The sequence below is a fragment of the Trachypithecus francoisi genome, unplaced genomic scaffold (genome assembly GCF_009764315.1).
Source record: "Trachypithecus francoisi isolate TF-2019V2 unplaced genomic scaffold, Tfra_2.0 Lachesis_group17, whole genome shotgun sequence".
NCBI classification, from domain to species: Eukaryota; Metazoa; Chordata; class Mammalia; order Primates; family Cercopithecidae; genus Trachypithecus; species Trachypithecus francoisi.
This window is the reverse complement of record NW_022681462.1, coordinates 32925287-32997375: the sequence shown is the minus strand read 5'-3', so window position 1 is coordinate 32997375 and position 72089 is coordinate 32925287. Positions and strand designations below refer to the sequence as shown.

General features: G+C 36.2%; 1 pseudogene; it reads left to right on the top strand.

Annotated features, from left to right (window-relative positions):
• The first annotated feature begins 27626 nt into the window (after window positions 1-27626).
• On the top strand, window positions 27627-71497 carry LOC117062820 (annotated as a pseudogene).
• The last annotated feature ends 592 nt before the right edge of the window (window positions 71498-72089 follow it).

The following is a 72089-nucleotide window of genomic DNA, read 5'->3' as shown; positions in this document are numbered from 1 at the left end:
AATAATTTGGACAATTTACCTTAATCTTTTTTCCCCAAGTTTTCTCACAATAGTGAACCTACACAGAGCAACTGTTTAAGTGACTTTTTAGCATCCAAATGAATATTCTCTGCCCTGTGCTTTGCTTTTGAACACCTGACTAGGTTTTTCTACCTCTGATTTTTTGTATTATATTTATTTGGTTTTGTTTCCCAGAATCATCTTTTCTGCATGGTTCTGGGTTAGAGTTGTCCAAAAGAATTGACAACACATTTGAGGGAGGGCATTTATGGTCACCAGGGTCACTTGCTATAACAGGCAGATGCAGAGGTGCCAGTGGGTTCCTGTCCCACTCCCCTCTTCTATGTGTCTCCCTTCTCAAAACCCAGCCCATATAACGGGCAGCAACTCTATGCCCTCTCAGAAGTTTGGCAATAGACCCACAAAGATGGTAGCTACACAGAAACAAGGTTTTTCATAGGCTTCTCTACCTACTTTTTCTATGATCTCTCAACTCTCTCCTAGACATTTACTTCCCAGCTCTTTCCAGAATTACATAGTAACTAATTCTCATTGTATATACCTTGATCATACCAATAGGGTTCAACCGTGGGTTCAAGTGTTTAAGCTGAAAAAAACTGTTGGTTCTTTAGGTGGTAGGGAGCCACACCAGCAAATGGACTGACTGATTACCTCCAGATGACAAAAATAAACATTTTGTAAAATTTAAGCTACTATTCATTTACTGTTTTCTGTTACTCACAGATAATGGTCAAAGGTAATATGCAGGCTCTCTAAACCTATTCCAAATAACGGAATTTCCCTTAATGCCAAAACTATTCCTATCTTATCCTGGCTAATGTATATAAAATCAAATGCAATTTCATAGAATTAACTATAAGTTCTATATTCAAGAACAATATAACAATATATATTTTCTCACAACTGTCTCCCTAACGTATAACAGTAAGAGATATATAGTCAAAGAAAAATAAAACACTTACTGAAAAATGAATCCTTTTTGAAAATATAGTCCTTTATGAATAAAACGTGGATAATTTGAAAAAATATGGTAAGTATTTTACACCTCTAGGGTAACATTTAGTTGCTGAAAAAGTAATTCATTTTATGAATCACTTAAGTATTAATGTGCAAATTTTCAATTGTACTTCCATAGCCTAGAAATTAAGAATTAATTCAGATAATAAGTCCCACTGAAATTCCAAATTGGAAGTCATATTTCTTAAAGCCATATTCTCTACTCTGAAGTTTACAGTCTTCTGAAGAGCAGGGGCCATCAGTTGTTGCAAGGAGTTCATAAATCCATGCAGGCATCAAACATCTTTAGAATTTTTAAATGTCTAATATAACATGAATTGCCTTTTTAAAAAGCATGTGAATGTTACATGTGAATTAAACAGGTTCACATATATTTAAGATTTACTAGTACTGCCTTTTTTTTTTTTTTTTTTTTTTTTTTTGAGACGGAGTCTCGCTCTGTCGCCCAGGCTGGAGTGCAGTGGCGCGATCTCGGCTCACTGCAAGCTCCGCCTCCCGGGTTTCCGCCATTCCCCCGCCTCAGCCTCCGAGTAGCTGGGACTACAGGCGCCCGCCACCGCGCCCGGCTAGTTTTTTGTATTTTTAGTAGAGACGGGGTTTCACCGTGTTAGCCAGGAGGGTCTCGATCTCCTGACCTCGTGATCCACCCGCCTCGGCCTCCCAAAGTGCTGGGATTACAGGCTTGAGCCACCGCGCCCGGCCTAGTACTGCCTTTTTACTATATTCTCTTAATCAGCATCTACTAAAATCAGAAGTACTGTCACTTCTCTTTACAAATCATTACAGAAAAACTTATAACCAACTTAGTCATCCTCTCTCAAAATGGTAAAAGTGTGTGTGTGTATATATTCTCATATATGTAAATATATATATGAGATTCTATATCAGTACTGGGAAACTGGCAAGGACGTCCTCTGCCAACCAAAAATTTCAAACAAGACTTATAAAAAATATAGTTCAGATAAGATCAAATTAAGAAAAGGAAATCGCCTAGAAGTCATTAATTGTGGTGGTGGGGAAAACACTTGGAAAATAGGAGGGTGTATCATGCATTAGAAATCCACCAAGATTTCTAGCAGTGGCAAGGTGGAGGTAATAAAATGGCTTTTGTTAGTGGGCAAATTTCAACCGTATAAATAGCAAAACCTTACTTCAACACAATGGAGCAAGAACATGTTATGAGTCTCCTAATATGATATAATGTGAAATATATTGGATCATCTGACAAGTATTTTTCTCAGATACATAAATCTTGAATCACCTTTGGCTGTTAGCTGTAGCTTGAGATTAAAAAAATACAAAAAGAGCATCTTAAATCTCAACATGAGGAAACAGGAGAAAACCAATTCATAAAGTGGGATTTTCTGTAAGGGTAGACTGGATATTTTCAACAAATCAATTGCACGAGAAAAAGTGGACATGATAAGCCTTATATACATTAAAAATTATTCATGTGACAAAACCAAACAACAGTAGGTAGATCTTATTTGTATCCTGATTAAAAAAAAAAATTGCTTGTACTGTGGGTACATATCAACATGCTTTAATTTTTAGAGATGAGTCACATATGGATGATATGTCTCTGTGGCAGGCAGAATAATGGCCCTCCAAAGTTGTCTGTATCCTAAATGTCCCTTTCTCAACCATGATTATGTTGTGCTACATTGAAAAAGGATAATTAAGGCTACATGTGAAATTAAGGTTGCTAATCAGGTCACTTTAAAATAAAAAGATTATTCTGGGTTATTTGTGTGGGCCCAGTGTAATCACAAGGTCCTTTAAATGTAAAAGAGGTAAATATGCAGTGTCAGGCTGATATGATATAGTCCTGTCAACACCTTGATTTCATTCTTGGGAGACTCATTTTGGACTTCTGACCTCCAGAATTATAAGGTAATAAATCTTTGCTAGTTTAAACCTCTAAATTTGTGGTAATATTTCACACCAGCAATAGAAAACTAGCACTCTGAGATTTGAATTAAACATTTTAGCATAATAATTTTAAACATTTAAATAAAGCAAGTAAAACTATTTACTGAAGGAGGTCAATTTTAGTCTTTGTATTTTTAGGTATGTTTGAAAAATATACAACTTCCATTTAAAGTTATCAATTAAATATATTATAAAAATTAGAAAACTAAATAATATGAAGTGTTGGTGAGCTGTGAGAATATAAAAACACTCATCCATTTCTCATGGAAAATAGGCCATGGTAGGCAGTCAGGAGATATGCAAACAGACTATGTAACTGAAATTTGATCCTGGATATATATTGGAAAGAAAATCTCACACAGCTCCTTTCAAGGGTATGAATGATTATGTTTACTGAGGTATTTTTTATGATTGGGCTCAGTGGGTTGGTAGTCCATTATTAGCAGAATAAATAACTAAGGTCAATTCATATAGAGGAAAACAGCAGTTAGGTACAACAACATAAAATGAGATAACAAAATGTTATTTACATAAAAGTATACACTCATCAACGATATTCTTCTTAAGGAAATCATGACATATCTGGAAGCATAGAAAAATAAACAGAAAATTCAGTGTAAACTCATTAGTGATCTGTAATTGCCCAATAGATTTTTCCTGCCTGGTGCACAGATAAAACCAATTCACTGAGACCATAGTATTGCAGTAGAGAAAGAGTTTAATTAATGCAAGACTGACCAAATTGAAGCATAAGAGTTTGTTATTGTTCAAATCTACCTCCCAGAGAACTCAGAGGCTAAAGTTTTAATAATTTAGTGGGTAGGCACCTAGAGAATGGGTACTGCTGACTGGTTTAATATGAAATCAGAGAGGGTAAGAAAAGGTCCTCTTGTGCTTAGTCCACCTCTGAGTGGGGTGGCCACAGGACCAGTTGAGTCTTGAGTCATGGGTCTAGGTAGGGTCAGTCAGTTACCAGAAAGCAAAAGTATGAAAAACATCTTAAAATGTCAATATTAGGTTCTACAATAGTGATTTTATATATTGGAGCAATTGGTGAAGTCACAAATCTTGTGACCTCAGGCCACATGACTCATGGCTAGTAAGGGATTATAGAAACTATGCCTACATCTTAGCAGAATTTCACCCTCACCATAATCCTAATTACGTGGTTTTAATTAGTTTTCCAAAGGTGATTTCAGTCCCTCAAGGAGGGGTTAGTTTAGGAAGAAACTGTTGTCATCCTTGCTTCAAAGTTAAACTATAAATTCCTCCTATGGTAAGCTTGGCCTATACCCAGGAATGAACAAGGACAGGCAATCTATGAAGCTAGAAGTAAAAAGAAATCAGCCACACTATACTTCTCACGGTCATAATCTTTGCAAAAGTTGTTTCACAACCACAGAAAAATAAAAGGGATAACAATATTAACTTTTAAGTAGGTACATCTCAATTTCAGAGACATAAATGAGAATAACTCCCTTCATTTATAAACAGTAGTAGAGTTTTAGTCCCTGAATATTCTTCTGATATCCAATCTTGTCTCCTCCAAACCATCCTGCACATTGCAAATGGATTTATTTGAAATAGGGGTAAAAATGGATCATATTGTTTCTTAAAATTGTTCACTTGTTCTTGGAAACAATCCAGAATCCTTAGTCTGTCTTCCAGGCAGAGAATTAGCCTTGTGTGCGATCTGTCATTCTCTCTTCTTTCTCTCCACTCCAACCCTCTTTACTTCCTTTCATTTCTGAAGTTTCATGCTCCTTGCTCATGGCCTTCACACTTTTGCTTTTCTTTGGTCTGTAATTCTCATTCAGCCACCACCTTTTCCTCAACACACACAAGTCCTAGAAAACCATAGATTTTATAGCACCTAACACAAAAACAAAAAGGAAAAAATGTTCTGACTTTCCAGATAAATTCCATTATTGCACATCTAAAGTACCATATGTCTCATAGCCCTTAGATGAATTGAAATAAAACTATAAAGTATATAAAGAGTTTGTTTCACTTTCTTTTGGTTTCCATAAAATATTTCCAATCTTGAGCACTTCATAATAGCAGGTATTCTGTATTTTTTACGGGGTACAGATTAGGTGCTCCTGAAATATTTGCTGAATGAATTTTAAAAAACATTTATGTATCTAAGCCTCTATTATTAAAATGATTTTAGTCAGAAGTGTTAAGACAGCACCTTCCACTTTTGACAGATGAATTAAGCAAAAATTAAGAATAAAAGTATTTGGTAATCATATACATAATATAAAGAATATGAATCTATTTTAAGATTTCTAAATGACTTATATATGAAACTCTATGGCTAAAAATGTACATTCTTTTTAAAATTTCTCATTGGTTTTCAAAAAAAGGATTATCGTTTTCACAGGGTTAGAAATTATACACACCACATTTTCTGAGTTCAGGGCATAATATGCAAGATTGAAAACAAGAAAAAGCAAAAAAAAAAAAAAAAATCAAACCATCTGAAATACCCAGAAAGATGGAAAGCTCTTCTACATATCTCATGGGTCAAATAAGAGGTGATTATGGTAATTGTAGTCTATTTAGAAAATGACAAGTATGAGTTCCAAGAAAGATACCAGAAGAAGGGTACATTGGCATATTTCAATATACTGAAATTAGCAAAATTGAACACAAATAAGTAAAAATTTGAAGGGAGGATACCTTCATTAACTAGAAAACAGAAAATTACTAAAATTCCAAACTGTCATCCTGCTGCAATATAATTTGCACCAAATAAACAGAGGTCATGAGAAACTTAAGTAGAGCAGGTATGTAAAAACTTGTTCTGGAAAAGATTAGGTTTTACAGGCCATATATGCTATTTATGGCAGCAACTAAATGCTGCTGTTGTAGTGCTAAAGCAGTCAGACAATACAGACAATAAGTAAATACACTACACGGGTGGGAATTGGTTCTCATAAAGCTTTTCTTTCTTTCTTTCTATTTTGTGTGTGTGTGGTGTGTGTGTGTGTATGTGTGTGTGTGTGTGTGGTCTCATTCTGTAGCCCAGACTGGATAAAGTGGCTCAATCTTGGCCCACTAGAACCTTATCTTCCAGGTTCAAGCAATTCTTGTGCCTCAGGCTCCTGAGTTGCTGGGGTTATAGGCATGTACCATCATGCTCAGCCTAATAAAATTTTATTTATGGACACTATAATTTTTTAAAAAACTTTCACATCCAATATTCTTATTTTACCTTTTCAAGCATTTAAAAGTATAAAAATAATTCAAAGCTCTCCAACTATACAGAAACAAGTAAAGGAAAAGGGGCTGTAGCTTGCCAATACCTGACAAACTTTCCCTCTATCAAATATAAATAGTAAAGGTGACAATTGGGGTCCGAGAGCAATGTGTAAAACAGGAACGATTCTGCAATTGAATTCCACAAGCAGTTGAATTTAGGCATTCCTATACTTTATACATGTATATTGTCTGACTCATAGCACAGCATAAATACCATAAATACAATCTCTTCTTTCTTTTTTTTTTTTTTTTTTCTCTTTTCTTTGGACCAAACTTTTTAACTGGAAGGAGTAAGTCCTGAAGATGGCAGTGGGCTGGAAGTAAAATATAATGTACTGTATTTCATTGATTTTTTTTTTTTTTAAGATTCACATTCTCTTTCAAACATCAAATATAAAATGGATTTTTATCTTATTGATGGCTTACAATCTTTGTCACCAATCAGGAGCCATAAAGTTGTTTTCATTGCCTTCATGTTCACAGACTTGATAATTGCTATTTTACTCTTCATTGCAATTATTCTGTGTGCTGCATTGTTACTATATATGTTGAGTTTAGTTGCTCTTGAAAATGGCATCAGAAAGATTACACTGAATCATTTTTGTTTGATTATGCAGGAGGGTTCAGAAACAAAGCAACCATATTTATGATTAAATTTACAAAAATTTTGTGTTCATAGTTATACATGAATTAGTGATGAGTCTTATAATCAATTAAGTGCCAAAATTAATGAAATATAGTAATTAACCTAAAGATAACCTTAAAGTGCCTTGCTAATGTCAACTTAGGGAAAATAAAACTTGCAATATATACATGAATGTGCAGATCATGATATTTTCTCTTCTTCTGAAGATCATTCAATAGCCACAAATTTTGAAACTTGTTTCCACCTGTTGGTTCTGGAAATACTTTTCTCATCTATACATATAAAAAATTTGTTTTGGCTTATACTATTTATATTTAAGTTTACATAAAGATACCAAAATATGGAATATACATAATACGGAGACAAAAACTGTAAAACCCACTCTTGGGTTCTATAGTAGTCTAGATTCCTTTCTTTTTATTTTTTTTAGAAATTGTGAATTTTTTTGTTTCTTACATTCTATATTATTTTATCAATTTTTTAAAAAGTTTCTGAGAATTAATAATTGTTCATATTTACCATGTTTATTTTTTCTCACTCATTGTATTTGAAATGCTTGTTCCCCGGTGCCATAAAGAAATAGCACTTGAACATAAATTTAACTCATTTAGTAAGGTAATTTTTACTTCCTGTAAGGGTACACTCACCAGCAGTTTTGCCACGAGAGTACACCAAACAAAGGATACAAGGTCATTTATAACCTGACGCGTCCACCCTACCTGCTGTGTCCGGTTTACATTGGCTGGAATGGAACCTCACATTCTGTATTTGTCCCAATTGGCTAGCAACTTAGAACTTTTTAAAAGCGGCAAAGGTAGATGAGAACAAAGGAAGAAGGAAGTAACTTGTGGAATGCTGAGAAAGGTAAACACATTTTTAAATAAGGAAGAGGAACAGTCTATGACCTAATGCTTGCTTGGACTATTATAAGCATGCCAGGGCAAATATTTAGGCTAATGGTGGGAGCTGAGAACATAAAGTACATTGATTTCTTTATTATGGCTAGCAGATATTTAAGAATGTTAGCACAGGTCGTTGAATAAATTTTACTTCTAAGAGAAGTTACTATTTATTCCTAATCAGATGGGGAGGAAAGTCTTTGAAGAGGAACCTCTACTTTCCTTTTTACAATTGACTTGTTTTACCTTTATCAAATTCTTACCTTCTCCCAATAAAATCAGTCACCCTATAAAGTGTGTCATCAATCAAGCTTCAGATGGAAATATTTTCTGGTGTTTGTATCCAAGACATCTCCCCTAGGTTCCTCTTGACTCATTCACTTGCTCACTTTGGAAACAGCCAGACAACAATCCCTAATTATCTTATCTAGTTCAGAGTCAGGTATTGTTTTAGCAAGTTTTCTTGTGTAAGCATATTCCTAATTAGATAATTAGGAATTGAATAAATGAGTTATATAAATTGTGGATATAAAAATTGTAACTGGATCAGGAAATCTTAGAAAGTATAATAGGATGAATATATTAAAACAGAAAAAAAAACACACCCACACCCAAAAAGCTGCAGAAAATGAAAACACGTAAGTAAATGTGTTGCAAAGAAAAGGGACTGCTCATGAAGTGGAAAACAATGAGACAATTTATGCAGATGTTCCCTATTCTTTTGTTTAAAGAATGTGAGCTGCGTGTGAAGAACTTGCGAATGTCTGTAGTTATATCTGAGTAAACTATTCAAAGAAATATAATGCTGTGTACCTGACGAATAAGAACAAATGGAGTTTAAAACAAACATTTGGCCGGGCGCGGTGGCTCAAGCCTGTAATCCCAGCACTTTGGGAGGCCGAGACGGGTGGATCACGAGGTCAGGAGATCGAGACCATCCTGGCTAACATGATGAAACCCCGTCTCTACTAAAAAATACAAAAAACTAGCCGGGCGACGTGGCGGGTGCCTGTAGTCCCAGCTGCTTGGGAGGCTGAGGCAGGAGAATGGCGTAAACTCAGGAGGCGGAGCTTGCAGTGAGCTGAGATCCGGCCACTGCACTCCAGCCTGGGCGGCAGAGCGAGACTCCGTCTCAAAAAAAAAAAAACAACAAAAAAAAAAACAACAAAAAAAAACAAACATTTATTTAGATGAACAACAAAGAGACAAGCGTTTCCACTATAATGGAGACTGTGACTGCGTTGCCAAACCATCACACATGCGGAGGCCGTTGAAGGAGTAGACTGATTACGGAGAGTTGGGTGAGCTCAATCTGGGTGGGGGAAATAATATGATGTTAATATAAGCAGAATACGCTAAACTTTTGGCCAAGAGAATGAAGGAGGCTGAGGAGAAGCTCCAGGAACAAATTCCTAAGAGACGCAGACTTTCATTTCGGTGAGCTTCTACTTCTAAATCTGAATCCAGTCAGAAATAAGATTTTTTGAGTAACAAATAAATAAGATCAGACTTGACAAAAAATATATATATATATGAGGGACAGTTAAAAGTTACTGTTTTTTTTTTAATCTCTTTTATAAAGTTTTGCCTCATACTTCTGTACATCTCAATATTGTAACCCCAATTTAACATTTTATCAGAATGTTTTGAAACGTTACTGCAATAGGTGATATGATGTCAGCTGTGTTAGTTTAACTGGATTGAGGCAAGTTACTTTGTCCCTCTGTGCCTTCGTGTATTGTAAAATGAGTGATGCTGCCCAGGAAAAATCTCTATTGGCTAGTGTTATACAATCATGCTTGTGAATTTACCCTGGATGCATTGGGAAATATCTAGTAATGTGGGGTGGGGAAGGGGGGCTGGCGAAGAAGTCAACAAAATAAAACTAAGAATTTAAAATTTAAGAACACCCAGATTTGGTGAAGTTATGGGAAAACAGATTCTGTGTTGTTGTTGGCCGAAACGAAGAAGAAGAAAAAAAAAATCAACCTAGCATCTGTACTGTTTTTTAAAATGGGAACCAATAGGTTAAATCAAGGTACAACTATCTTGGACAGACACCATACTATTTTTCTACTTCTCTCGAGAAATGAAGTTTTCTCTCAGGCTTCCATTCAAGGGGAGAATAAAAACAAAACTCCAAAAATAAAATCATTTACAAAATTGTTTAATGTAGTTGTGAAGGTCCTGCCCTCAAAAATCAGTTTTACCCTTAGGGGTTTGAATCTGAGTTGAGGTGCAAGCATATAAATTAATTGTAAGTAATAGGACTTGAAATGACACTGGACGCAGGGAAGAGCATCTGAGTGGGGTCAAGAGATGGAGGAAATAGACTTCAAGAATCCTAATGAGGCATGAGCTACATGAGAGGCAGAAGACATGGTAATATGATTTTGCTATGCCTCTCTAATCTGGCATAAAACCTTAAAATTTTCAATGCCTACTATATTTTTCTGTTGAAATAAGGAAATAATACCTGGTCTGCCTAACACGTGAGATTGTTGCAAAGATTAGGTTCTAAATGTGGAAGGTGCTTTATAACCTGCACAAATGTGACCAATCAATATCTTACTGTCATTTGCATTCAAGACTCAGGCTTCCACAACTCAGTACGGATTTCTGAGAATATATCGATTTTCCTGCTCGAATAGGTCACAAGAAATGCAGAAACCAAGCATAACACGTTTTCCCTTCCTTTAAGAAATGTTCACACTATTTGAGAAGTCAATATATACTATCATAAAATGGATAATATTCTGAAACAAGTTTGAGTAAGAGGGTGAATGTAAGCCTAAGATCCATAGTTGTTCAGTAGGTGATTAGAAAAATAATAAATTGTACTACATATCTCTGTGTTCCACAAGAAGCTTAAAGTCTACAGCTGAACTCACATTTACAAGGATTCTTGTTTTCTTTTTTTGAGACAGAGTTTCGCTCTTGTTGCCCAGGCTGGGGTGCAGAGGTGCAATCTTGGCTCACTGCAACCTCTGCCTCCTGGATTCAAGTGATTCTCCTATCTCAGTCTCCCAAGTAGCTGGGATTACAGGTGTGCACCACCATGCTCGGCTGATTTTGTATTTTTAGTCAAGACAGGGTTTCACCATGTTAAGCAGGCTGATCTCAAACTCCTGACCTCAAGTGATGCACCTGCCTCGGCCTCCCAAAGTGCTGGGATTACAGGCGTGAGCCACCGCACCCAGCCTTTACAAGGATTCTTATCCCCAAAAAACAAAATGCAGGATTTCATAGTATGATTTCCCTTGGTAAATGTTAATAGCATTAACAAGTCAGGCAGAAACCTTACAAAAACTTACATATGATCAGTCACCCACTTTTTTAAGTCTATATCCTTTATCATTATTTTTATGTTTAGGCCTTTATAAATTTTAACCTAAAGCAGTATTTAAAAAACCATAGTTATGGACTGCTATTTGTGTCTTCCCAAAAATACACATGTTGAGTCTCTAAGCCCCCAATGTGATGGTATTGGGGGTAAAACTTTTGGGAGGTAATTAGGTTTAGATGAGGTCACGAGGGTGGGGCTCATGATGGGGTCCCATAAGAAGAGGAAGAGACACCAGTGAAAATGTAGCCATCTGAAACCCAGGAGGAGGACCCTCACTGAGAACTAAATCATCAGACATCTTGATCTTAGACTCACTATCCCCCAGATTTTGAAAAAATAGCCTGTTTCAGCCACCTAGTCTATGGTATTTTGTTAGAGCAGCTTGAGCAGGCTGATACAATTACTACAGAGTTTTCTCACTTGAATTTTTTTTTTTCATTTTCTTACTGCTTTAAACATTTCAGCTATTCCCCATGCTTTCAGGATAAAAGTAACTCCCTAAAACTAAAATATAAGTCTCTTCCTCAACTGACCCTGAACACCTTGTGCAGTCTCATCTCTAGCTGTTCAGCCCAAATATTTTTTGATGTAGCCGTCATTCAAAACCACACAGGGTCGCACACTCACTATTTTGAGTGTCCATCTTTGTGGCATGTCCTTCGCTATTTCTGCCTTTCATGGCCCAAAATCTGTCCTTTGGTAATAAATTCAAATTCATCCGCATCAATCCCATTTCTCACCAACAAATTTTTAAAAAATTTAAATCAAAATGAGTTTATTTCAACCACTGCTCTCTGCCAGATACTATGTAGGCATTGCTGATATAAGGCTATATAAAGGCATAGATACTTGCCTTAACTGAGCATAAAATGTATCTGACCTTCCACTTTATTCTAGTAACAATACATTATCTAAACTTTCACACTTCCTGTAAGTTTATCCCTTACACCAGGATAGCAGTCATAATGTTTTATTTGCCTTTTTCTCATATCTTATACCTAATAAAAGTATCAATGATGCTTTTATTAAATAGGTTTTATGATTTTTGTGGATGAAATTGTTAGGAAAGTCTATATGAAATATATTGAATTTGGGTTTTCCTAAAATAGTTAATTGGGATTGCAGACAAAAGGAAGACATTGCAGAAAAGGGGACATAGCATCAGAAGCCAAAGAAGAAAGTTTTAATTCAACTTCTGGGCCACACAGTAAAGTGTCCAATCTGACTAGGACCAAGAGGACTGGGACAAGTGTTTAATGAGCTGATTCAGAACAAAAGATTTGAAATAAAATGTTCTAAAGTCGATGGTAGCAATGGTTACAGATACCTCGTATTCTCAAAACTTAGTACAAATCCATGATCTTCTTTCTTAGTGTATCATTCTCAATTTTCCCTTATTTCTAACCAAACACAAATTCTAAAATATTTGTGGTTGATCAAAGCCCTGTAAACGTTAAGATAGTGTAGGTTTCAAAGCCAGGTTTGCATTCAAACCCTACCCTTTACTAGATAGTCTGCTCCTCAAATTTGAGTTTCCCTCATCTTTGAAATGTAGGCAATGACAATCTGAAAGGCTTATGGTAATATTAAATAATGTACATGTAAAATATATAGAACATGCCCCAGAAATGTGTTACTTTTTTGCTTGTTTCAATTATCTCATTTCCATAAATGATAATACTTAGTTAATATTTTGATCTGTTCTGAAGCGCTCAGCTAGCTCATCTGATAGGCCAATAACAACTTGACAAATGCAGGGAACCCTTGTTGTGTTCACCATTCAGGAGTTCACAGTAGATCTTGCTAATCAATTGTTTTACTCCTTCCTGCTTAGAGTAGATAGAGCCTTAGTTAGAATGTGGCCCAAGTTGGCATGTGAGTTAAAACATATTTGCAATCCTTAATGAGGTTCCCACGAGAAAGGCTTAAATTCATAGTAATATCAGCAAAAATATGCTATTTATATGTGCAATAGCTTCTGGAGACAAGGCATTTTCCTTTCCTTCATAATGCGTATTGGATCTTCTTATTTTAGCCCTCACCAGTTAGGAGTTAGAAGTCTAATAACAAAAGGAGTACACGGGAACAGGATGAGGTAGAAGAACATACATAGGTCGTCCCTTATGATGGTTCAAATTAAGATTTTTAGACTTTATTAAGGTGCAAAACCTTCACAATTTTGGCATAACATACAGTTTTCAATAAACTACGTGAGATATCCAATATTTCGTTATAAAACAAGCTTTGCATTGAATGATTTTGCGCAACTGTAGGCTAATATGTTTTGAGCATGTTTTTAAAGGTAGGCTGAACAATGATGTTTGGTAGGTTAGGTATATTAAATGCATTTTAATCTTACCATATTTTCAACTTATAATGGGTTTATCAGGATATAACCCCACTGAAAGTTGAGGAACATGCATATATATGTGTGTGTGTGTGTGTGTGTGTATGTATATACTTATATGTATGCATAAGCACCTACTAAGTGTATGCTAAATGTAATTTTGTGCTAAGATGACCAAATAGAATAAAATACAAACTGATTTTAATTTCTAGGTAAATTAAATATGAAAGTTTAAATCTTAATCAAATTGTAAGGACTAACAAAATATAGACCTTGAGTTATATAGGCCCACTATCCTTATAATATTTGGATATGTGTAAAAGACTATGCTAATATTCTAAGATATAATAATTGCATGAGCAACTGATAATCCTATTTAGGATAAAGAAGATTCTACTGTGGATTGGAGCTCTGAGGAAATGATAGAGTTACCAAAGCCCTGAATATATATCCAGAGATACATATTTGCAGTACAACACAAAGATACTGCAGACAAGTTATGATTTATCTCCATTTAAATGGTGAATATAAAATCCTGTTTATGTGATTTATGGAGTCTGAGAAATGCATATTTCCTTTTGGAGCATTAACAAATGACTGAGCACTCTGGTCAAGAGAACCATTAATTTAGGAAGAGGATACACTTGATCTTGCACTTAATCGAGAAACACATTTCCCTAGATTAAGAAAAGAATCCAAGAGAATTAGGAATGCAAGGTTGTCTCCCATGCAGAAAGGTCAGAGCAAACCCAAGGCGCTTTATAAAAATGGCAAGCTTGGCAGAACAGTACGCAATGCCTACTGTTTCCACAGCAGTGCTCAGGATGGCCGGGGGGAAGAGAGAAAAGGATCTACCGTGTTAATCTCTTGCTTAAAAGTCTCCAGTGATAACTTTTTTCTAAAGCAGAGGTTTTCAAACTTTTTCAAGCATCTGAGACAGAATTTCTCAGCCTTGGCACTATACATATTTGGTCCCAGATAATTGTTTATCAGGGCCCGTACTGTGTATTAGGGAGAGTTAGCAGCATCATTGGTGACCACCCACTAAATGCCAGCAGCATTTCCACCCCTTGTCACCCAATGACTCCAGGCATTTTCCCTGGGAAGGCAAAATTATTCCCAGTGGAAAACTGCTGAACTAAGACTCATTCATATCCTCTCTACCTCAAAAGCATATCAATTATATGGCAGAAAAAAAGCAGAGTAGATCTCAAATCACTGCCACATACAGACTCCTTTTACTACCTATGTGCCTTAAGAAAGGTGTAACCCAGGCCGGGCGCGGTGGCTCAAGCCTGTAATCCCAGCACTTTGGGAGGCCGAGGCGGGCGGATCACGAGGTCAGGAGATCGAGACCATCCTGGCTAACACGGTGAAACCCCATCTCTACTAAAAATACAAAAACTAGCCGGGCGAGGTGGCAGGCGCCTGTAGTCCCAGCTACTCGGGAGGCTGAGGCAGGAGAATGGCGTAAACCCGGGAGGCGGAGCTTGCAGTGAGCTGAGATCCGGCCACTGCACTCCAGTCCGGGCGACAGAGTGAGACTCCGCCTCAAAAAAAAAAAAAAAAAAAAAAAAAAGAAAGGTGTATCCCTTTTTTTCCCTTTCTACGTATCTATTACAATTCAGCTCGGGTCCCAGTTCATCTCAAAGCTGTCCATGATGATGCCAGTTTCAATTAGCTGTCTGCTTTTTTTTCTCACTCATGCATCTTTAATGTTCATAGAATTTACCATACTGCATTGCAATTTTTTGTTAACTTGCCTGCCTTGTTTTTTAGGCAGAGAACTTCCTTAAGGTCAAGGAACCTCTCAGCCAACTGTTTACGCATAAAGACTTATGTAAGTGTTGTGGACAGACTGACTGAAAAAATGACTGAGAAAATGAATCAATGTGAGATTCATTTCTCTTATGTAATGTGTAACTTAAAGAAATTGTAAACTTAGATATAGATGTGGAATATAGTGGCAAAATAAGTAAAATATCAGATATTCAGAGGAAAAAGGAATTAAAGACCCCAGGTGGGAGAAACTAAATAAAATTTCAACCGACTCATACTTAAGGAATGCACAGAGAATATAATTGCCATCTGTTTTTTCTTTAGTGACTGGAATTATACAAATATGAGCTCTATGTATAGTAGAAAATGCTGAATCTGTGTAAAGTCATTATGTGGACAAAACTTAAGAATGGAAACTATTAGAGTTGAAATAAGCCTCCACAAATTTCTAGCCCAACCTCTTCATAAGAATTTCTTTCATCAATGTCCTTATTATTTTACCAGCCTATAAACCCTCCTGTTGTGAGGATTTTATGTCTATGTTACAAATGATGATCATTTAGTTTCCTTAAAATACTGTGGTAAGGTCATACAACATTTTCTTTTTACTATGTTAAATATTTCTGGTAACTTCAATATTCATCTTGTGGCTTGCTTTCTGACCTCATCGTCAAGGTATATTCAAATGAGCAAATACTGGGAGTAAACTATTGTGGTTATCAATTTCCAGTTTAGGTATTAGTTGTACAAACTAGTAAGTGCCATTTCAAACTTCCAGTATTCTCCCTCCTTATCCGTAAAGTTAAGATAATTATAATTTACACTCAGATTTTTATAAGAAATATTTGAAATAATATAAATTTTCAAAGTGACACTTAGCAGGTGCTTAATAAACATTCATTTCTATGCTTCCTCTTCATTCTGTATTCCTCTTTCTCATGTATTCTCATTTGATCTGTTATGACAAATTATCCTTCAGAATCGTCTTCACTATCTCATACTGAGATGCTCAGAAAACCTTTTCATTTACTAAGTACTGTTATTACTACAATAATAATTAATTAAAAATAATGGAGACTTTAAGGTGCTTAATGTAAGTCTGGCTTTTGAGGAAATACTCTAAGATATTCTTGCTACCCTCTCTCTTTCAAAGCATGCTTATTTTACTGTGTTATGATATTAGGAAACTGATTCAGTTTGTTACAGGCATAAGCCCACACCTGGAGATAAAGGGGAACTAAAACTGAGTGTAATCAGGCGGGTGAGAGAGTAAGGGAGCTCCACAATAACAAACTCAGGATTCAACATGAGGTGCTTTATCCAGTAGGGTACAATGGAGTGGGAAGAGTGAAAAGAAAGGAAAGACAGAACTCTAAACAACCGGACTATGACACAGTGAGAGTAAAATTATTACTTCTGAACACAACCTGCTGGAGAACCAGAACTTACACATGCTTACCAGCTATGTTGCCTTGGCTTTAGAGGTTCAAATGGTAAAATTTCACAGTTAGAAATTCAGAATTTAGATACTGAACTGTATATAGCAGAAACTCTAGTAACAATATTTATGGAGCACTATGTAAATAGCTATAGTAATATCTGGATATAAAAATGAATAAGCCATATATAAAAAGATTAAAAGGTCACATGTAGTTTCCTTAGAATTCACTATGCTTGCTAAGCAAGTAGTAGGCAGATATACATGCTAAGAAAATGTTCTTTTTAACCTTGTAATTTTTTTAACCCTGGAAAAATGTAAAAGCTAAAGTAGTTATGTATTGCTACATAACTAATTATGCCAAAATGTAGTGGCTTAAACTGGAAACATTTACTGTCTTAGTTTCTCTCTGGCTTGGAGTGTCTCATATAATTTCCAATAACCTGTCCGCTGGGCTTCAGTCATCTAAGACTTAACTGATGATGGATGGTCTGCTTTCTGATGGGTTACTCACTTGGCTCTTAGCTGGAAGTCCCAATTTCTTGTTATACAGACCTCTTCTCAGAGCAGCTGTGTTTTCAAGACTGGGAAGCTGTGTTTACTGGCATAAGTGACCCAAGAGAAAAATAGTAACCAAGACAGATGCCATAGAACCTTTTTACAGCCTAGTCTGGGAAGTCACACTCTGTTACATATGTTTCATTCTGTTCATTAGAAACAAGTCACTCCATACTCAAGAAGAAGGGTAAACATCCCTATCTATCACAATATACATGATCTAAAACACAGAGTAAGAGAGGAAGAAAAGGGAAGATGAGACTCCATTTTATAATAGCAAAAACATCTAAGAATAGTTCATTCACTGTGCATGTGATAGGGGTCAGAATCACATTCATATACTGAAACTGAGATTGGTGGTAGAAGCTATAGGTTACTATTTTTTTCCTTTAAAAAGAAAACTTTAGACAAGTTAAGTTTAGCAAGGTTTATTTGAGTAAAGAATGATTCATAAATTGAGCAGCACCCTGAACCGGTTCAGGTGGCTTCACACAGTAACATAAGCAGACACTATTCAGACAGAAAAAGGAAGTGATATACAAAAACAGCTTGATTGGTTACAGCTCAGCATTTCCTTATGTGGGTGTGATGTGATGAGACATTTGCCTTATATGGACATGTTCTATCAGTTGGAAGTCTGTGATTGGCTGAAACTTGATTGGCATGATTGGCTGAGACTTGGCTGGCTGCTAAAAGATACAGTCTTAAGTTAGTTTTCAATCTGCTAAGTATGGAAGCAGCTCTTGTCCACATTTGATCTAACACTCTCAAACTTTTGGCACTCCTTTGATAAGATCTTGGACAAGTCACTTTTTTTTTTTTCTGTAAAATCCTCAGTTTCCTCATCTATAAATCAAGATAGAGTACAGTGATTGTTTTTTTCCAGCTGTAATATTTTCAGTTGAGCTGCAAGAAGGGGAGGAAAGATTTAAGGTAAGTGCACCTACATCATGACAGATTTTTTTTTTTTTTGAGATGCAGTCTCACTCTTTTGCCCAGGTTGGGGTGCAGTGTCACGATCTTGGCTCACTGCAACCTCCACCTCCATGGTTCAAGCAATTCCCCTGCCTCAGCCTCCCGAGTAGCTGGGATTACAGGTGCACGCCACCACACCTGGCTAACTTTGTTTTGTATTTTTAGTAGAGATGGAGTTTTGCCATGTTGGCCAAACTGGTCTTGAAACCCTGACCTCAGACCATCAGCCTGCCTTGGCCCCCTAAAGTGCTGGAATTACAGGTGTGGGCCACCATGCCCAGCCGACAGATTATTTCTTAAAAAAAAAAAATTGGTAATCTGCATTTGGCCTTTGATGTATTGCTGGATATAAATATGTGTATATTGCAGAACAAACTATATCTAAAAATGTTTGACTCAAATTATTCTCTAAAATGATTCTATGGATTAGTGAACTCAGATGAATTTATTTGATTGGAGTCAGATCTGAAGGTTTGCCTACACAGCACATAGGAGAAGGCTGACTCACAATTGATGTTTACTGTCACTGGCTGGAGTTCAGGGCAGGCAACAAGACACTCACATGTTTGCTCTAAGTGACTAGGAGTTCTCACATATTGCTGCTGGATTTTCAAAAGCCAGAAAACAGAAGATTCTAGGTCAGTTTAGGGCTATACATAGGATTGTCACAATGTAACTTTCTCTTTATGCTACTGGCCACTTAGATTCTATGGAGTGAAGTTACAAACCTCCCCTCTCAATGAGAGAGTTGTAAGGTCACAATACAGAAGGAAAAGAAGGAAGAGAGATGTTTCTGCAAATATCTTTGGAAAATATAATAGACCACAATATAGTTAAGTGATAGACATAAGGATCCTTTCTTCACAGATTCTGAAAATATTTGCATTACAAATAGGAGTCAGTTGTGAATCCTAATGTTGTCTATAATTAATCATTGATCACCGCTGGTGCATGGTCAGGAAAGGTGATTTAGCACCTCTTAGGTTGCAAATTTATGAGTTAAAATATAGCCAACACAATTAGGTTATCAATGTGGTCCACTAAAAGAATTTGGGATTCATATAACTCTTTGAGAAATTTTCTTGTGAACGCATGTATGTGTTTGTGTGTCTGTGAACATAATCTATTCACTTTCCAAGCACTTAATTGTCACACACATTTAGCAAAATTACTAGTGAACAAGTTGACTTTTGTTTTCTTGAAATTGTTATTTAAATCAACAGTCAAGATTATAAACCCATAGATAACAAAGGTATTTTATAGTATATTTCTATAGAAAGTTAATTAGGCTTCAAGTTTTTATAATTTTCCCTTATATCTTGGCTACTTAACAAGCATATTTATAGCTCTACATTTGCTATGACAAATTCGAACCAACTTTGCCATTTTACTTCAGCTCTGTTTAAATAGTCACTCTGCATTATTAGGTCCCAAAACTTATAAAAAATTGTGATGGCTTGGTCAAAAGTGAGGTTTTAGCTTCTAAAAGATCATGAAAAGTAGAAAATCTGTAATTAGATGAGGAGTTAACAGTAGAATTTTTAATGCTGCTTTTGCAGATTATTCTTCCTCCTTTATATTAAGTTTTCAATCTATGTTTTGAAATAGATGTGTAAAATCCTTTAAGTTCATATTTGGCTAAGACTATAGATGCAGACAGATCAGCTCCGTAAATGATGTGTGGAGATTCCATTTCTAGCAGGAGCAGATGAGGTTGGTATGACCAACCTTCCCAGAGAGAACAACTGGAAAATTAGACAAAAATTAAAACAAACACATTTTAAAACATAGGAAATTTTTCCATAGTAATAAGAAACTGTGAGCGAAGATCAACAGAGGGAAACTTGAGTAGCTGACCTTAACTTTTGCATTTTTCTAGGAGATAATTGTTAATACTGAGGATGATTGCTAAGAAGATAAGCAGGGTATTCGGATTTGTGGGGCTGGTGGTACAAAAATTATAGATCACAGCCTACGATGGCATATTAAAATAAGAACAATAACTACCTCAACAAACACAGCAGATCCAGATAAAAGAATGATCAGACACAAAAAACAAATGAGAATTGTGTTCTAGGAAATAAAATACAAGATGAATAATTTCATGAGATAATGGAATAACTATAGAGAAAGATCAAATAGGGTATCTAGAATTTTAAAAATATAAGTAAAAATTAAAGACAACTAAAGACAAAATTAACTTGGAAACATGTCAGAAAATAATATCTAAATTGAAACATAAAGATATAATGGAATGACAAATAATACAAGGCAATAGATTATAGAAGTCATTTAGAGAAAAAAATTTAGTCTCAAAAATTTGTTTGATCAGAGTCCCAGAAGGAGAAGAAACAGATAATGGGGCAGAAGCAATCCTTGAGGACATTAGATACGAATTTTGCGAAAAGAAATATCAAAAGCCAGATTCAAAAAGCACTGCAAATATTAAGCAAAATGTAAACAAAAACAGTGGGAATGTCATATTAAAACTGCTAAAAAGCAAAGGCAAAAACATTAAAATCAGAAGAAATGCTGAATTTAGCCTGTTTAGATGACAGACTTAAAAGCTGAGAATACTACACCTTTCCAAAGAGAAGAATCACAAAAATATTTTAACTTTAAGAGTTTAGTGGGAAGATATTTTTTTGTGGGGTTTAAGAACATAGTGGACAATGGGTACAAGTCTTAGAAAGTGGTATATATCACTCTGATATGTTATGAGAATCATAGATTACCCCCTGTGGTAAGAAATAGATTTTACTAGAAAGAATTAACACCTTTAACAAAAAGAAAGAAATCATTAAGAGTCATGTTATATAGAGGACACCTAATTGTATACATTAGTATTTCTTTACATTTTACTCTATATGATGTTTAAATATCTTGCAGTTCATTAGTTTCAGAAAGAACCCTATTGTTAAAGTATAATTAAGTAGTTAAACGTATTAAGCTTGTTTGTGGGAAGCTATGGTTATAAAAATTCTGGATGGTAAATCAAAGCAATCACATCTCCTTGTGTCGAGTAATCTGCATAGCAAATATCTTAACTAAAAAAGAAATAGGGTTGAAGAGCTGGTCATGAGAACCCAAGTCTATAATGAGATGAAATATACTTCAGTTTTAAGATGCAGATTAAAAAACAAACAGCTTGTTTTCGAAAGTCAGAGAGTTATTTTCTTATAAAAACCAATTTTTAACGAAGGAAGACATTAAAACTTAGCCAACACATATCTCATGCTGTAATGCAATTTCTTTTATTGTGCTCCCATTTTAATACTTTAGTTTCTGTGTGTAATCACCATTTATTCAAATATTTATTTTCCATTAGTCTACTCGGCAGCAAATGAAGCAATTAGTGATATAGATATCATCAGTTTCTTCATTTTATAAGTAAAAATGTGAGGCTCAGAGTGCAAGGCCTAAGGTTATGGACTCAGAATTTTGCACACATAAGACTGTAGCAGATGTTTTCTTGCTATAAATCTTGACATTTTTCACAACAAAGAAGGTTGTTTGCTTGCATATTCAAATCACTATTGAGTACATATTGAATATTTTTTAAAGAGAGCATGGTGCCTGACATATAATTTGAGACAAGCTACTAGAGCTAAGAGACAGCTAGAACTAAGATATAAATATCATAAGAAAATGTGTTTTCAAGTAAACTTTAAAAATAAATATTTAATTCACTACGTAAATTTAAATATATATGGCTAGAAATAGGAAATTGATGATCAAATATAGAGATTTGGGCTAATTTCCTCACAAGTTGCTGGTACTGTGTTAAGATCAAACTGAAGATCAAATTTGTTTTTTTTTTTTTTTCCATTAGAACTTTTTCATACTCCAGATATTTTTGACTAGTGATTTTTAATTGAACTCTGACTAGTTCAATTAAACTGGCTTAGGATCTCTGAGGTGCAGTCAGACTCTAGGCTGGGGCTGCAGTTATCTGGGACTGGAGGATCAACCCTGAGCTCAGTCATAAAATTGTTGGCAGGACTTAGCTTTCCTCCACAGCTATCAGAGGATTCAGCTTCTTACCACTTGGGCCACAACAGCAACGTTATATGTTGAAGCTGTTTCCCAGATAGCAAGTGACCAGAGAGAGAGGGAACAAACATGAGAACACCTAAGACATTTATAGCCTAATCTGAGAAGTGAGGCATCTTCACGTCAGCAATATGCTATTGGTCACATAGACCAACGATGGTATAATATGGAAAGGGACATATAGGGTGAAAATTCCAGGAGGCAGGAATCATTATAGATTTGAGTAGCAGCAGGACAAAGTCAAATCCTTTAAATGAGCTCTTAGGATCTATTAATATCTTCTTTTACATTTCAGTTTTATTTTCAACACATTCCCTAAATTTTAGCAGTATGTAATTTTTCTGGAATGTCTTAATTCTAATTTAAAACATATTTTATCTATAAAATGTATTTAATACAGTATATAATAAAAAGAGCTTGTTTTAAATATAATACAATTATAAAACCTAAAAAAATACAAAGTTTGCTTAATAGCATGCAATTTCCAGACTGTGTTTGGTTTTTCTGACTTGTTTCTCCAGTCCGTAAAACTCCACATAATACATTACCTACCCTTGTGGTTATCTCTGATTTCCACCGATTAAAATGGAAAACTTTTCCTCTTCCTAGGAAATGTCAATCTGTTTATTAGTGCTCTGAATTTTATCTTCTCAGATCCTTCATCTATCTCTTGCAAAGATTAATTTTATGTATCAACTTGACTGGGTCGCTGATGCCTAGATATTTGGTTAAATAAGAGTCTGGGTGTTTGTGAGGTTTTTGCTGGATGAAATTAACACTGGAATCGGTAGACTGAGTAAACCAGATTGCCCTCTGTACTGTGGGTGGGCCTTCTCCAATCAATTGAAGACCTGAATAGAACAAAAAGGCAGAATAAGAGGGAACTCCTGCTGCCTGACTGCTTTAGCTGGACTTTGGTCTTCTCCAGGCTTCAAATTCTACCTGAAACATTGGCTCTTCTTGGATCTTGAGCCTGTTGGTTTTCAGCCTGGAACTTAAGCCGTCAAGTCTCCTAGATCACATGTGTTTGACTAGAACTGAAACATACATCAGCTTTTCTAGGTCTACATCTTGCCAACTGCAGATCTTGGGACTTCTCAGCTTCCCTAATGTGAGTCAATTCCTTGCTCTGTTGGTTCCGTTTCTCTGGGAAACCTTGACTGAAACATCTCTTTTTTTTTGCATCATCACATTCTTCTCTACTAAACCATTTCTACTGGCAAATAAGCTCTCGCATCTCTGCCTTTAACCTCAGTTTCTCCTTCTGTTTACCCTTCCACTCGTTCTTACTCCTTAGGTCTACTACTCTGCCTTTTTGTTTTTTTATTTGTAGGAGTGTGATGTGAAGGAAATGGGGTAGAAGGAAAGGAGGTAGAGATGGTACAGGAATTCAAAGCTTTAGGTGAGAAGTCCAGGTGATAACTAAGCATATCACCTATTCCTAGGAAAATTCGAAATATACAGGAAATTTTCCTTTTGCCATTTATTTATCTGTAATTTTACTAAATTGACCTGAGGCAAACATTTACTTCCCTAGCTTAAGTCTATAGATTTTCTTTTTTCCTTTTCTTAGAGAAAAGGGTACTTAGTATCTCCTGATTCTTTTCCTTTTTTTCTATATTTAAGAAAATGTCCTTTGGACAAATAGAAAAGTTTTTAAACACCAAGATTTTCTAAGCTTGATTTTAAAACTGCTCATCATAGGACCTTGATGTAGCATGCCAGCATAACCACAAAATGTATGTTGGCTCATGCACTAAGACCCCAACGACATAGGCAAGAGCAGAGAATATGTAAACACACTGACATTTGGATTCAAACAAGGTGAAAATGTTATTTCCAGATGACATATTTTGCCTTAATACAAAGATATCATTGAAAGTCATGTTCAGAGGATGACACTGTTCAGTGTAGCATACCCCATGGGTTGATGGCAGCTGTTTGACAAGTATTCAACTGTCTCTCTAAGCAGAAGTTATGTCTACTTTGTCTTTTGGAGAATGGTGTTAAAATGGCACCCATGTGTTGTGTGGGGTAGCTGATGATGCTCTTTTTGACTCTGAATATTACCTTTTCCCTCTACTTTTTATCAAGAGTAATGTTTTATAGAAGTGGTGGCAAGATGCCAGCAAATGAAAGATATAATGACTAATTTATAAGCAACCTAATAGCTTGACTTACACTTGAGTTTCATTTCTATTGGTAAATGGATATTAGGCAAAGAACTGGTTCATATCCTGATGCTTCTTCAGTGTTATCTTTATTGAGTTATCTTGCTCTTCTGGTCTGTTTTATTTACAAAACGAAACAGTACTTACCTCATCTTATTGTGAGGAATATAGACTATATGTATTTAATATATAAAATATGTATAAGTATATAGCCTAGTATAATCTCATATTTTAGTATATATTAAGTTCAGTAAAATCTAATCAATATAGTTATAATAAAATTTTAAATATCCTTATGTGTTTAATCTTTGCTCAGTAAATAATTTTAATTTCATTAATTTGACAAAACACATAAGATTTAGAATCTTAATCAATTTTAAGCGTACAGGTCAATAGTGTTAAATACATTCATATTTTTGTGGAATCATCTCCATTAATCTGCAGAACTGATTTCATCTTGCAAAAGCTGAACCTTCTATACCCATTGAACATTAACTCCTCATGCCCTCTGATATAGCTTGACTATATGACCCTGCCAAATCTCACGTTGAATTGCAATCCCCATTGTTGGAGATGTGGACTGGTGGGAGGTCATGGGTCACGGGGGTGGATCCCTCATTTCTTGATGCTGTCCTCACAACAGTGAGTGAGTTAGTTATCAGGAAACCTGTTTTTTTAAAAGTATGTAGCACCTCCCCCACCTTCTCACCATGTAAGATACTGGCTTCCTCCATTGCCTTCGGCCATTATTTTCCTTTTTATTTTCTTTCTTTTTTACTTTCTTTCCTTTCTTTCCTTTATGTATATTTTGAGATGGAGTTTCTCTCTGTTGCCCAGGCTGGAGTGCAATGGCAAAGTTTTGGCTCACTGAAACTTCTGCCTCCCGGGTTCTAGGGATTCTCCTGCCTCAGTCTCCCAAGTAGTTGGGATTACAGGCATGCGCCACTATGCCTGGCTAATTGTTTTTTGTATTTAGTAGAGATGGAGTTTCACAATGTTGGTCAGGCTAGTCTCGAACTCCTGATTCAGGTGATCCACCAGCTTCGGCCTCCCAAAGTACTGGGATTACAGGGGTAAGCCACCGTGCAGGGGCCCTTCTGCCATTATTCAAAGCTTCATGAGGCCTTGGCAGATGCCAGCACCATGCTTCCTGTACAGCAGAACCATGAGCCTTTTTCCTTTATAAAGTACCCAATATCTGGTATTTATTTATAACAATGTAAGAATGGCCCAATACACTCTCCTTCCCCAAACTCCTGCCAATCAGTAAACTTTGTCTCTATAAAGCTGACTACTCTTGGCACCTCGAGTACATGGAATTCCACAGTTTGTCTTTTAGCTAGATTAAGAAAAATGACCTCAAAGCTTGTTCATGTTACAGCATATTTCAAAACTATTTCCTTCCTTTTTAAGGCTGAAAAATATTTCACGGTATGTCCATACCACAATTTGATCATCCAGTCATCTGTTAATGAACATTTGGGTTGTTCCTACCTTTTGGCTATTGTGAATAATGACAATTTTGTGAATAATGACAATTTCAGTGAGGATTGAAACAATGGCTCCTCACTTGTGTCTGTATCTCTTCAATCAGAAGAAGCAATTAGTAATCAGAGCACAGATACCTGATGTTTGGAGGTTAGGATCCTTATTGTTCACCCTGGCTCCCGCAAACCATGTGCAAGCTGCTTCAGGAAGAGGCACACAGCTTCCTACCATGGCTAGGATTGGGGATGAATAGACACTACCCAATCAAACACTGAAACTCACCAAAATAAACAATTTACTCTGCAAGCCATCCCTTGGAAGTTAGTAAGACGTGCACTTCATATTTTCTTCATATTTATTCAATTCAGAACTTCAAAACAGTGACATCAAACAGATTCTGCCAGTACAGTTGCTGTCTAGGTGGGGAAACATATTTCTGGAGCTTTCCACTCTGCGGTCTTCCCAGAGTCATTTTCTCAGTAACTATTTTGGGAAAAATAAATTTAATAAAAATAAACAACTTGCATTTTTTTCTTCACATTTATTTAATTCATTCATTCATGGATTAAAGGTGTGCCATTTGTTAGGCCTCCAGGACTCTGAGGCAAATAAGTAATACAGCCTTCTAGTTTCCAGAAGTTTTAAGTCTAATAAGAGAGAAAGATAAGCAAACAACTGTAACACTGTGTGAATAGAACTTTAATTGAATACTGCAAAGGTTCAGGCCACATGCCTTCCTCTTGGGTGTGAGGGGTAGATGTTGGAGAGCAGAAAATATTTCACTTAATGCACTATCTCCTACATATAAGTAATTGGTAAAACAAGGATACCCCTTCTTCTGCCTTTCCACTTGGGCTGATTTGCCATCTCCAAGATCCTGTAAAGGAAGCAAACACGTATTAAATGTGGGAAACTGGGTAAATCATTAGTTTTTACTCAAAACATTCTGTTTAATCTCTTGACCTGTCTTTTTCGATAGTCCACTGACTTAAGATATATCTTTTCTGTTTAATTCTAGTCTTCCTTTCTCATGCTCATGAATTTATTCATCAATTTATTAATTCTATAAACATTTGTTGAGCACCTAGTATGCTCCAAGCACAATGCTAGACATTTTGCTACTATCTGGCAATAGAACAGCAATAAAGACAACTTGAAAATATTGTCTGTACTATGCAGCTTGTAGTCTAGTGAGAAATATAGACATTAAATAAGTAAATCCAAGATGAATGCCATGTTTCACTTTCTGTCTCTGACACAAATCAGACACATGGCAAATTAAATGATTTATAGGTTCTGTGTTCTAATGGACTCAAAAAATAGGACAAGTATGATTCTCTTTAAAAATTCCATTGAATGCTGCTAATTTTGTACCACCAGCCCATAAATACATTATTTTTATTTTTATCCAATTTCTACATCTTGCCTGAGGTGGCACCTTGTCAACTGAGAAAGGCCTTTGCAGCTCAGTTTGCTGTATTCTTTATTTTTCCACAAAGGATGGGCATGTAATCTGTTCCAAGACTCAGTGGCTCCTATTCTTGTTATCCTGGATCAAATCTCATTTTATACAAGGCCCAGGAATCAGGCCTTCACTGGAGGCAGCTTTGGAGAGCTTCTGATATCTCTGTTTCACAATGTTCCACATATGCTCAGTTTTTGTCCACTTACCAGGGACAGAAGCAGAACATGGTGCGACATCATGAACGGCATTATTTAGCAATGAGCGAGGAGGATACCCCTAGAGAAGTATGTAATTTTAAATTGGAAAAAAAAAAATCAAGATCCATGGGTGTGAAGAAAACAGCAGCAGCAGATGTTGTAAAACACAGGTAAGAAAGAAAGGTGACAGCTGAGAATGAATTCATTTTCCTCCAAAGCCTTATGTACTTACTCAATCATGCCAGATGGAGAAGCAATCTCTAAGACATGAGGTCCTGTTGGTCTCACTGCCCTTATCACAAGAGAACTAGTTAAAAATGCTTTCCCAAGGCAGTATAATGATAAAAATAAATGCAATGTTTCATTTATTAATCAAGATTAGATTTATCTCACTCATTTGAGACAGCAAGCTGTGATGGAAAATAGCAGACTTTGGGTTGAATCCTAATTATTTTAATTGCTACCTGAATGACCTTGATGGAATTTTTCTTTCTGAGACTTGGTATCCTCACTTACAAAAGAGTAAGAGCTCACATTGATTGAGGCCTTACCTTGAGCTGGACATTATGCTAAACAAATTGTTTTATTGTCCCATTTAATTCTTTTAGAAAAATATTTGCCCTATGTACTCTTTGCTGGTTTTAAAAAGAAAATAAAATAGAAGATAATTTAAGGAGTTTAATTAACTTGCAAAAGTCAGCAACCAAATGTAGAAGTTAGGGGATTGAGTGATCCAGGAAGATGTGCCTGAGTTCAAATCCCAGATTCATCATATTAGATTGAACATCTTTTTAAACCTCCTTGTACCACAATTTCTTCATAGATAAAAGCAGGTATTGAAAATAGCTGCATTATATAATGTCTATGGAAGTAGATGTGATAGTATAAGCTTTTTTTTTAGTTTCATTCCTAGAATATAATTGTTCAATATGTTAATAGTTTTAGTAGTTTATTATTGTTATTATTTTTATATTGAATCAATCAGTGTCTAAGAAATATCTAAATTTAAATCTAGGTCTGTTGCCCTTGAAAGCCCACACCATACTCACCTACACTGGTGAGTGTTCCTGTTGAGGGTTAAGTGCTAGAGTAATTAGTGGAAATCTTGGCAGTTATTAGGTGCTAAATATTTTGATTCCTCCTAGACTCTCTTCATTTTCCCTTCTAGCTGACAAGAGAATAAAATCTTGGATTTGATGAGGGCTGCACATCTCTCTTTTAAGTTTTTTGATAAATTTATCCAATTTCCATTGTGTTCTTCAGGTGTCTGAGTTCTGTTTTGTTTTCCAAACCATTTCCTGGATTTTTTATCCCTATTCTACCTTGTAAATATTGATGATATTCCGGTTTACATACTTGGTAAAATTCTCTTCTTTTTGTTTTCTCATACCAATTATATATTAATTGCTCTGTCAAATACACAATAAATATGAACTGAGTAAGATATTTTATTCAAAAGGATTATTGAAAATGGTTGGGGGAAGGGACTATTGTCGTAGAAAAATGAGGGCTATTACAGTAGGGAGAACATTAAAACCAGAAAATATGAGTTTATCAAAAGTTAGACAGATGGGTTTTGTTTTTGTTTTTTTAATGAGAAAGAGTAAACAAAGATCAAAAGAACCAAGTGTGGAAGTGAGATAAACAGTGTCATGATTCAGCAGATAAGGGAGTGCTTTCTTGAGGCCAGCCTATTGGGAGTGACTTTTGAAGATGGGATGTATGTTGTCATAGACTAAGGTTACTCAAAGATAAAGGACTTGGAGGAAATAGAATCTTAAGCAGAGGTTAGTTACCAAACATTTTGTTTAGACTGATCAGTGGGGACAAAGAATTTACTAATTCTTTATCTGACAAAGGATGGGAATTTGGAACAACCTTGTCTGATCTTGTCATAGGTAAATAAGGAAGCATGTTTGAGTCCCATCCAAGTCACTTAGTAAGGGTGGTTCTTGTCAGTAAGCCATTTCCAAAAACATAAAAAGTGAAAAGATTTTTTGACCTTCTGTTTTTCAGGATCACAGAGCTCAGGTCAATTTCAACTATGTCTAATTTAAAACATGATTTCCACATATGCCTAAGTATGTCAGAAAGACATGTTAAAAACTTAAGGCAAATTTAATAGAGTTTAATTGAGTAAAGAATGATTCATAAATCAGCCTCCACAACCAGGATAGATGCAGAGCAACTCCGGGGCTGCTACGTGATCAGAAAACATTTATGGACAGAAAAAGGAGTGTGATGTATGACGTAGAGAAAATGGAAATGGGGTACAAAAGCAGCCAGACTGGTTACAGTTCAGTGGCTGCCTTTTGAACATGGTTTGGACAGTTGGCTGCCTGTGATTTGACCACTCTGTGATTAGCACAAGGGTAGGTTATAGTCTGTTTATATATCCAGTTGTTAGAGTACATTATGTATGGAGAGAACTGTTGGCCAAACTTAAAATATGTAAGAGGGCAGCTTTAGGGTAAACTTTATTTAATAGACATCACAACCCTGGAATGACATAAACAGTTCTATTCAACATTTCCAAAATTAAAATCATCTTTACTGCTAAAATTTATATTATTTTTGGATTTTTTTTTCTTTTCTTAGTGGCACCTAGTTACCTAACATAAAAATGTGAAAATGAAAAGGAAAGAAAAAGGAGAACGGCTTTAGCTAATCCATTCTCTCCTGGGTGTCTCATACAGTCAACCTTCCGTAACTACAGGTTCTGTATCCATGGGTTCTACATTAACAAATTCAACTGCAGATTTAAAGTGTCCATGGGGAAACAAACATAAATCCAATATAATTAAAAATAATACAAATAAAATATAATAGAGTATAACAACTATTTACATAACATTTACATGATATTAGGTATTATAAACACAGTAATCTAAAAATCATTTCAAATATACAGGAGGATATACAGGGTTCATATGCAAACACTATACAAACCTATAAAAGGGAATTGAGTGTTTGCAGATTTGGAAATGGGGTTCAGCTTCCTGGAACCAATCCTCCAGGCATATTGAAGGAAGACTGTATTTAACATATGAATTATTATAGATGAACAAGAAGGAGATAGGCAAGTAAAAACACACTTTTAAATTGAGCAAGAAGTATGTGGAAACAAATGACTAGAGTATTATAATAGTAGGAAGCTCAGTAATAAACAGACTTTTTCTAGAAATATATATTGAGCTGGGCATTTTGTAATTTTTATAAAACCTTTTTTCTTACTGAAAATACAATATATTCTTATCAAATATATTTCATAAAAAGCATATATACACATAGAGATGTGTAATAAAACAAGATCACTTTACATATGTATTTTGTAACTGCCATTCTTCTAGTTAAGAATGTGTAATGCCTATTTTCCAGTGACATGTAAAATTATTTAGTGGTATCATTTTGAGGTTTCGTGCTTTGTTAAAATACAGCCAGAGGGGGGCGGAGCAAGATGGCTGAATAGGAACACCTCCAGTCTCCAGCTCCCAGTGCAAGCAACACAGAAGAGGGGTGATTTCTGCATTTTCAACTGAGGTACCGGGTTCATCTCACTAGGGAGTGCCGGACAATCAGTGCTGGTCAGCTGCTGCAGCCCGACAAGCAAGAGCTGAAGCAGAGCGAGGCATCGCCTCACCTGGGAAGTGCAAGGAGGAAGGGAATCCCTTTTCCTAGCCAGGGGAACTGAGACACACAACACCTGGAAAATTGGGTAACTCCCACCCGAATACTATGCTTTACCAAGGGTCTTAGCAAACAGCACACCAGGAGATTATATCCCACACCTGGCCGGGAGGGTCCCACGCCTGCGGAGCCTCCCTCATTGCTAGCACAGCAGTCTGAGATCTAACTGCAAGGCAGCAGGAGGCTGAGGGAGGGGCACCCACCATTGCTGAGGCTTAAGTAGGTAAATAAAGCCACTGGGGAGCTCGAACTGGGTGGAGCCCACAGCAGCTCAAGGAGGCCTGCCTGTCTCTGTAGACTCCACCTCTGGGGAGAGGGCACAGCTAAACAAAAAAACAAAAAAAGCAGCAGAAACCTCTGCAGTTGCAAACGACCCTGTCTGACACCTTTGAAGAGAGCAGTGGATCTCCCAACATGGAGGTTGAGATGTGAGAACGGACAGACTGCCTGCTCAAGTGGGTCCCTGAGCCCTGAGTAGCCTAATTGGGAGACATCCCTCACTAGGGGCAGACCGACACCCCACACCTCACACGGCGAGGTACACCGCTGAGACGAAGCTTCCAAAGCAATAATCAGACAGGTACACTCACTGTTCAGCAATATTCTATCTTCTGCAGCCTCTGCTGCTGATACCCAGGCAAACAGGGTCTGGAGTGGACCTCAAGCAATCTCCAACAGATCTACAGCTGAGGGTCCTGACTGTTAGAAGGAAAACTGACAAACAGGAAGGACACCCACACCAAAACCCCATCAGTACGTCACCATCATCAAAGACCAAAGGCAGATAAAACCACAAAGATGGGGAAAAAGCAGTGCAGAAAAGCTGGAAATTCAAAAAATAAGAGCGCATCTCCCCCTCCAAAGGAACGCAGCTCATCACCTGCAATGGATCAAAGCAGGACAGAGAATGACTTTGATGAGTTGAGACAAGAAGTCTTCAGTCCATCAAACTTCTCAGAGTTAAAGGAGGAATTACGTACCCAGCGCAAAGAAACTAAAAGTCTTGAAAAAAGAATGGAAGAATGGATAACTAGAATAATCAATGCAGAGAAGGCCATAAACGAACTGACAGAGACAAAAACCATGACACAAGAAATATGTGACAAATGCACAAGCTTCAGTAACCCACTCAATCAACTGGAAGAAAGAGTATCAGTGATTGAGGGTCAAATGAGTGAAATGAAGCAAGAAGAGAAGTCTAAAGAAAAAAAGGAAAAAGAAATGAACAAAGCCTTCAAGAACTATGGGATTATGTGAAAAGACCAAATCTACATCTGATTGGCGTGCCTGAAAGTGAGGAGGAACACGTAACCAAGTTGGAAAACACTCTTCAGGATATCATCCAGGAGAACTTCCCCAACCTAGTAAGGCAGGCCAACATTCAAACTCAGGAAATACAGAGAATGCCACAAAGATACTCCTCGAGAAGAGCAACTCCAAGACACATAATTGTCAGATTCACCAAAGTTGAAATGAAGGAAAAACTGTTAAGGGCAGCCAGAGAGAAAGGTCGGGTTACCCACAAAGGGAAGCCCATCAGACGAACAGCAGATCTCTCGGCAGAAACTCTACAAGCCAGAAGAGAGTGGGGGTCAATATTCAACATTCTTAAAGAAAAGAATTTTAAACCCAGAATTTCATATCCAGCCAAACTAAGTTTCATAAGTGAAGGAGAAATAAAATCCTTTACAGATAAGCAAATGCTTAGAGATTTTGTCACAATCAGGCCTGCCTTACAAGAGACCCTGAAGGAAGCACTAAACATGGAAAGGAACAACCGGTACCAGCCATTGCAAAAACATGCCAAAATGTAAAGACCTTCGATGCTAGGAAGAAACTGCATCAACTAACAAGCAAAATAACCAGTTATTATCATAATGACGGGATCACGTTCACACAGAACAATATGAACCTTAAATGTAAATCGACTAAATGGTCCAATTAAAAGATACAGACTGGCAAATTGTATAAAGAGTCAAGACCTATCAGTTTGCTGTATTCAGGAGACCCATCTCACATGCAGAGACACACATAGGCTCAAAATAAAGGGATGGAGGAAGATCTACCAAGCAAATGGAAAACAAAACAAAAAAAAAAGCAGGGGTTGCAATCCTAGTCTCTGATAAAACAGACTTTAAACCATCAAAGATCAAAAGAGACAAAGAAGGCCATTATATAATGGTAAAGGGATCAATTCAACAGGAAGAGCTAACTATCCTAAATATATATGCGCACAATACAGGAGCAACCAGATTCATAAAGCAAGTCCTTAGAGACTTACAAAGAGACTTAGACTCCCATACAATAATAATGGGAGACTTCAACACCCCACTGTCAACATTAGACAGATCAACGAGACAGAAAGTTAACAAGGATATCCAGGAATTGAACTCAACTCTGCACCAAGCGGAACTAATAGACATCCACAGAACTCTCCACCCCAAGTCAACAGAATATACATTCTTCTCAGGATCACATAACACTTATTCCAAAATTGACCACATAATTGGAAGTGAAGCACTCCTCAGCAAATGTAGAAGAACAGAAATTATGACAAACTGTCTCTCAGACAACAGTGCCATCAAACTAGAACTCAGGACTAAGAAACTCAATCAAAACTGCTCAACTACATGGAAACTGAACAACCTGTCCTGAATGACTACTGGGTACATAACGAAATGAAGGCTGAAATCAAGATGTTCTTTGAAACCAATGAGAACAAAGATACAACATACCAGAATCTCTGGAACACGTTTAAAGCAGTGTGTAGAGGGAAATTTATAGCACTAAATGCCCACAAGAGAAAGCAGGAAAGATCTAAAATGGACACTCTAACATCACAATTAAAAGAACTAGAGAGGCAAGAGCAAACACATTCAAAAGCTAGCAGAGGGCAAGAAATAACTAAGATCAGAGCAGAACTGAAGGAGATAGAGACACAAAAACCCTCCAAAAAATCAATGAATCCAGGAGGTGGTTTTTTGAAAAGATCAACAAAATTTATAGACCACTAGCAAGACTAATAAAGAAGAAAAGAGAGAAGAATCAAATAGATGCAATAAAAAATGATAAAGGGGATATCACCACTGACCCCACAGAAATACAAACTACCATCAGAGACTACTATAAATGCCTCTACGCAAATAAACTAGAAAATCTAGAAGAAATGGATAATTTCCTGGACACTTACACTCTCCCAAGACTAAACCAGGAAGAAGTTGAATCCCTGAATAGACCAATAGCAGGCTCTGAAATTGAGGCAATAATTAATAGCCTACCAACCAAAAAAAGTCCAGGACCAGGTGAATTCACAGTTGAATTCTACCAGAGGTAGAAGGAGGAGCTGGGACCATTCCTTCTGAAACTATTCCAATCAATAGAAAAAGAGGGAATACTACCTAACTCATTTTATGAGGCCAACATCATCCTGATACCAAAGCCTGGCAGAGACACAACAAAAAAAGAGAATTTTAGACCAATATCCCTGATGAACAGCGATGCAAAAATCCTCAATAAAATACTGGCAAACCAAATCCAGCAGCATATCAAAAAGCTTATCCACCATGATCAAATGGGCTTCATCCCTGGGATGCAAGGCTGGTTCAACATATGAAAATCAACAAATGTAATCCAGCATATAAACAGAACCAGAGACAAAAACCACATGATTATCTCAATAGATGCAGAAAAGGCCTTTGACAAAATTCAACAGCCCTTCATGCTAAAAACGCTCAATAAATTCGGTATTGATGGAACATATCTCAAAATAATAAGAGCTATTTATGACAAACCCACTGCCAATATCATACTGAGTGGGCAAAAACTGGAAGCATTCCCTTTGAAAACTGGCACAAAACAGGCATGCCCTCTCTCACCACTCCTATTCAACATAGTGTTGGAAGTTCTGGCTAGGGCAATCAGCCAAGAGAAAGAAATCAAGGGGATTCAGTTAGGAAAAGAAGAAGTCAAATTCTCCCTGTTTTCCATTGTCTCAGACCAAAATCTCCTTAAGCTGATAGGCAATTTCAGCAAAGTCTCAGGATACAAAATTAATGTGCAAAAATCACAAGCATTCTTATACACCAGTAACAGACAAACAGAGAGCCAAATCATGAATGAACTTCCATTCACAATGGCTTCAAAGAGAATAAAATACCTAGGAATCCAACTTACAAGGGATGTAAAGGACCTCTTCAAGGAGAACTACAAACCACTGCTCAGTGAAATCAAAGAGGACACAAACAAATGGAAGAACATACCATGCTCATGGATAGGAAGAATCAATATTGTGAAAATGGCCATACTGCCCAAGGTAATTTATAGATTCAATGCCATCCCCATCAAACTACCAATGAGTTTCTTCACAGAATTGGAAAAAACTGCTTTAAAGTTCATATGGAACCAAAAAAGAGCCCGCATTGCCAAGACTATCCTAAGTCAAAAGAACAAACCTGGAGGCATCATGCTACCTGACCTCAAACTATACTACAAGGCTACAGTAACCAAAACAGCATGGTACTGGTACCAAAACAGAGATATAGACCAATGGAACAGAACAGAGTCCTCAGCAATAATACCACACATTTACAGCCATCTGATCTTTGACAAACCTGAGAAAAACAAGAAATGGGGAAAGGATTCCCTATTTTAATAAATGGACTGGATTAAGAAAATGTGACACGTATTTGCCATGGAATACTATGCAGCCATAAAAAAGGATGAGTTTTTGTCCTTTGTAGGGACATGTATGCATCTGGAAACCATCATTCTCAGCAAACTATCGCAAGAACAGAAAACCAAACACCGCATGTTCTCACTCATAGGTGGGAACTGAACAATGAGATCACTTGGACTCGGGAAGGGGAACATCACACACCAGGGCCTATTATGGGGTGGGGGGAGGGGTGAGGGATTGCATTAGGAGTTATACCTGATGTAAATGACGAGTTGATGGATGCTGACGAGTTGATGGGTGCATCACAGCAACATGGCACAAGTATACATATGTAACAAACCTGCACGTTATGCACATGTACCCTAGAACTTAAAGTAGAATAATAAAAATAAAATAAAATAAAAATACAGCCAACTAATCAGTATTCTTTTTCATTGGATGTCAGTGTCATTTCCAGTTGTTTTATGTAAATATTTGTATAAATATATATTTTTTCTGGAGGATAAATTCTTAGAATCAAAAGAAATAATCACTTTACCAATAGTTAGTAAAGTCAAATTGTCTTATTGGAAACGACTATCACCTTGCATTGTTCAGGGAAAAGATGAAATTGTCTGTTTCCTTTCACAGTCATCTATAAGTATTGTACTTACAAATATATAATTAATTGGGTGGGTAATTTACATTTATTTGCCTTGCAAGTTTGAGCCTTTTCTCATCTGTATTGACCATCTGTATTTCAATGTCATGACTTGATCCACATTCTCACGTAAATGTACCTTATATAGGTGGTTACGTATATAATTTCCTATAAAGTCAAATTTTAAATCCTAATTCAAGACTCTTGCCCTAGCTAGGACTTCCAGTGCTATGTTGAATAGGAGTAGTGAAAGTGAGCATCCTTGTCTTGTTTCAGTTCTTGAGGGAAATGCTTTCAGCTTTTTCTCATTCAGTATGATATTGGCTGTGAGTATGTTATATATGGGTTTCACTACTTTGAGGTATGTTCCCTCTGAGTAATTTGTTAACAGCTTTTATAAAGGGATGCTGAATTTCATCAAGTGCTTTTTCTGCATCTATTGAAATGATCTGTGTTTTTTAAAAAATTCTATTTATATTGTGCATCACATTTATTGATTTGTATATGTTGAAACATCCTTGCATCCATGGAATAAAACCCATTTGTGGCATATTCTTTCTGATGTGCTGTTGGATTTCTTTTCCTGTATTCTGTTGAGGATATTAACCTATAGTTTGCTTTTTGTTGTTGCTTTCTTGCCTAATTAGAGTAATATCAGCTTCACAGAATGAGTTCGGGATGAATCTTCTCCTCATTATTTTTGAACAGCTTCAGTAGGATTGGTATCAGTTTGTCTTTTTACATCGTTAAAATGCAGCTATGAATCTGCCTTAAACCTGGGCTGTTTTTCTGGGCATGGAGGGGCAAGTTTTTTATTGCTGATTAAATTTTATGACTAATTATTGGTTTGTTCCTGACTTCTCTTTCTTCCTGGTTTTCTCTTGGGAGGTTGTATGTTTCCAGGAATTTATCCATTTCCTCTAGGTTTGCTAGTTTTTGTCCATAGAGAAGCACATAGAAAGATCTGATCTTTTGTGTTACTGTGGTATCAGTTGTAATGTCATCATTATCATTTCTGAATGTGCTTATTTGAATTTTCTGTTTACCTTTTCATATTGTGTTCTGAGAATTATTTATACATTCTGGACACAAGTTCTTCAATATTTAATATGCAAGTACTTTCTCAAGTCTGTGTCTTTTTTCATTTTCTTAGTGTTTTTTGCAGAATAAAGGTTATTTTAATTAATTTATTTATTTTGAGATAGAGTCTTGCTCTGTCACCCAGGCTGGAGTGCAGTGGCGTGATCTTGGCTCGCTGCAACCTCCACCTCGTGGGTTCAATTGATTCTCCTGCCTCAGCCTCCTGAGTAGCTGGGATTACAGGCGCCCACCACCACACACACCTAACTTTTGCATTTTTAGTAGAGATGGGGTTTCACCTTGTTGGACAGGCTGGTTTGGAGTTCCTGCCTCGTGATCTACCCGCCCTGGCCTCCCAAAATGCTGGGATTACAAGCATCAGCCATAGCACCTGACTTTTTTATTTATTTATTTTAAATGAAGAAATTGAGGCAGCAATAAATAGCCTACCAATTTTAAAAAGCCCAGGACTAGACTGACTTTTTTTAGTTGACAGCTATTCTTCTTTCTACCTCTACCAGAGGTGCAAAGAAGAGCTGGCACTATTTCTACTGAAACTATTCCAAAAATTTAAAAGCAGAGACTCCTCCATAACTCATTTTATGAGACCAGCATTAGCCTGACATCAAAACCTGGCAGATATACAACACTAAAGATGAAAACTTCAGGCCATTATCCCTGATGAACATCAATGCAAAAATCTTCAATAAAATACTGGCAACTTGAATCCAGCAGCACATCAAAAAGTTTATCCACCACAATGAAGTTGGCTGTATCCCCAAAATGCATGAAGGTTTAACATATACAGATCAATCAATGTAATTCATCACATAAACAGAAAACTAAAGACAAAAACCAAATGATTATCTCAATAGATGCAGAAAAGGCCTTCAATAAAATTCAACATCTCTTCATGTTAAAGCTCTCAATAAAGTAGATATTGGAGGAATGTACTTCAAAATAATAAGAGCCATATATGACAAACCCACAATCAACATCATACTAAATGGGCAAAAGCCAAAAGTATTCCCCTTGAAAACCAGCACAAGATAAAGATGCCCTCTCTCACCACTCCTGTTCAACACAGTATTGGAAGTTATGGCCAGGACAATCAGGCAAGAGAAAGAAATAAAAGCTATTAAAATAGGAAAAGAATAAGTCAAATTATCTTTGTTTGCAGATGACATGACTCTATATCTAGAAAACCTCATTGTCTCAGCTAAAAGGCTTCTTAAGCTGATAAGCAACTTCAGCCAAGTCTCAGGATACAAAATCAATGTACAAAATTTTCTAGCATTTATATACACCAAAGACAGGCAAGCAGAGATCCAAATCATGAATGAACTCCAATTCACATTTGCTACAAAAAGAATAAAATGCTAGGAATACAGCTAACAAGGGAAGTGAAGGAACTCTTCAAAAAGAACTACAAACCACTGCTCAAGGAAATCAGAACACAAAGAAATGGAAAAACATTTCATGTTCATGGATAGGAAGAAATGATATCTTGAAAATGGCCATACTGCCCAAAGCAATTTATACATTCAATAGTATTGCCATTAAACTACCTTTGACATTCTTCACAGAATTAGAATAAACTATTTTAAAATTCACGTGGAACCATAAGAGAGTCTGTATAGCCAAGACAATCCTAAGCAAAAAGAATAAAGCTAGAGACATCATGCTACCTGACTTCAAACTATACTACAAGGCTATAGTAACCAAAACAGCCTGATACTGGTACAAAAACATAGACTAACGGAACAGAATAGAGAACTCAGAAATAAGACTGAACGCCTACATCCATCTGATCTTCAACAAACCTGACAAACAATGGGGAAAGGATTCTCTATTCAATAAAAGGTGCTGGGAGAACTGGCTAGCCACATGCAAATGATTGAAACTGGATTCCTTCCTTACATCTCATACAAAAATTACGATGGATTAAGAACTTAAATGCAGAACCTAAAACTGTAAAAACCCTAGAAGAAAATCTAGGCAATACCATTCAAGACATAGGCACGGGCAAAGATTTCATGATGAAAATGCCAAAAACAATTGCAACAAAAGCCAAAATTGACAAAAGGGATCAAATTAAGCCAAAGAGCTTCTGTACAGCAAAAGAAACTATAATCAGAGTGAACAGACAACCTACACAATGGGAGAAACATTTTGCAATCTTTTCATCTGACAAAGGTCTAATATCTGAGTCTACAGGAAACTTAAGTTTACCAGAAAAAAGCAAACCACATTAAAAAGACAACAAAGGACATGAATGGACACTTCTCAAAAGAAGACTTTCATGTGGCTAACAAACATATGAAAAAAAGCTCAACATCACTGATCATTAGAAAAATGCAAATCAAAATCACATTCAGATATACCATCTCAGGCCAGTCATAATGGCAATTATTAAAAAGTCTGGAAACAATGGATGCTGGCAACTTTGCAGATAAAAGGAAATGCTTTTACACTATTGGTGGGAGTGTAAATTAGTTCAAGCATTGTGGAAGACATTGTGGAAATTCCTCAAAGATCTAGAGGCAGAAATACCATTTGACCCAGCCATCCCATTTCTGGGTATATACCCAAAGAAATATAAATCATTCTACTGTAAAAACACATCCACACATATATTCATTGCAGCGCTATTCACAATAGCAAAGACATCGAATCAACCCGAATGCCCTTCAGTTATAGACTAGATAAATGTGGGATCTATACACCATGGAGTACTGTGCAGCCATAAAAAGAATGAGATCATGTCCTATGCAGAGACATGGATGGAGTTGGAAGCCATTATCCTCAGCAAACTAACACAGGAACAGAAAACTAAACACCGCATATTTCTACTTGTAAGTGGGAGCTGAATGATGAGAACACATGAACACATTGTGGGGATCAACACACAGTGGGGCATGTCAGAGTGAGGGGGCTGGGAGGGAGAGCATCAGGAAGAATAGCTAATGGATCCTGGAGTTAATAACTAGGTGATGGGTTTGATCTGTGCAGCAAACCACCATGACACATGTTTACCTAGGTAACAAACCTGCACATCCTACACATGTACCCCAGAACTTAAAAGTTGAAGAGAAAAAATAGTGTATGTGATCTAGGCCTTGGTAATGAATTCTTAAGACATGACACCAAAAGCAATCAATCAAAGGTAAATTTTCTTTCTTTTTAGAGTCAACTTTTTATTTAATTGACACCTTGTATTGCTTATTGGTTGCAATATCACTTAGTTCTACTTCAGTCTTTCTTTTTTCTGCCAGGTATGAGTTTGGTTTGTTCTTGAGGAACAAGTATACTTTATAATTTGAACTAAAAAGTAAACTCATTATATGATAATACATTTATTGAAATATCTTAAAGCCTTTTACTTTATTTTTCTTAATTTTTCAAGTTTTATTTTTAATTGACAAAAGTTGCACATATTCATGAAGTACAATGAGATGTTTCTATAAATGTACAGATTGTGGATTAACATATACCTTGTCTCAAATACGTTTTGTGGTGAGAACATTTAAAATTCATTCCTTTAGTTGTTTTAAAATACACAATATAGTAGGACCCCCTCATTCACAGGGCATAACTTGGAAGACCCTCAGTGGATGCCTGAAACCTCCAGTAATACCAAACTGTACATATACCATATGCATTTTTTTCTATAAATAAATACATATAGTAAACTTTAACCTTTTTCCTTAAAGGACAAACTTTGTGGCTTTTCTTTGGCATATCTGAAATACCACGATCACTACTCTTGCACTTTGGAGCTCTTAGTGTTACTTGAACTATAATATCACAACGAGTGGTCTGATAATCCAGACAGCTACTAAGTGACTAATGGGTGAGCAGCATATTTAGCATGGATATGCTGGACAAAATGATGATTCATGTCCTCGGCCAGAGAGTGGAATGAGATTTCATTATGCTGCTCAGTACATCCTGTAATTCAAAACTTATGAATTGTGTCTGAATTCTTGTTTAATATTTTTTAACCATGGTTGACCATGAATAACAGAAACCAAGGAAAGTGAAACCATACATAAATGGGCACTACTGTACATTATTTTTAACTATATATACCATGCTGTGCAATAGATCACCAGAACCTAATTCTTCCACTCTAACTGAGCTTATGTAGCCTTAGTGTTTCCTCTAGCCATGACCTCCTATTTCCCCAGCCTTGAGTAACAACTATTCTACTCTTTTCTTCTATGAGTTCGTTTTTTTCTTTTTAATTTTGCACATGTAAGTGAGATCAAGTGGTATTTGTCTTTCTGTGCCTAGCTTATTTTATGCAGTGTTATATATGCTAGTTTCATCCATGTTGTTGAAAATGACAGAATTTCCTGTACTTTTAGGACTGAATGGTATTTCATTGTGTCTAAATACCACATTTTTTAATCCATTCCTCCACTGATGCACACTTCAGTTGTTTCCATATATTTGCTGCTAGGAATAATGCTTCAAAGAGTATGGGAGTACAAACATATTTTTGACATACAGATTTTAATTCTTTGCATACACAGAAATTAAATCATGTATCATATAGTAAATCAATTTTTAGTTTGAGAAACCTTCATACTCTTTTCCAAAATGACTATATTAATTTCCACGAACAGTATATAAGGTTTTCCTTTTCTTTACATCCTTGCCAATACTTGCTGTTTTTCACGTGTTTGACAATAGCCAACCTAACAGCTGGGAAGTAATATCTCATTGTGGTTTTATTTGCATTTCTCTGACTAGAGATGTTTACTGTTATTTTTCATTTATCTGTTGGTTATTGTATGTCATCTTCTGAGGGTCTATTTGATATCTTTACTCAATTTAAATAGTGATTTACTTTTTATTGAGTAACTTGAGTTTCTTTTATCTTTTGAATATTAGTCTCTTATTCAAGGTATGATTTCTAAAATTATTTTCAACCTATCTGTAGGTTTTAAGTATCTCTTCACTCAGTTATATCCTCTACTGTGAGAAAGTTCTCTGGTTTGATGCACTCGCATTTGTCTATTTTTGCTTTCGTTGTCTGTGGTTTTGGCGTTATGTATAAAAAGTCACTACCCAAACCAATGTCATGGAGTTTTGTATGGTATGTTTTTTCTAGCAGTTTTATAGTTTCAGATCTTATATTTATACATTTAATTCATTTTAATTGATTCATATATAAAGGGTAAGAGTCCATTTTCACTCTCTGGGTGTGCATATCCAGTTGTCCCAGTATAAATTATTGAAGAGATTGTGTTTTCTTGGCTTGTCAAAAATCAGTTGAGCATAGATGTGTAAGTATGTTTCTGGGAATTCTGGTTAGTCAATGTGTCTTTATGCCAGTACCATTGCTATTTTAATTATAGTTTTGTAATTTAGTAGTATGATGTCTTCAGCTTTGTTCTTTTTGGCTAAGATTGGTTTGACTATTCAGGGTCTTTTGTGGTTCCATACAGATTTTAGAATTTTTTCATTTCTGTGAAGAATGACATTAGTCATTTTATAGAATTGTATTAAATCTGTTCTTTACTTTGGGTATTATAGTAGGGTCATTTTTACAACATTAATTTTTTCCAATCCATGAACATGGGATATCTTTTCTTTTTTGTGTATGTCCTTTTTTTTTCTTTTTTTTTAAACAAATGTTTTACAATTTTTATTGTACAGTTCTTTCCTTTGTTAAATTCATTCCTAGTTTTTTTTTGTAGCTATTATAAATGGAATTGCTTTTTTATTTCCCTTTAGCTATTTTGTTGTTGGTATGTGGAAACACCTAATTTTGTAGCCTGCTATTATACTAAATTTGTTTATTACTTTTGAGGTTTCTGGTGGTGTCTTTAGGTTTTTCTACATATGAGATTATGCCATCTGCAAAGTTTACTTTGTCCTTTCCAATTTGGGTGCTCTTTATTTTTTGCTTGCCTAATAGCTCTGAACAGTGCTTTCCGTACTATGTTGAATAAAAGTGTTAAAAATGGAAATCTTTGTTTTGTTCCAACTCTTAGAGGAAGCTTTCAAAGTTTCCCTATTTAGTATGATATTAGCCATGGGTTTGTCATAAGTGGCCTTCATGGTTTTGAATATATTTTTTTGTGGACCCAATATATTGACAGTTTTTATTATGTAGGGTTTTTGAACTTTATCAAATGCTTTTTTGGCATTAATTGAAATGATAATATGGGTTTTTTTTTGATTCTGTAGATTTGATATATCCTATTTGTTTAATTTATTTTAAATTTTCAATATATTTAGTGGTTATAAATGCAAGTTTCTTACATGCATATATTGTGTAGTGGTGAAGTCTGAGATTTTGGTGCACCCATCACCTGAATATTGAACATTGTACCCAGTAGGTAATTTTTCAATGCTACTTTCCTCTTACCCCCCCACCTTTTGTAGTCTCCAGTGTTCATTATTTCATTCCGTATGTCCATGTGTACCTATTGCTTAGCACCTACTTAAAAGTGAGAATATGCAGGCTGGGTGCAATGGTTCATGCCTGTAATCTTGCCACTTTGGGAGGCCAAGGCAGGTGGATAAGTTGAGCTCAGGAGTTCGAGACCAGCCAAGACAGCATGGCAAAACTCTGTCTCCACCAAAAATACAAAAAAATAAATAAATAATTAAATAACCAGGTGTGGTGGCACACTCCTGTGGTCCCAGCTACTCAGGGCTCAAGTGGAAAGATTGCTTGAGCCCGGGAGGTGGAGGCTGCAGTGAATCAAGATCACGCCACTGCACTGAAGCCTGGGTGAGAGTGAGACCCTGTCTCAATAAAAAATAAATAAATAAATAAATAAAATTGAGAATATGTGGCATTTCACTTTGTTTCTGAGTGATTTTAGGATAAAAATCACTAAATTTTATTAGTATAAAAAATCAGCCATAAAATCGTCTGGTCCTCGGGTTTTCTTTGATGGGAGACACTTAATTTCGGATTCAATATTCTTGCTTGTTATTATCCTGTTCAGATTTCCAAAGTATTCATGATTTAATCTTGGTAGGTTACATATTTCTAGGAGTTTATTCATTTTTTCTAGGTTTTTCATTTTGTTGACCCAATTGTTCCTAGTAATTTCTTATGATTCTTTGTATTTCTGCTAAGGGTTAGTCTGCTAAGGGTTCATCAACTTTGTTCAGCTTTTGAAAAAACCATCTTTCAGTTTGTTGATCTTTTTCAGTTTTTTTCATTGTCCTTAGTTACTTCTACTCTGAACTTTATTTTTTCTGCTAACCTTTGATTTACAGTTGACCCTCAAACAGCATGGGGTTGAATTGCATGGATCCACTAATTTACAGAATATTTCAGCCAAATGCAGATGAAAAATACAGTATTTGTGGAATGTAAAACCTGTGTATACAGAGGACATTTTGTAACCAAGGGTTCTGCAGGTCTGACTGCGGGATTGTATTATGCAGATTTTGGTATACATAGAGGGCCCTGGAACCTATCCTATCTGTATATCGAAGGATTATTGTAGTTGACTTTTTTTCCTTTTCCCCAGTTTCTTGAGGTATAATATTAGGTTGCTTATTTTAGATATTTCTTATTTTCTTATTAAAGGCTTTTAGTGCTGTGAATTTTCCTCCTAAAACTGCTTTGCTGCCTCCCATATATATTGGTAAGTTGTGTTTCCATTTTCATTTGTCTCAAAGTATGTTCAGTATTTCTCTCAATTTCTTCTTTGACTCAATAATTGTTCAGAGCATATTGTTGAATTTGTTTATTTTTCCATGATTCCTTCTGTGATTGAATTCTTGTTTTATATCATTGTGGTCAGAAAAAAAAAAATACTTGACTTAACTTCAATTTTTGAAAATGTGTAAAAACTTTTTTTTCCCCTAACATATAATCTATCCTGGGGAATATTCCTTCTGAACTAGGAAAAAACTATATTCTGTAACTGTTGGATGAAATATTCTGCCTATGTTTGCTAGGTTCATTTCAACTAAAGTATGCATTAAGTCCAGTGTTTTTTTTCTGTTGTTGTTGTTGTTGTTTTTTGAGACAGAGTCTCGCTCTGTCACCAAGGCTGGAGTGCGGTGGTGCGATCTCAGCTCACTGCAAACTCCACCTACTGGGTTCATGTCATTCTCCTGCCTCAGCCTCCCAAGTAGCTGGGAATACAGGCGCCCGCCACTGTGCCCAGCTAGTTTTTAGTATTTTTTTTTTTTTTTTTTAGTAGAGATGGGGTTTCACCGTGGTCTGGATTTCCTGACCTCGTAATCCGCCCACCTTGGCCTCCCAAAGTGCTGGGATTACAGGCGTGAGCCCCTGCGCCTTACCAGTCCAGTGTTTCTATATTGAGTTTCTGTCTGAATGATCTGTCTAGAGTTGAAGGTGGGTTACTTAAATCCCCTACTGTCATTGTGTCGCAGTCTAAGTCTCACTTAAGATTCTTTAATATTCGTTTCATATATTTAAGTGCTCCAGTGTTGGGTATATATCTATTTACAATTTGTATATTCTCTTGATAAATTGACTTCTCTATCACTATGTAATTACCTTATTTTCCTTTTTTTTTTTTTTTTTAAATAGATTTTGACCTAACATTTACTTTGGCTATTACAAGTATGGCAGGAGGAGGTATCCCCCTCCTGCCCTCCTTTGGTATCTATTTGCATGAATATTTTGTTCTATCCCCTCACCTTCAGTCTGTAAGTGTCCATTAAGGTAAAGTGAATCTCTTGTGGGCAGCAACCTATAGTTACGTTTTTTTTTTTTTTTAGATGAGATGGAGTTTCACTCTTTTTGCCCAGGCTGGAGTGCAATGGCACAATCTCAGCTCACCGTAACCTCTGCTTTCCGGGTTCAAGCGATTCTCCTGCCTCAGCTTCCCAAGTAGCTGGGATTACAGGCATGCACTACCAAGCCTGGATAATTTTGTATTTTTTAGTAGAGACAGGGTTTCTCCATGTTGGCCAGGCTGGTCTCAAACTCCCGACCTCAGGTGATCCTCCCGCCTTGGCCTCCCAAAGTGATGGGATTACAGGCATGAGCCACAGCACCCAGCCAGTTACATCTTTTTTGTTTTGTTTTGTTTTAGTGCTTACTCTTTTTCTTTTAATGCCTCTTGATTGGGAAATATAATCAATTTGTATGACTAACAGGTAAGGACTTATTCCTGTCATTTTGTTAGCTGTTTCCTGCGTTATTGTGGGTATCCTTTGTTTCTTTCTTCTTCTCTCTTTTACTGTGTGGTCTGATAGCTTTCTGTCATAAAATGTTTTGGATTTTCTCTTATCTTTTGTGTATCATATGCTTTTGCTTTGTAGTTGCCTAAAGGGTTAGATAATTACCATATACTGAACAAGCTACTTTATGCTGATAACAACTTAATTTTTTATTGTACACACAGATTCCATACTCCCCCTCCTCTCATGTTTTATATTTTTGGTGTTACAATTAACAATTTTTTATATGTTTTCACCAATTGTTGTAATTTTAGTTTCTTTTAATTAGTTTTGCATTTTAACTTTAATTCTAGATATTTAATGTTGGTTTTACTTACCACCATTGCAGTATTAGAGTGTTTTGGATTTGACAATGTATTTTTATCAGTTGCTTTTTTACTTTCATGTTTTTATATTATAAACTCGTGTCCTCTTTCTTCAACTTAAATCATTCCCTTTAGCATTTCCTATAATGTAGGTCTACTGGTGATATACTCACACCTTCATTTGTCTGAGAATGTTTTTATCAATATTTTTTTTCAGGGTTGTGAATGTATCTTTCCACTCTCTTCTGGCCTGTAAGATTACAGATGAAAAATCTTCTGATAATACAATGAAGTTTCCTTTGTACATAATTATTCAGTTTTCACTTGCTGCTTTTAAAACTCTCCCTTCATCTTTAAATTTTGACAATTCAATTATGACATGTCCTGGTTTGGGTCATTTCCATTATTTATTTGAATGTGTTTCTGTCTTTCTCTTCTTCTCCTCCTGAAAACAAATATGTGTATGTTGTTCAATTGATGATGTCTCATATAACTCTAAAGCTATCTTCACTCATCATTTCTTTTTTTCTTCTGCTGATTCAGATTAGAAGATTTTCATGTATCTTTCTTCTAATTCACTGACTTTTCTTCTTGATTTCTCTGCTGTTGAAACCCTCTACTGAATTTTCTAGTTGTTATAGTTTTCTTCAGTTCTATGATCCCTGACTGGCATTTTTTGTACTTTCTATCTTATTGTTGAAATATATGGGATTTTCTCCTTGCATTGCTCTGCTGTCTTCGGAGGTCATCTTTGTTAAAGCAAACTAAATATGGCCTGAGAAGGACTTTGTACTTCTATATTTGAGTCCCTGCGGATAAACTGTAACCTAGCTTAATAGACAAAATTGAAAACCTAGAGTATGGGCCTATAACAATAACTGAGTCTTGGCCAATCCCAGCAGCAATACTTCAACCACTCAAAGACTGCTAAGTGTTCAAACTGTGTTCAGTAAGGCAATGCCAACCTGTAATCAGTCCAGCTGTTTCTGTACTTCACTGCCAATTCCTGTGCATTATTTCCTACTTTGTGTCTATACATCTTCTACCACATGGCTGCCCTGGAGTCTCTCTGAATCTGCTGTGATTCTGGGGGATGCCCTATTTGTGAATCATTCATTGCTCAAACTCCTTTAAACTTAATTTGGCTGAAGTTTGTCTTTTATCTTTATGAGCTTTATTTTGAGTTCCCTGTTGGGTAGCTTCATTCTACTAAGGCTGTTTTTTTAGAGATTTATTTTTTCTTTTATTTTGAATATATTTCCGTTTTTTTCTTTTTCTTGATTTTTTCCATGTTGGTTTCTGCACATTATGTAAGAAATATGTCTCTTCTAGTCTTTTCAGATTGTAGTTGTGTAGGAGAATGATATCAGCAATCTATCCGGCCAGACATTTTAAGGTGCCTCTTCTAATGTTTGTGTTTGTATGAATTGCTTTTTCTGTTTTTCGTAGTCCTCAGAAGATTACGATGTGCGATGTCCCATCAGCACCCAAAGACTGATACAGTTTTCCTAGTTCCTTCTATCTTCATGGTGAAGCTAAACACAGGTGTTTGTCTCTCACTTTGTACTAAGCTGGGGAAAAAACATGGGGAAGATCCGCATTCATATTCATATTGTACCATCTGACCTTGAGGAGACAGCTACTGGAAGTTGTTTTATTGTGTGTCCAACCCTTTGTTTTCTGTGGTCTAAGAAGACTCAGGAAGACAAAGTCCTGCAGACTCCCAGAGCTAGATCACTACGCAAACAGTGGAATCTAAAGTTGTTGTGGCCTTAGTACATGCATAAAGTGTTTCCAGGTAGAATGACTAGACATGGATTTATCACAGTGGTGAGCCAGAGAAGAGGCTTAGCAAGTGCTGAGCTCCAGCTCAGGCAGCTAGAGAGTTACTGTTGTGTCCCCGTATAGCTCCCTGAAGCAAGTTAGAAGCCAGGCCATCAAATAGCCCCTGGAAGATTGTATTATAAACCCCTGCTGGAAAGAAACAGGAAGTTGTTTTCAAGCCCTGTTTCTGCATTGCTTTTAGGGGACAAGGCTCTTAAAATTGTTTGCATACCCATAAAAAACTGTCACTTTTTTCTCTGTAGTCTGAAGAGACTCAGATATGCCTAATTTCCTCTGCTCTTGAAGTTGGTGAATTAAGAGCCACACTATAGTTAGAGTGCTATATGTGTTGTCCAAACCCTCGTCTCCACAGAGAGAAGCTGGCTGTTGGGGATTACTTCCTGATTTTATTTCACATACTGGGGTCCCTGGTCCATGCCTGAGTGTACCTCAGCATTTTTTACTGGTTCGATACAAATGTTTTCTTAGTTGATAAGAAGAAGCCTCTTAAATCATTTCTGACTTTCTTTTAGACTAAATTAATCTGTGAATAAATGTTTATTCAGAGTGCCTACTGGTAGAGAGAGTCAGGAGCCTTCTATTCTGCCGTGTTGCTGATATCATCTCAAACCCTCTACATTATTAATGTCCACAAAAAAACCTATGAGATGAAGATTATTTTTCCTATTTGATACAAAAAAATTGTGACTAAGGAATGTCAAGTCAATTTCCACAGGTTACACATCTAACAGGTGATGGAGTGTATTAGTTCTCACATTGCTAAAAAGAGATACCCGAGACTGAGGAATTTATAAAGAAAAGAGGTTTACTTGGCTCATAATTCTGCAGGTTATATAGGATGCATGGCTTGGGGCATTTGCTTAGCTTCTGGGGAAGCCTCAGGAAACCCACAATCATGGTGGAGGGTGAAGGGGGAGCAGGCATCTCATACGGTAGGAGCAAGAGAGAAAGAACAAGGTGCAACATACTTTTAAGCAGCCAGATCTCATGAGAAGGCACTCACTATCTATCATAAAGACAGCACCAAGCAGATGGTGCTAAACCATTATGAGAAATTCACCCCATAATCCAATCACCTGCCACCAGGCCCCACCTACAATACTGAGGATTATAGTTCAATACGAGATTTGGGTAGGGATACATAACTGTACTATATCATAGAACTTAGTTTATCAACTTTTGACAAACTCCTTATTGTATATGTTACAAAATGTTATTTGACTTACTACCTATTTAAGAATTCTGAATAGTTTCTAAGGTTTATACTTTTTTTCTTATCAGTAACATACTTTAGTAGATTTACAATGCAGGGATAAAGAAGTTTGACAAGTAGGACTGAGGGAGAAGAGTCGTGATCAGAGAAAATGGATGCCAAATGTATTCCAGTGTTAGTCTTAGTGTCATTGGTACCACATAGACTCTGAACATTTTGAAGCTATGACAACCTAATCAATAAACTAATGATTGAATCACTTCATTACTTAATATTCCATATGGTAATTTATAACTCATATGCCAACACTTCACAGTTTTCATAAAACATTTACAGAGTGATTTCCATAAGCATATGGTTTTTGTGATACTAGTTGATGACCCTCCATGATGGCACCACCCCCAGGCTTTTGCATTAGGTTGACTGAGCAGCCTGACTTTTTAGTGGTTACAGTACCATTATTTTTACATTTATCAGATAATCAAATTCCCTAGGAAATAATATCAAGTAGGATTATTCATGATCTATGTTCTGCTTTGGACCAACAGAGTATCTTAGAATCAGATTGTCTGGTTCAAAAAAGACAGCTCAATGATTTTCACAACTATTTATGGTCACCATCTTTCTGATGAGATGGACAGATATACAGGAAGTATTAGGATAGACACATTAGGAAATATCTGGGTATAAAAGCAACTCCTGCTATTAAGTGGTTGGTTTTCCTTTCTGTTCTGACAATTGTGCGCTGTGTGTGAGGAGAAACATACATTGCCTTCACTCCCACCTTCATACTCTGAAACTAGATACATATTCTCTACTGCTGGAAGAGAAAAACTCAAATTGTTTTTTGTCATTCTCTGTGATTAAAAACAAAGAGGGAAGAAGAGAGTGAGGGAGGAAAGAAGGTAGGAAGGAAGAAAAATGATAAAATACCCTATGTATTTGACATCCAAACTAACTTATCTCTGGCATACTGATTTAGGCAAGAGTCACCTTCTATGCTGAATTGGAAGGAATTGCTAATTATCATGTCTTTTGACACATAAATCAGGAAGCCCCTGAGAAATCCAAAATCATTACCTGACTACATATGTAGCTGTAATTAATGACTGTTTGTAAAAGACTTTGAAGATGAAAAGCACTTTAATTGAAGTAACCCTCAATCATACAGAGGCAGGAAACCTAAGTAAATGAAAATATTAGAACATGAATGGATTATTTTAAACTAAAATAACAGGACTTTAAATGTGTGATTTTTTTTTCTCTTGTCTTGGAATGTCGGTTAACGTTACAAAGCTAAAATCAATATGCTAAGTATTCTAAATAGAGCTACAAACATATCCTATGGGACATAGTAAGAAAAGCTGCACTTGGTTTGACTGTCATCTCTCCTGACATACCTCGAGCCTACGTAAAAAAAGAAAAGCTACTTTGAAAGGAATTTGTAGGACTAAATTTCCTTTTGGATTTTCTTGTGTCCCAAGAGAAGGAGGGATGTGTTGTGTTCTTCTCAAATTGAAGAAAGTTGAGCAGTTCTCTTAGCAACATCTAAGACATGGGGTGCTTGCAAAATTAAAAAGATGGGCATTTTACTCAATGGATGGAAAAAAGAGATCTTTCTGTGGTCATTAGGAATAAAAAAGGGACAAACTGGCAAAAGTTATACATATATATAAATCATTATTTTATTTTCCCATGGAACATAGGGGATTTCATGACAATAGAAATTTTGACCTGCTTCCCCTATGAATTTCTGATATCAGAAGTCTGACTAGAGCAGGCAACAATGGCAGAAAGGAAAAAGAGCAACAAATACTACACAAAATATATTTTGAATCATTTATCAGAGCAAATATCCCCCAAATTAACTGACCCTAAAATGTGTTTTTCATATAACTTAACACCAAACAAACTAGATTATTTTTATTTTTATTTTAGAAAGTATACTTTTTGAGATTTTACTTTAGGATATACTCATATTTTATAATCCATGTTATGCCTGATCAACAATTTAACCTTATCGCATTAGTCACACCCAACTGCTTAGGAATTAATTCCCAAAATTAGTATTTGCTCTATTTTTTCCTTTCCACATTATGTGTACTCATTTTTTATAAGTTTGCCAAATGCAAAAGTAGTAATCTCTACTGTTTCTACTTAAACAAGTGGAGGTTTATTACTAGTATGACACATTCACAATGGCAATAAACCTATAGCAGCAGACAGCGATCTTTAAAGACCTTCATGATCAGCAAGAAAACATCTTGCCACTGCACAGTGGTTGGTGCAGCCACTTCTGGAGGGCAGCCAGGAAGGCATTTCAGAGGCTGACTTTCTGGTGGACATAAAAGCCATGGGTCCACTGTTGATTCCTTATTGCTTTGCTAATGTCAGTTTGTCAGGTTTTTTAATAGTGTTGGAAAGCTGGCATTCAGCCAGTAGGATAAGCACATAATACATTTCAACTCTAAAAATGGGAAGATACAATCAGATCCTGGTAGGTCTGCAAACAAAATGCAAATATATGGCCTGGACTATGGTGTTGTAGTGACTTGTGATTCTGGTTGGCGGAGGAAGGACTAGAAATTACCTTGGCCTGAAATCTACACAATACCTATGCTAAAGAGAAATAAGTTTCTTGACTACTTATTTCTACAATAAAAAAAGGTCATTTTATTACTGTAAAGGTTAAGACATATGTTCCTTTCTAGAAGTTTATCATGACGAAGTATCAGGTTTGTGTAAATTTATACTTGAGTATGTGTATGTAAAATCTTTGTAACAGGTTTTGAAAATTATAACATACCTCTAAACTTTCTATGTACTGGAAGCAAGAGCTTGACCTAACTTTATCAATTATCTGCCTCTTTTAGTCAAAACTAATGTGATTTTGTAATTACTTAACATTAATCAGTTTCTCATTGAGTTTGATGTATTTGAATATTATGAGAATAATGTGAGGTTCTGCTTTCTTGCATAGATTTCATGAGACACAATCTTGGGATGCTATTTTAAAACGGTGAAAACAGAGTAAGATCCAAAGTGACTTAGGGTCACATTTGGACTTTATTACCTACTAATTCTTACAGCCTCAATTCATTCATTAATAATGAAAAAGAAATGTGATACTTTTCAGATTTGTTGTGAGAATTAGATTAAAAGATTATGCACTTATGTGTCTGTATAAGATAACTAATCAAATATTAAATCTGTTAATATTCTCATTTTTAGATTTATTTTAAAGTACCTAGGGTAAGGCAAGATATCTTTCTTTGAAGTAAAATTTTAATGAGCTGTCTACCACCATATTTTTTCTATCTGATCTGCTCTGATAGTTTGAATCAATTGTTTCAACAAATATTTATTAAAAGTCTATGATGATGCTAAATACAGTGATGCTAATTACTCTAAACATTAAACAGATGAACTGAAAATGCATTCCAGATTTTAAAATGTCATGGCCAGGTGTAGTGGTTCACACCTGTAATTCCAACATTTTGAGAAGCAAAGGCTAGATGATCCCTTAAGACCAGGATTGAGACCAGCCTGGGCTACATAGCAAGGTCCCTTCTCTACAGAGATAAACGTATGAGCTGGGCATGGTGGCACACACTTGTGGTTCTAGCTACTTGGGAGTGTAAGGTGAGAGGATCGCTTGAGCCCATGAGTTTGAGGATTCAGTGAGCTGTGATTGTGCCACTGTACACCAGCCTGGGTGATAGTGGAAGACCCCATCTCTTAAAATAGAATTCAATATGAAATATAACATATTCATAAATACTTTTACTATAAACAAAAAATGATATTAAATCAAAAAAAGACTTAAAATTTAAAATGCAAAAAGAGATAAATTACAGCCATGAGTAAATATGAAAGTTAGAAAAGTTTCTGGAGGCATGCAGGCATGAATAAAGAGGATATATATATACAGGAAAGTTTAATTACAGAGGAGGGTATATGTCTTAGTCTGTTTTTGCTGCTTTAAGACAATGCCACGGACTGGCTAATTTACAAATCTAGATAAATTTATGTCTCAAATAGTTCTGGAGGCTGGGAAGTCCAAGATCAAGATGTCAGCAGTTTTGTTGTCTGGCGAGGTTTCAGTGTCTGCGTACAAGGTAGTTTCTTGAGCCCTGTCTTTCCTGAAGGAGAAAAACACTGTGCCCTTAACATGGCAGAAGGGAAGAGGGCAAAAAAGGATGAAATTTCCATCAAGGTATTTTATAAGGGAACATAATAATTCATGAGGGTGAAGCCCTCAATGCTCAATCCCCTCCTAAAGTTCACACTTTCTAATACTGTTTCATTGGGGATTGAATTTCAACATGAACTTTAGAGAGGACAAAAACATTCAAATCATAGCAGTATAAGAAAGACTTAGAGGAGAGAAAGCCATGAAGGTAAATGGAAAATAGCAAAATACTCATTGTTTTTTTTCTCTGAAGGAGATACGTGGTAGAGTAGAAGACGATATTGAAAGATAAGGTTTGGACAAGATCATAAAGATCATGAAATGCTAATTTAAGTGGTGTTTTATACTTTTTTCCTCATAATATTAGGCATGAGGCAGTCTGTCTCCAAGACGGTCTTTAATTCTCCTCCCTGCTCTTATTCAGTCTTTTGTGTAGTCCTGTTCTACACTGAATTAGGGACAGCCTTGTGTGATATACAGTGGAATGACACAATGTGACTTCTGAGTCTAGATCATAAAAAGCATTCTAGCTTCCTCTTTGGTATCTTGGATAACTGGCTCAGGGAAAGCCTGTAAATATGTCATGAGAATCCTTAAGGAGTCACATGGAGAGCTCCATGTGAAGAAAAACTGAGGCCTTTATCCAGCATTCAGAAAGCTACATGTTTCATAAGGGAGCCACCTTGGAAGTGGATCCTCCGGCCCCAGTTGAGCCTCATGTAAACCAAACCAAACAAAAACAAATAATCCAAGTCAGTATATTTACAACTGCTAAGACTTAACAATAATCCATCTGTGTGCTATGGTGTGTGTATATATATTTATACATATATATACACATATATTTATACATACACACACACACACACACACCCCCCAATCTTAGCTCTGATATTGTATTGTGGTTTTTTTTTTTTTTTTTGAGACAGGATCCCACACTGTCACCTGGGCTGGAGGGCAGTGGCACAATCTCGGCTCACTGCAACCTCCACCTCCCAGTTTTAAGTGATTCTCCTTACCTCAGCCTCCAAGTAGCTGGGATTTAAGGTGCCTGTCACCACACCGGGCTAATTTTTATGTGTTTTTAATAGAGATGGGGTTTCACTATGTTGGCCAGGTTGGTCTCAAACTCCTGATCTCATGGTCTGCCTGCCTCAGCTTCCCAAAGTGCTGAGATTACAGGTATGAGCCACCACATCAACTGTATGTTTTAATTTTAGAGAGGAAGTTGCTGGTAGAAATTGAGAATGGAGTATCACGTAAAATTCTTTCTAGGACAGATTTTTTTTTTCCCCAGTGAGACCCAGAGAACTAAAGTGTGTGTATACATATATAATATATGTAATATATGTATTATATATTTAATATATGTGATATATAATATGTGTGATATATTAAATATATAATATATGTGTGATATATATATTCACACACACACACATATTTTGTCTTAATATCTTATTCTATTTTTGATTAATTGGCACTATCTTCCTGGGAAGATGTATGGTAGAAAAGGTTGAAGCTACACTTATTTTTGTAGAAAAATAATATAAAATGCAATGATTAGAGATGGAATCAATGAGAAGGAAAAGGAAGGCTCTCCGGCCTGTCATGAATTTTCTATTGTTGTCCTCAAGTTTCACCAGTGTCTTTGTAGTAACACTTAAGAATGGTAGCTTTAGAAGAGACCAGAAAAATGGTGCACTTATTATTTTACCAAAGTTCTTCAGGTAGTCCAGATCCTGCTGAAGTTGGTTAGGTATAATTAAATTAACACCATATCTGGGCTGATCCTCAAGACATGTCTGGAACCCAGGAAATGAAAGAAAATGTTATATGGTGAGCACTAACCTATATGACAGTACTAAGCCAAGTGGGCAAGTATGCATTGTGAGACAGAAGCATTAGTGTTTCCTTCTTTTTTTTTTTTTTTTTAAGACGGAGTTTTGCTCTTGTTGCCCAGGCTGGAGTGCAATGGCACGATCTTGACTCACCACAACCTCCATCTCCTGGGTTTAAGCAATTCTCCTGCCTCAGCTTCCCAAGCTGCTGGGTTTACAGATGCCCGCCACCATGCCTGGTTAATATTTTGTATTTTTAGTAGAGACAGAGTTTCTCAGTGTTGGCCAGGCTGGTCTTGAACTCCTGACCTCAGGTGATCCACTCGCCTCAGCCTCTCAAAGTGCTAGGATTACAGGCACGAGCCACCATGCCCGGCCTAGTGTTTCCTTTTATCGCCTGTGGAAATCATACTATCATATCTATTATGTGGTCAGTCTTCAACACTAGGTGTGATTGACTCAAAACCTTGGTATTCTTACACATCCAGCATAAAGTCCTTGATATTATTGGAATCCCAGCATGATTCCTCTGTTTCCTAAACCCTAGCTATTTTCTAGGACCCAAGTAGCCTTGAATTTTCTTAGTTCTGGGTGTCAGACTTCAGACTCAGCCTCTTCCATAAGCCTGAAAAATTTCTCTATATTTAACTTATCCAATGTGATATTTTAATTTTTAAAAACTCTTTGCTAAAGCATAAAATGTTTGATAAACATGATGCAAGGTCTTATTGAAATTCATTTGAAAGAGCCCCTTGAAAGTATAAAATAACCATATTTCTCTGACTTTGATTACTTTCACACATCTAATTATGAGGTACAGGAAGATTTCTTGTGTGTAGAGCTCAATAGGAATGGTTTAAGGATGCTGGAAAACCAGTGCAGCTGTCATGGTGACACCTCTCCAGCTGTGAGGACAGAGAGAGTGGGATGAGAATAGTCTTTCCTCCTTGGAGCTTTCAGATGCCTGGCAGCAACCAATCTGTGCCCAGAATCCTAGGGGCAAAGAAGAGGAAGTAGCTAGGTAGCAGCCTAATAACATTTTGCTTAAGCCATCTGGTTCTAGAATGTGATATGCAATGCTTGAGGAATATAGAGTAGGCAGGAGAAATGAGGGCTTTTAACATCAATAAGAAAAAAAAAATTCAATTTGAAAAATGTTCTGACTCACCTTTGGCTAAAGGTCACCTTTTCTAAGCCCTCTTTAAGCCAACCCTGATTATTATTTAAAATATAATATTTTTACAATAAACATAATATTTGATACTGGTAATCATATTAGTAACAGAAGTGGAATCGAACAAGTGATTTGAAACTAGAGGTTTGGTAATAAGGGAAGAGAGCCTTTGTATTTTGAAATAATCATGAGTATCTGTTAAAATAGTACTTCCAGGTTTTGCTGTCTTCCGCCGCCTCATCACCCTTTTCCCAACCCCCATCCTGGGCAGGCCCTTATATAATCACCTTCACTTTAATCAGGCAACCTTTTATAGAATGAAATTCCTTGATGAGAAACTGCAGTTCTCTGTTTCAAAGAGCAACGGTGTAGACTGCATGTTGTTGTTAGCAGTGGTAGTGTTACATGACATTTCAAAGGACTATAACAAGGTTTTCCTTTTCTCCCTCCCCACCCCTGCAAGAAAGGCTCTTGAGGGGAAAGAAGATCAAATATATCAATTCTACAAAAGTTTCAGACATATTCTCAATGAATATACTTCCAGATTATTTTGTCCATTATTTTCATAGTTTGCCTTTGAGTATTGATGATAAACTATTACCCAAACATCAACTCACAATGATTCCCTAACCTAGGCTTTGTGGGAGTAAACAAAAAGGATCCCAGAAACCCTTAGGTAGCTAAGTGCACTTTTGTTAACTGAAGACTTACGAATCTTGATATTATTTGGATATTTGTCCCTGCCCAAATCTCATGTGGGAGGCGGGGCCTGGTGGGAGGTGTTTGGGTTGTGGGAGCAGATGCTGTCTTCCATAGTGAGTTATCATAAGATCTGGTCATTTAAAAGCATGTGGCACCTCCCCACCCACCCTTTCTCTCACTTGCTCCTGCCATGTGATGTGCCTGTTCCCCTTTGCTTAGACCAAAATTGTAAGCTTCCCGAGGCTCCCTAGAAGCAGAGCAGATGCCAGCACCATGCTTCCTATAAGGCCTGAAGAACCATGAGCCAATTAAACCTCTTTTCTTTGTAAATTACCCAGTCTCAGATATGTATTAATAGCAATGCAATAATGCCCTAACACAAATGTACTCCTTGTATGCAGAGGATCTAAGAGAAAGGAGAGATATTCAGTAGAACTGTGTGTGTATAGGGAGATGTGAGCATGTGGATGTTTGCATGGTTATTTGTGTTTGGAGAGGCAGGCAATTTTAGGAAAAGATACAAGCGTAAATTGGGCACTGAATAATAATCCTATCATCATTAAGGTCACTGGTAAAATTTCAGGGTGGTTGCAATCTTGATGAAGTCATAGATCTTAACCTCGCTCAGTTTTGTCATTAAAATGGGTGTCATGCATGTACAGTAAGTTAGAGAAGTCTTTGAGTGCTTTACAAAGTATAAAACGCATTAATAATGTTTTTTAAAAAATTAATATGCTTATTATCCTAAAGTATATATCCATCTTCTCTAACATTCCAAGAAAACAAAACAACACGAAAATATTTACTTTGAAAATCCTGGTGAACTTGTCTCTTCTCTAGCCTGTCTTTCACTTCCTGCCAGAAAATTCACTGACTTATCATAAGAAACTTAACTTTAACCTTACAAGATTCTGTCTGGCTTAAGACTTAAATATATAAACTATGTGTTGAAAATATCTCCCTAATAATGGGATAATAAAGTTTCAGAAGACAAGGATATTAACATCAACCCCATTCTATCTTAGGAGCACTGACTCAGAAGTTGGGTTGGCTAAAATTTGAATCTTGTTCTTACTATTTGCCCTTGTATACTCTACCTAATATTTCCTTGCCTCAATTTTTGTCATCTGTATCTGAGAAATAAGAATTACTTTCTAGGATTCTTGAAAAAATTTAATACATGTAACTCAATAATAATATCTAGTAAATAGTCAATTCTCAACATTTAGATTTATTATAAATTGTTTAAGTCTGTTTTCTACAATTTGAGTCTTTTCAACCTCCTCACTTTATGATCAATAGTCATAAAAGAGTGACATCAATATGAGTTTAATCCCCATAATTCTTAAATTATTAAGGTTTGATCAATGGTGTTAATACCCTGGTTTCCAGTTATTGACTTTGGCTTTGTAAAACACATCTATCTGAAGTATCTATCCAATAGCAGATGTACCTGAAGCTTTTCTGTATTAGTTTCTTAGATTCTGCTCTCCTCCAAAGATGGCTGCAGATTTTCTGAACTGGTTCAATGCCTTTTTTTTTCCTCTGGAATTTTAGCTTCACAAATTGTAGATAGGATAAATCTATAAGAAATTGATGAGGAAATTAGAGGGCAGCCGGAACTTAATATGGTGCTGAGCATGAGAGAGTCCGAGGAAAACAGGATGAATTGATTAAAAAAATAAAATGCTCCAAATAATGTTTATGAAGGCAGTCAGAAGATTGTTTAATGAGCTCCAGGAAAACAATGTGAAACAGAGGAAGGAGCAAAGCGAGTCTCCAAGTGTGGTATTATATGCCAAAGAATTAGCAAAGACATCTTACCTTCACATTCCTTAGGAGTAGTCTCAGTGATTTAACATGTCACAGAGATTTTAATGACACACTACTGAAACTTTAATTAATTTTTTCATCCATATGAAAGCACTCAATTAAAGCTCTGCCACCTCCCCATATGCTCGAAGACTTGCTAGTTACATTTCAATTGGATGCATTGGTGCAGAGGTATAATGCTAGGAGTGGTTTTATTTACAAATGAGGTCAAAAGAATATAAGATTTTTTAAGAATCTGAATCGCTTAGTAGAATGGGAAAGACACAAAACCTATTGCATCACTAGATCTCAATCAGGGATGATTTTCCTCCCCCTTCTCTGGGAATACTTGGCAATGTCTACAGACATTTTTCATTACCACAACTGTGTCAGTCCTACTAGCATTTAGTGGGTAGAAGGGAAGGTATGCTGCTAATTATTCTTTGGTGCACAGAACACCCTCTCACAACAAACTATCAGGGTCTTAGCAGTGCCAACATTACTACTACCCTGTAATAAGTAGTTATTTATGAATCATTTGCTTTGTACTGAGTAAGCCCCATTATTTCTAACTATATATAAATAATAACTGTCTCTTTTAAAATTTATTTCACTGGAAATTAAATGATCTAGTTGAGTTCAACTCTATAATAGGCAAGGCAGGAGGTAGAGTGGGATAGAAGGAAGGCTTAGGAGTCTGTTTCTATCTATCAAATAGATGGCATATATTAGAAATGAGAAATGGGGAAAAGAAAACATTTTCTTATGATTTGATAATGAACTGAACATTTTGAAAATAATCGTAAGGAAGACAGAAATTCATGTTGAGGATGGCACCTTTGCCTGCAATTATAACCAAAAGATTTAAGAAGGAATTGAAATTTTGCTTAGTAGGTTTCTAAAACATACTATAATTTTAGTAGTCTTCTGGCACTTGTTTTTTTTTTTCTTAAAAAAAATCTTAGGTGACATAAGCCTTCTAGAAATATAGTCAGGGTAAGGAGTTTCAGGTAGAGACTCAACAAGAAGGTCTCCTGTTTCTTCCTCACTATTGTCTTTGCTCTCAGCATCTCTATGAATGAAAAGTTGGTGAATAAAATCTGACAGCAGATATAAAAACTTTCTATGAAGACAGATAAGATTTAACAAAGACAGATATATGCTTGAAGAAAGCTCTTAAAAATATTAGATTAGGAGTTTTTTCAGATATCTGAAAAAATACATTTAGGCAAATACAAAGAAAACACTTTTTTGTCCCAATTTACTAGAAAGACAAGCAGAAAAAACAATTCAAAAGTCGGTGACTTAAAAATTAGTTTATATAAGATGCTGCAAAGCTTGAATCATGCCCAGCCTCTTTTATCTTCAATGGCACAGAATGCAGATGATATAGACTCCCCACAAGTAAAAAGTCTCTTCTAGGGAAAATAAGAAATTAAGGATAAACACTTCCCCAAATGCCCTCCAATTTTTTTTGTTTAAATCAAATGGTGATAGATCTTCCCCTGTATAGGAGGAGGTCATCAATTTTAGAGACTAGTTCCACCTTAATGAGTTAGCATCTCCAATTTCACCCACTGCTCCTCCTGAATCTTCTGGGAATCATGGGTTAACAGTTTGGTTTAGGGGCTAAAAAGTTTCAGAAGACTAATAAAATAACTTATATGAGTGAATTACTTAAGATAACTCTAAGATCTCACTTTATATTAGATTATCTTCCCATCTTTACTCATTTTTTATCCATATTGTCTAAGTTAATATATATTATGTAATCTTATATACATTAAGTGGCAGAAATAATCCCAAGCTACAATGTCAATTATAGAGATATTCCTTTTAGTTGTGCATGGACCTTCTAATTTCATCAAAATCAAAGGAGAAATTATGTAAAATTTATAAACATAAAAAATATTAAATTTATCTTGGAAGGCGAAATCTAAAGTACAAAAAAGTTCAATATGTATTATATTACACATCAATATAGTCTAGTATAGTCTAGTCTTACTCAGATACTCAGAGTTAAAGTTCCTTCAAGTTGTTTTTCCATTTCAGCACCTGTCAAGTTGAATAAATTGCATATGCCATGCTGTTTAAAAAGTCTAAATATTTAAAGGCATACAAGATTAACACATTATTGGCCCTAAATTTCAACTGATAGACCTTAGAGCAGTTACCCTAAGAAAAACGACTTTCTTTGAAGCCAATATTTAGTCTAATCCAATTTGTGCTTTTCATTCCTGAAGAACATAGACTTCATAATACAAGAGTAGACTAAGAAATACTTGGTTTACATTTTCCAGTACATGTACCTATGCCAGTTTTCCAGAGCTTATGGCCTGTAAAATTTTAATAAATTAAGAAAAATCACTTATTAAGAAGTTAATAATTGCATTGAGAATGAAAGGTACCTATAGGGTATCACTTCCTGGGGTGATTAATGGTGATATTTAATATCTATTTTTGTTTCTCTTTTCTGGATACATGTTGAGATTACACTTTCTAGCACTCTTGTGATAGTGTAGCTCCATAAGACTGGTCATGGTTAATAATTTGTGAGCAGGAGTAATGTGTGTCACTTATGGGACCTTTATTTTTCAGTATAAAATCACCCAGAGCTCTCTTTTTTTCTGCAAGTCTCTTGGTAATACTCCAGATAGCAGGTGCTCCATCAGCCTGAGTCCCAGAGTAAAGAAGTAAAAAAGGAAACTGATTTTTGAGGTTGGAGTAATGCTCTCCATGTTTTGAAGGGGCAAAGCATTTGTCAAAACTATTGTTTGTGTTTATTTGGGAACAGATAAGGTACTGTAGTAGACAAATTTCTAGCCCCCTAAAGCTGTCAGTGTTCAAATCCTCAGAACCTGCAAATATGTTACCTTGCAGGGTAAAAGACTGGATGTGATGAAGTCAAGTTTCTGAAGATGGGGAGATTATCCTGGATTGTCCAGGTAGTCCCAATGCAATCAGAAGGGGATTTATAGAAAGAAAAAGGGGTTAAAATCAGAAGGGAAATATGAAAAATGCAGAAGTTGACATGATCCTCTCTGAAAATGGAAGAAGGGGGTACAAGCCTAGGAATGTAGGTAACTTGTAGAAACTAAAAAAAAAAAAAAACAAGAAAACAGATTATCTCCTGGAACCTCCAGTAAAAATGAAGCACTGATTTTAGTCCTGTAAGAACCACAAAGAACTTCTAATCTCCGGAAATGTAAGATAGTATATTTGTGTCATCTAGCTGATTTGTTCTTCCTTGACAAGATTCTAAGCGTGATGAAATGTCACAAAAGACATGGATCCAGAAAGTACTTTCCAGGACCATGATGTAAACCAAGGAAAGCAGATAGAGATGAGAGAGTATTGGAGCCCATAGGGAAGCAAGTTTCTTTATTAAAGATTATAGTAAAAGCAGCTGGGATAATTAAGAGGCCAAGAAGGAGATGAATAAACTACCTGTGTGAGGCAACTACCAATGCCACCAAGACATTCTGTGTCTTAAAGAGTAAATATATTTTTTAATCAAACCAAATCTTATTTTTATGGTTACTAGAGGATAAACATTAGTGTTAGTAGCTCTTTGATCATCTTTTGATAGTCTTTCAACTCACTTTTTGGTAGAGGAATATTACAGTATGGTGTGATTACAGTAAGGGCCACATGTATAACTTGTTTGACTAGAGAAGTGTGCACAGACTCTCAGGCTGCATATTTTCTTTCCTGCCAGATTGTTTCCAACTGCAGTTATAAGGCTATATTAAAAAAAAAAAAAAGTGAGATAGACTTGGCTCTATCACATTTCTTTGCTATGTTGTTTAGTTGCTGGTTCTTTTTGCTTACCATACATTGAGAACAGAATTCAAATTGTTGACTATGCAAGATAAGCTCCTATGTGAATAGAATTTTTAGTTTTGCTTCATTAGGAGTGGGCAATTTTATTTTCAGCGAGTGTAATACAGGGTTTTAACGCCGTAACGATGTCTTCAGTTTCCAGTACTGTTAGGGATTATTCTCTAGAGTACAAGTACCATAGGCAGAGATCGCCTTTGCCAAAGGTTTTTTCTTACTTTAAGTTCCAAGGTACATGTGCAGGTTTGTTACATAGGTAAACGTGTGCCATGGCGATTTTTAATGATAGGTTGGCCATTCTTAGTTGTTGGAAGGATTATTTGTCATGGTGCAGACACGAGTTAGGGTAGACAAATATTTTAATGGAGATGATCATACTTTTCATGTATGGGAATTGTTCAGTTGTAGCCAAAATCCAGTGTAATTCTGTAGTCTGTTTTCAATATCATGTGTCCCCTATCCATCAGCATTTTGAGTCTTAAAAGAAAAAGATGCTGACTGGGATACAGTAACTTGAAAAAATCAAAACCTTTGGATATCTCTAATACTTTCAGATTTGGGGGATTTGCTACACAAAGCATGGGCCATGGAGGGACATCACTACATGGGAGCTTGTTAGATATATAGAAATATATTTAAATCCTACACTATGTTAGTGTGTTCTTGAATCACTATAAAGAAACACCTGAGACTGGGTAATTGATAAAGAAAATAGTTTGATTGGCTCATGGTTCTGCAGGCTGTACAGGAAGCAAGGCACCATCACCTGCTTCTGGTTGGCAAGATTTCTTTTGTGGCAGAAGGTGAATGGGTGCAGGTGAGTCACATGGCAAGAGCCAGACCAAGGGGGTGGGGGGAGGTGCTACATTATTTTAAACAATGAGATCTCATGTGAACTAACTCAGCAAGAACTCACTTATCACCAAGGGGATGGTGTTATGTTCCAATGACCTCCGATCAGGCCCCACTTGTAGCATTTGGAATCACATTTCAACATGAGATTTGGAGGACACAAATATCTAAACCATATCACACACCAAACTTACATACTCAGAATCTGTATTTTAACCAAATCCCCAAGTGATTAATATGTACATTAAACTTTGTTAACCATTGTTTTATACTTCTCATTCTAAGCAGTGACATTACTAATGAAAATTAGGTACTTTTATTCCAAGATTCAAGGCTGATTTTCTAAATGCTGGCTTGGAGGTGCTACTCTCACATCAGAGGACAGTGTGGTCCTGAAGAAGCATTATGACTGAATGTCGAGTGGGATTTCTGGCACTAATTGCTAAAGAGAATCACCAGGTATGAGAGGTTGTCACAGACAAACTTAAAAAGCCATTTTCTTAACCTCCTTGTTTTGGACTAAAGTCAATTTAGTTACTTGCCTGAGGCATCAAATTAAAAGGAGGTGTGGAAAACTGAGATCGAGATAAATAATATTTTAATGTAGTACCTTGTCCTCACTTGAATCACCCTAATCTTGGCCCTGACTGAGATGCTGACATGTCTAAAATCTCATTTGTGGAAAGATCTAAAGATAAAACTTCCACAAATGTGGACAATCTTACTGACCTATACATTGGTGTTATTATTTAAAAAAAAAAAATACATAAGTACAATAATAAAAATAAACTCTGCTGCCAAAATTCTCCATTTTTTGCTAGTGAAAATCTAATAAACATTCTCCACATAATGCAATTGAATCTTTATGGAATAGTAGACACTGCATTTAAAAATGTATTCGACGATTTAGCAAATAAACCCTTTTAGACACCAGGTTTACTGCACTGTTACATTTTTACTATAAGAAGTAAATCTTCCTTTAAAAAATTTTCCTAAAGACCTTTGTTCTTGTTTTAATTTTTTAGAGTAGAAATATAGCTGAGATCAAGCCTGAGTGTTTCTAGAAATCTAAGAAAGCAGTATTTAGAAGTGAAATATAGGGTAGAGTTTACTGCTATATGGTTGAGTTGTGAGTCCCCAGCTAATAGAGCCAAAGGACTTTGATAAAACAGGTGATTGTCAAGAAGAGGCTTATTTCACCAGCAGTGAGCATGCCATAAATAACCACACACATGAGAGGTAGAAGAAGCAAACACTATTGCTGCATGTCTTGGTCAACGATAGATCCCGGAGAATTTGTGAAGTTTTGTGGAACAATCAATGCTATGATGTCAATGTAGAAGTCAGTGTACACTATGCTTAATTCAACTGCTATCTGAAGTGGATCCTGGAACGCTGAGTATATTACTGTTTTCATGCTGCTGAAAAAGACACACCCAAAACTGGGAACAAAAAGAGGTCTAACTGGATTTACAGTTTGTGGAGGCCTCAGAATCATGGTGGGAGGCAAAAGACACTTCTTACTTGGCAGCGGCAAGAGAAAATGAGCAGGAAGCAAAAGTGGTTTAAACCCCTGATAAAACCCATCATCTCATCAGACATATTTACGATCACGAGAATACCACAGGAAAAACCAGCCCCCATGATTCAGTTACCTTCCCCTGGGTCACTCCTACAACATGTGGGAATTCTGGGAGATAAAATTCAAGTTGAGATTTGAATGGGGACACAGCCAAACCATATTAGTGAGGCAAAATTTTAGTGAGGTACATATATTGACTCATTTATCCTTATTTCCAGAAGGCATATGTTTTTCATCACTAGGCATGATGTGGCTCAGAATGTGGATTGACTTAACATCACTGCATATATAGTCTTCTGGATTGACCAATATGTAATTCTTATTAGACTCTCCCATTTTTCAATGACCCACCGTTTCTTCATGGACAAAATCTTACCTTTTGTCTGGTATACTGACACTTCACTGTCAGGTCTTAAAACATCTTTCCAACTTTATCTTCCATTAATTCCCAGTCTAAAATCTTCACACACATTAATCAACTCATTGACTCTACAGAATCTGATATTTGTGTTTTCATAACAAAATTGCTCTTTCACTATATTCTATACTTATTTCTGAAATCCTGGTCTGACCAAGGCTTTTCCTCTTCCAGCTACAATTTTCTGACCATCCAAATACAAGGTGGTCTCATTCTCCTTTCATTTCTTATATATGAGCATTCACATAAGTAGTAAGAATTTATTACCTTTTCAATAATGACATATTTTACTGTAATTTTGCTTTTTTCCCCCCAACAAATGTGCTGTATGCTTTCTCAACTGACATGGAACACTTTCAAAGTTAGTCACATAGTCATCTTTCTTTATAATCTCCAAAATACATTTTGGGCTACAGCAGCATTAGGCTTTTCTCAGATCTTCAGCTTATAGAAATAAACCTCCATCCACATAATTTACCATTAATTAGATCCATCCATCTAATTTACTCATTTTCCGTTCCCCTGCTATAAACCCGTAAAAACTGAAGTCCGTCCTGATGCCTTTCTCCTCCTTACATTCTACATAGAATTTAGGTTTAGAATGTATTAGATATTTCACTAAATATCTTCAAATGTCTTTCTTTCTATTCCCATTATCAGCATACTTAACCAACCGCTATCACTGTTTCCAGGGACTATTCTAATGGCTTAGAAACCAGTATTTTCCCAACCCATTATGCACACTACAGACAAAATGGTCATTTAAAAAACTTATCATTTGTTTGTGTCTTCTCTGATTTCTTTGAGCAATGTTTTGTAATTCTCATTATAGAGATCTTTCACCTCCCTGTATTCCTTGGAAGAATTAGTATCATTAAAATGGCTATTTTGCCCAAAGAAATGTACAGATTCAACAGTATGCCTATCAAACTATCAATGATATTTTTCACAGAACTTGAAAAAAATATTTTAAAATTTATATGGAACCAAAAAAAAAAAAAAAAGAGCCTGAATAGCCAAGGCAATCCTAAGCAAAAAAAACAAAGCTGTAGGAATCACATTACCCAACTACGAGGCTACAGTGACCAAAGCAGCATGATATTGGTACAAAAACAGATACATAGACCAATGGAACAGAATAGAGAGCTCAGAAATAAGATCACACATCTACAACAATCTGATCTTTGCCAAAGCTGCTAAAAACAAGCAATGGAGAAAAGACTCCTTATTCAATAAATGGTACTGAGACAACTGCCTATCCATATGCAGAAGACTGAAGCTGGACTCTTTCCTTACACAATATGCAAAAATCAACTCAAGTTGGATTAAAGACTTACATGCGAAACCCAAAACTATAAAAATCCTGGAAGATAGCCTAGGCAATACCATCCTGGACACAGGAATGGGCAAAGATTTCATGACAAAGAAACCAAAAGCAATCACAACAAAAGCAAAATTGACAAATGGAATCTAATTAAACTTGATAATTTCTTTTGCTGGGCAGCTCTTAACAGAGTAAATAGACAACTTGTAGAATGTGAAAAATTAAGAAACAATGCATCTGACAAAGTCTAATATTCAGCATCTATAGGGAACTTAAATTTACAGGAGAAAAACAAAAGTGGGCAAAGGACATGAACAGACACTTCTCAGAAAAGTTCAATATCACAGATCATTAGAGAAATAGAAATCAAAACCACAATCAGTTACCACCTCACACCAGTCAGAATGACCGTTATAAAAAGAAACCCATATCCACTGTTGGTGGGAGTGTAAATTAGTTCAGCCATTTGTGGAAAGCAGTAGGGTAATTTCTTAAAGAGCTACAAGCAGGACTACCATTTGACCCAGCAATCCCATTACTGGGTATATACCCAAAGGAATATAAGCCATTCTACCATAAAGACACATGCATGCAAATGTTCACTGCAGCACTGTTTACAATAGCAGACATGGAATGAACCTAAATGTCCATCAATGACAAATTGGATAAAGAAAATGTGCTTCATATACCCCATGAAGTATTATGCAGTCATAAAAAAGAATAAGATCATGTATTTGCAGGAATGCAAATTGAGCTGGAGACTATCATCCCTAGCAAACTAACACAGGAACAGGAAACCAGATACCATATATTCTGACTTACAAGTGGAAGCTAAATAAGAACTTACGAACACAAAGAAGGAAACAGACACTGGGGTCTACTTGAAGTAGGAGGGTGGGAAGAGGGAGAGGAACAGAACCGATAACTATTGAGTACTGAGCTTAATACTTGGGTGATGTGATAACATGTACAACAGACCTTCACATGTACCAACAAACCTAAAATATTAAACTTATCAGAGCAACTAAATACATAAAGCAAATATTAACAGAACTGAAGGGAACAATAAATAGCAATGCAATAATAGTAGAGAACTTCAATACTCCCACTTTAAACAATGGTTAGATTATTCAGGGAGAAAATCAGTAAAGGAACAGCAGATTTAAACAGTCTAGATCAAATGGACCTTCTGGATACATACAGAATGTTCTCTTCAACAGCAGCAGAATACACATTCTTTTCAAGTGCACACGGTGAAAAATTGAAAGGAAAAACAAAACAAAAAAATATATATCTCTAAATATATAAAAAAACTACAAAATCAAAGTGCACACAGAACATACTCCAGGATACATCATATGTGAGGTCAATAAACAAGTCTTAACACACTTAAGAAAATTAAAATAATATTGAAAATAGTTTCTGACCACAATGGTATTAAACTAGAAATTAATAAGAGGAAAACTGGAAAATTCTCAAATAGGTGGAAATTAAATGATACACTTCTGAAAAACCAGACGGTCAAATAAGAAATTAAGAAAAATAAAATGTTAAGACATATAAAAATATGAGGTATCAAAATGTACTGGATGCAGCAAAAGCAGATCTGAGAGAAGTATATAGTAACAAATGCCTAAATTAAGAAAAAATGAATGATCTCAAGCAACCTATAGAATATTATAGAATAAAAAACTAGAGAAGAAAACAAATTAAGCAAAATTCAGAAGAATAAACACAATAATAAAGATCAGAGCAGAAATTTAAAAAAACAGACTAGAAAAACAATAGAACACATCAAGGAAACTAAGGCCTTTTTTTTTTTTTTTTTTTGAAAAGATACAATTGATAAACTTTTAGTTAGACTAAGAAAAGACTAAAAATTATAAATGAAAGACTTTACAATTGACAGAACAAAACTGCAAGAGATCATAAAACACATGGAACAATTATATATCAACCAATTGACCAAGAAGAAACAAATACATTCATATTAATAGAAACATGCAACTTACTAAGTCAAAATTACAAATAGTCAATGTGAATGAAACAATAACTAGTAAGGAGATTGAATCAAAAAGTAAAAACTTCGTAACAAAGAAAAGCCCAGGACCTGATGACCTCACTGGCAAATTACACATTTAAAGAATAATTAGGACGGTCTCAACGGCCTCTGGCGCCGCGAGGTCGTGATCCGGAACAGTGTGTTCCATGGGAACCGGTACAAGCAGACTCTACAGTGCTCTCGCCAAGACACTGAACAGCAGCGCTGCCTCCCAGCACCCAGAGTATTTGGTGTCACCTGACCCAGAACATCTGGAGCCCACCGATCCTAAAGAGCTTCTTGAGGAATGCAGGGCCATCCTGCACACCCAACCTCCCCGGTTCCAGAGGGATTTTGTGGATCTGAGGACAGATTGCCCTAGTACCCACCCACCCGCCTATCAGGTTTATGCAGTGGAACATCCTCGCCCAAGCTCTTGGAGAAGGCAAAGACAACTTTGTAAAATGCCCTGTTGAAGCATTCAAATGGAAAGAAAGGAAATGTCTCATCCTAGAAGAAATCCTGGCCTACCAGCCTGATATATTGTGCCTCCAAGAGGTGAACCACTATTTTGACACCTTCCAACCACTCCTCAGTAGACTAGGCTATCAAGGCACGTTTTTCCCGAAACCCTGGTCACCTTGTCTAGATGTAGAACACAACAATGGACCAGATGGCTGTGCCTTATTTTTTCTTCAAAACCAATTCAAGCTAGTCAACAGTGCCAATATTAGGCTGACAGCCATGACATTGAAAACCAACCAGGTGGCCATTGCATAAACCCTGGAGTGGAAGGAGTCAGGCCGACAGTTCTGCATCGCTGTCACCCATCTAAAAGCACGCACTGGCTGGGAGCGGTTTCGATCAGCTCAAGGCTGTGACCTCCTTCAGAACCTGTAAAACATCACCCAAGGAGCCAAGATTTCCCTTATTGTGTGTGGGGACTTCAACACAGAGCCAACAGAAGAGGTCTACAAACACTTTGCTTCCTGCAGCCTCAACCAGAACAGTGCCTACAAGCTGCTGAGTGCTGATGGGCAGTCAGAACCTGGAAGATACACTACCTGGAAGATCCAGACCTCAGGGGAATGCAGGCACACCCTGGATTACATCTGGTATTCTAAACATGCTCTAAATATAAGGTCAGCTCTCGATCTGCTCACTGAAGAACAGATTGGACCCAACAGGCTACCTTCCTTCAATTATCGTTCAGACCACCTGTCTCTAGTGTGTGACTTCAGCTTTACTGAGGAACCTGATGGACTTTTATAAATACTTGCTTTTGTCTTTTTAATCACAAGAGTCTTAATGGGATGTTTCAGGAAACAAATAGGAGATGACAATGCCAGAGGAAGGATAGAAACATGGGAAGTTTCTATCATTTCATTTTCTGTTGCCAGCATGCCCTTGGAAAATACACCCTTTAGTTCACAGATCTTTTCAATTAAAACCTATAGCAAAAAAGGTGTTTGCACTCCAAAAAAACAAGAATAGTTAGCACCAATTCTTCTCAAACTTCTCAAAAAGACTGAAAAGGAGGGAAAATTCCCAATTATTTTTACAAGGTCAATGTTTCCCTGATACCAAAGTCCAACAAGGACACCACAAGAAAATTGAATTACAGGCCAATATCCCTGATCATAGATGCAAAAATCCTCAAAAAAAAATACTAGCAAATGAATTCAGCCACACATAAAGAGAATTGTACAATATGATCAAGTGGGATTTATGTCTAGAAGACAAGGATGATTCAATACATGCCAATCAAATATGATATACCACATTAATAAGATGAAGAAGATAATATTTTAAGATTAAATTAAAAATAATTTCCTTAATCTATTAAGATTATCTTAATGGAAACAGAAAAAAAGCATTTGGCAAAATTCAACATTTTTTCAGGATTTTAAAAAACTTGCAACAAATTAGATACAGATGGAATGTAGCTCAACCTAATGAAAGTTATGTATGAAAACCCCACAGCTAACATCATACTCAACAACTAAAAGCCAAAGTCTTTTTTGGAATAAGGCAAGGATGCCCACTCTCACCATATTTATTCAATATAGTAC